We start from the raw sequence: 72,089 nt of genomic DNA, 5'->3' as shown, positions 1-72,089 counted from the left end.
TTCAACCATTTAAATCACCGGGATTAGACATGATCTCTCCAGCTTTCTTACAGCAGGGGCAGGAACTACTCCTAACCCGCCTAAGAAGACTAATGGTGTGCAGCCTAGCCCTTGGGTACATCCCAAGTGCATGGTGCAGCGCTAGGGTGGTCTTCATCCCCAAGATCGGGAAGAAAGACATCACTAGCCCCAAAGTCCTTCAGACCTATCAGCTTAACTTCGTTTTGTCTTAAAACGCTGGAAAAACTGGTAGACTACAATATCAGAAGAACAGCTCTCAGAGACTGTCCGCTGCAAAACGCACAGCATGTATACAGAGCAGGCCGTTCAACAGACACTGCACTTTATCAACTATGTCGCACCCTAGAAGGGGCAATTGACAGCAAAGAAATAGCTATCTGTGCCTTTCTAGACATAGAAGGAGCCTTCGACAACACATCACATGATGCAGTTCGAGCTGCCCTGTCCAGAAGGAACATAGACATTACTACGAGCACGGACGCCTGGAAGGTCATCTCCAGGAAGAACGACGGAGCTGGTGCACTCCTGGTCGTAGGGATGGACCAGACCGGAAGGGTCGAGATAGTGAAGCGTGACCACAAGCTCAACTTCCGGTTTGGCCACGTCACCGTGAGCGGTCTGAAAAAAAACTAAGAAAGCTCCGGAAGAGACGCCCAATGACGGCATATGTAAGGCTGTCGAGGATACCTGCAGAGTGGGGAGCAGGATGGACAATCCATCACCAGCATGGACATTGGGGACGACCAAGGGGATGGTCACCCTATGTCACCCCAAGAGCTGGCCCAGGAGCTCCTCCTGGACGACAGCTGCGAAGAAGCCAAGGTTACCGTGATAGACGGTGGTGGAGAGACTTGCTCTCTCTCTTCACCAGACATCACGGAGCACCAAACCTCGGAGTGATGGCTGCAACAAGCAGCACTCGGCTAGCCCAGGTAAACATCCATCGGGCCAAAGCAGCATCTGCTGTCTTGGCGAGGATGTTCACCTCCCAACACCTCGGGCTAGCCCTTGTACAGGAGCCATGGTGGCACCATGGCATAAAAGGCCTGTACACGAAGGACACTAAGGTAATATGCGATCCAGGAGGATCACCTCCCAGATCATGCATCGTTATAAGGAAAGATATCAACTATAGTATCTTTTCAGAGTTCATGAGCAGAGACTGCGTCGCCGTTACCATCAACGGCACAGAAGCTGCACCGAAGCTAGCAGTGGCCTCCGCAAGCTCTTCAACAAACCAAAAACTGATAGGAACTGGGAACTATACAGGCAAAGCCTGACGCTCTACAACAAAGAGATCAGGAAGGCCAAACGGAAAAACTATAGGAACTTCTGTCAGGCAATAAGTAACGTCAACGAGGGCGCGAGACTGCACAAAGCAATGCCTAAAAGTGCAACGGATAGTAATTTAGTCCTGAGGAAAGGGAATAACACCTTCACCTCCACGGATCGGGAGAAATTAGAATTGCTATTTGACACGCATTTCCCGGGGAGTACTCCCACTACGGGAAACATAAGGCGTGATCAACATAGAACCCCTAGGACAGTAGCCAGTGACTGGGCAGCAGCCAAGTCTATAGTTACGCCCGAGAAACTCAAATGGGCTATTGGAACCTTCCAACCATTTAAATCACCGGGATTAGACATGATCTCTCCAGCTTTCTTACAGCAGGGGCAGGAACTACTCCTAACCCGCCTAAGAAGACTAATGGTGTGCAGCCTAGCCCTTGGGTACATCCCAAGTGCATGGTGCAGCGCTAGGGTGGTCTTCATTCCCAAGATCGGGAAGAAAGACATCACCAGCCCCAAAGTCCTTCAGACCTATCAGCTTAACTTCGTTTTGTCTTAAAACGCTGGAAAAACTGGTAGACTACAATATCAGAAGAACAGCTCTCAGAGACTGTCCGCTGCAAAACGCACAGAATGCATACAGAGCAGGCCGTTCAACAGACACTGCACTTTATCAACTATGTCGCACCCTAGAAGGGGCAATTGACAGCAAAGAAATAGCTATCTGTGCCTTTCTAGACATAGAGGGAGCCTTCGACAACACATCACATGATGCAGTTCGAGCTGCCCTGTCCAGAAGGAACATAGACATTACTACGAGCAAATGGATTGGCAACCTACTTGAATAAAGGCAAGCAACATGTACACTGGGTTCGGATAGAGTGACAATTGCAACCAGCAAAGGCTGCCCGCAAGGAGGAGAACTGTCCCCTTTGCTATGGAGTCTGCTAGTAGATGACCTTCTCAGCAAACTTGCTGGAAAAGGAATTCAATGTCAGGGATACGCCGATGACATCGTGATAATCGCCAGAGGCAAATTTGAAGCGACACTCTGCGACATCGTCCAACTCTGACTGGTGCAGGGAGGTTGGACTCAACTTAAATCCTGCTAAGACAGTCATCGTTCCTTTCACAAGGAAGTATAAACTACAGAGAATGAGACAAATCTCACTGCTAAATATCTAGGAATCACCTTGGATAGAAAGGTGAACTTCGCTTCCCATGTCCAAAAGACATTGGAAAAGTGTTACAGAGCACTCTATACCTGTCGGAAAATTGCTGGGAAATCCTAGGGAACCAGGCCTCAGATAATACGATGGCTATACTTAATGATCGTGAGACCAATCCTCACTTACGGAGCACTTGCATGGGGCAAGCGAGCTAAGCGCACCAGCATGCAAAACCAGCTAGGAAAGCTACAAAGACTTGCCTGCGTATGCATGACAGGGGCAATGAGGACCTGTCCTACAACTGCCTTAGAAATTCTGATAGAGCTAACACCACTCCACTGTGTGATTGAAATCCAACGCAAAGCTACAGTCCTGATAATAAGCACTGAGGGCACATGTAGTGGTTGCGTTCTAAAAAACAGGGATGCGAATTATCTGTTAGGTGAGGTGCCCCTAATACTCCACCCTCCAACTAATCTTCGAGCAGAACTTCACAGCACACCTAGGCAATAAGAAAGATTGGACCACATTGTCTGAAGTGCACCCGATGGCTAAACACTCCATTGCATGGTACACAGATGGATCCCTGACACAACAAGGCACGGGCCTTGGAGTGGTAGGGCCTCGCATAAAATACCACGAATCCCTTGGCCAATATACCAGCATATTCCAGGCTGAGGTATGTGCCATTGGACGTTGTGCAGAGCTCAACATACAGCGTGGATACAAGAAAAAGGACATATCGATCCTTTCGGACAGCCGAGCAGCAATTACTGCTTTACATAGTAACAAAATCACCTCGAAGCTAGTCCTAGAGGTGAAGTGTAAGCTAAATATACTGGGCAGCCGAAGCAGGCTGGCCCTAAGATGGATTCCGGGACATAAGGATATATCCGGAAAAGAACTTGCCGATAAAATGGCAAAACTAGGAGCCGAACAGCCCCTGATAGGCCCAGAGCCCTACTGTGGCATAGGGAGGCACACCATAAAAGAATACCTTAGAAAAGAGGAAGGTGCCATGAAACAAGAACACTGGAGAAATACCCTAGGTCTAAGGCAAGCCAAATAAAACACTTCAACAAGAAGAGGTTCAAGGAACTTATTCAAATAGGGAAAAGTTCACTTAGGATCGTTACCGGATTACTAACCGGGCACTGTAGACTGAAAAGTCACCTAGGTAAGATGGGAATAACCAGCAGTAGAACTTGCAGATACTGCGACATAGAGGACGAAACCTTTAAACACATCATCGCAGACTGTCCGGCGTTAGCAAGTATAAGATGTAAAATCTTAGGAACCAGAACTCTTACACCTGAGCTCCTAGGAAGAATCAACCCATTAAAACTCCTCGACTTTATTCGAGGAAGTGGGTTAATATCTGAGCTGTAGACTCTGAATGGGGGTACAATGGATCTTACAGGTCGCGGTACACTGAACACCCCGATATTAATAATAATAATAATATCACATCCGTGCATTTTTCCATTTCGTTGTATAATTATATACTGACGTTTTCTAAATGCTTTTAAAACAACAGACAAGTCTTTTTCGTTCGATTTTTTAGCTGAAACTGTGGCAGCATGTAGGAGTAAGAGAGATAAGTTGTTATTCTCCTCTGAAAGTTTCGCGGCCAATTCTCTTTTCAGACGAGGACCAGCGCTTTCGTAATCACATTTTGGGCGACCCACTTTATTTGCCAATGCATAATGACCAGTGGTTTCTATGAACAAGCTTTTCCCAAGCCATTTTGCGTGATTTCTCCTAAATCTTTCTAGAGTTGAATTACATTTAGGCAAGTGTTTATTTAAATTACTGACAAAGCCTTTTACTTTTTCCTTTATCGACTTTATGGTTTCGTTATCTAATATGTTCTGTTGTACGGCGTCTCCTGAGCGATTGTTGTTGCTCCAAATGTCAACCAGTTCAGCACAACTGGACACATATTGTTTTAGAAAATTTTAATTTTTTCGAAAACCTGTGGATTCGGACTAAAACGGTTAGTTTCTTATTAACCTGCAAACTTTGTTTACTAGTTTCTCGTTTATAACTTTTTGCAACACTTTGCCATGCAAAAGAACTGATCCACGAAACACAACTACACTTTTTAAGCTCGTTCTAAAAATACACATAAAAAAACACGGTACAATTGGACAAAAACACATAACAACGACACAAACATTGAAAAACTTTAGTTTTACATACATGGACAATCGTTTTCCATATTTATTCATCTAACTTTTTCGTAAACTTTTGCCACAACAAACGATCCAAGTCACACCATTTTTCGCGCCAATTTCATACAAAACAGATGGAACATAATCAGCTGACTTTAACAGCTCACCAGCAGAACAGTGTTGCTCCATATGATAAAGTTAGATCTTTTTTTATCTGTCTAGGGTGTTTAAAAATTAAAAATAAAAAAGAATTTAAAATCCAAAAAAAAAAAAAATTGACTGTATGCCAAAAAAACGCAAAAGAAAGCCATAGAGCGACGATTGCTTTTTAATGATCTTTGGTTGATTTATTTTTTAATGATTCGCAGTGTAAAAATTGTCTTTAAACAAGTAATAAACAAGAAAGCAAGCAAACTTCGGCAAGCCGAAGTTCATATACCCTTGCAGCCATTTCAAAAACTAAATACTCTTGAAAACGTTAAATTTATGATTTACTTGCGTGTATGTTTCAAAACATTGAAGCTATGATGATTTGCAGCTTAATTATTCGATAGTTCCTATGGCAGCTATACGATTGTTCCTATGGGAGCTATATGCTATAGTCGTCCGATTTTGATGAAATTTAAACCGTAATTTTGAAATATTTAACCATTACTATATCTCGAAGAACTAAAAAAAAAATTAAAAATCACCAAAGTTATAAATTTTTTTCATTTATTTTTATGATTGTTCCTATGGGAGCTATATGCTATAGTCGTCCGATTTTAATGAAATTTAAAACGTAACTTTGAAATATTTAACCATTACTATATCTCGAAGCACTAACAAAAAAATTTAAAAAGTTATATTTTTTTTTCATTTATATTTCCGATTGTGACCAGTTTTTCAAAGGTTAGCAGGGCCAAGAAAGAGAGGGGAAGTGTGGAGAGTAAGAGGCGCTCTGGTTGGCGGTCAGAAAAGAGAACCTTAATCCGCTCTTAGATTCCACCACCTCCCCTGGCCCAGAAGCATCTCCACCCACACCAAACCATGAGGAACTGCACCCACACCGATAGCTGAATGAGAGCCGAGCGGCTACGTGATGCAAATGGAAGAGGTCTCTGCCGTTGGCGAAAAACCGAGAAAGGGATCAGGGAAAAAAATCGGGTGATGCTGGTGCTGGGCAGAGGGTATAAATAGGGCTGAAAGGGATCAGGCCACCACGAGTTCCGAAAAATTTTTACAGCAGCAAGTGGTTCGGGAAATTTGAAGTGAAAATTAATATATATAATATTAAAAGTGAGTTAGATGATGGGGTAGTGGCCATCATTCTAAAGTGTAGTATCATGATAATATAACGTACATCTTCAGAAAAGGAAACGGGACGAGTTTGGCCGAGGAAATAGGACAGGCAACCGGGACCGGGAAAAGAAGGCACCGTCAACGAAGAAGTAAGTCCGTTCCAAAGAAACAATTTAATATAAAAAGAAAAAAAAAGGGAAAGTAAATTTAAAATTTTCCGAATAAGGTCACCGTTGGCGAAGTAAACAAATAAATAAATAAAAGAAATAAAATAAATTATACGATATCTGGACCACGTGCAACCGGCTCCGGGCCAGACCACGACAGGAAGAATTATTCCTTTAACCATATACATACCCAAAACCTTTTGAATTAGCCGCACCACACTGGCACGGGATTTGTTTTCGTTGAAATTTTTCTTGTCGACTATAAAACAATATTGCTCTACAAAAGTTAAAATATGAACTCAGCATTGATGAAAGACTTAAAATAGTTTTTAAGTAAATTAAATAAAACATTCCCTCTTAATATTATTTAAAATTACGTCCCAATAATTTAAATGAAAGTCGTTCGTCCACCTTAATCTAAGTTTATATGTTAATTTATTGAATTATTTATGCACCACTAAACTTATATATATATCCCACATACATACATCATATATTGTTTATTAACATATGTCCTAAATAATTTAAGTAGTATTTGTAAGTAAAAAGAATTTAATATAATCAGAATTTCGTGAAACAAGGAAAAGAATATACATTTGCATAAAATAACATATGTAAATTTGCGGAGGTCTCGCAGCAGTTGGGATGTAAATTAGCAAGTAAAGTAAATAACCTACACAACTATATGCGAATGTAGAAAGAGGAAAAGTCTCACATTAATAAGTTTAGAAACCCCGAGATAAAAATGATCTCAATATTAAAAATCCCGCAGGATATCCCTGCAACCGGTGTCGCAAGACACTTTGAGGAAAGATCCCTCGAAGGCGACAGACCCCAGGCGGCAGCGCACCCGCCTAGGAATAAACCAGCAGCCCAGACATTCCCAGCCAGGGAGCGTGGGGTGCCAGCAGGAGCTACCCTGCCAGCACGCCCACCTCTCGCATCTGATAGGCCAACCTCTATCAGGCAGCTGAAGAAGCAGGACGCTCTTCCAGCCCTGGGACAGCCTGGAGGACTGGACGACCCCAACAGGCGTGGCCTGCCAGGGTCAAAGAGGGCGCGAGACTGCAAAAAGCAATGGCTAAAAGTGCAGCGGATAGTAATTTAGCCCTGAGGAAAGGGAATAACACCTTCACCTCCACGGATCGGGAGAAATTAGAATTGCTATTTGACACGCATTTCCCGGGGAATACTCCCACTATGGGAAACGCAAGGCGTGATCAACATAGAACCCCTAGGACAGTAGCCAGTGACTGGGCAACAGCCAAATCTATAGTTACGCCCGAGAAACTCAAATGGGCTATTGGAACCTTCCAACCATTTAAATCACCGGGATTAGACATGATCTCTCCAGCTTTCTTACAGCAGGGGCAGGAACTACTCCTAACCCGCCTAAGAAGACTATTGGTGAGCAGCCTAGCCCTTGGGTATATCCCAAGTGCATGGTGCAGCGCTAGGGTGGTCTTCATCCCCAAGATCGGGAAGAAAGACATCACCAGCCCAAAGTCCTTCAGACCTATCAGCTTAACTTCGTTTTGTCTCAAAACGCTGGAAAAACTGGTAGACTACAACATCAGAAGAACAGCTCTCAGAGACTGTCCGCTGCAAAACACACAGCATGCATATAGAGCAGGCCGTTCAACAGACACTGCACTTTATCAACTATGTCGCACCCTAGAAGGGGCAATTGACAGCAAAGAAATAGCTATCTGTGCCTTCCTAGACATAGAGGGAGCCTTCGACAACACATCACATGATGCAGTTCGAGTTTAGAAACCCCGAGATAAAAATGATCTCAATATTAAACCCCTGGTTGGAGCTCCAAATAGGTAGGGTAATTTAAATGAATAATCATGAATTGATCAATATTTATATATTCGTATATGGGTCAACAAAGGTGTAATTAAAAATTTAAATCAATTTCAAAGGAAGTGTTGCCGTATGAATTCGACATCGCAGCTGTAGCAAGGGGATGCAAATATATGCGTTAGGTTAACAGGAGATATAAAGCAGATAAGTGGTGGTGTCGGAGTACATCACCTAAACTCCAAATTGTTCGGTGCAAGTAAAGTTTCCAGTAAGGTCCAATGTTTATCATTATTTATCCTATTTTGTTTGCATTTCGTTTTGTTTACATTTGATTTTATTGATGTCGTCGGACTGAGATGGCCGATCAGCTGGGCTACTGTGCGGACTGAGGGCTGGGAAGAACCCCACCACGAGATGGACTGGCTAGCCGGCCTTGCCCCATCGAAGAACCAGGTCCGTAACAATAGATGGCGCCCAATTTAAAAGCAGGAGTGGATTCGCTGATCCTGTCATCCGAAAGGTTGGAAAGGATGCGAATTGCACATCGGTGGGAATTATAAATAACCAGCCGAGAGGTAGGATCTCGGAAGGGACTTGGTGATTCGGGTACCTCGGTGACCGATGGCCTATGAAGGACCTGATGGTCGGTTCAGAGTAGAGCGGTGCCGGAGGATCTGGAAGCAAAGATACCCCAAAGTAAATGTAATTTTTTTTTGTTGAAAGAGATTGGTACGTATCTGACGAACGGAAGAGGGTGCTCGGTAAGGGTGGTTCGGCACTAGCAGGAAATAATTCTTCGGCTAGTTAGCGACTATCCCGATGCCTGGTGTGCTACTCGAGCGCCTGGAAAATAAGGCAGAATAATAACCGGAATCAGAAATAGTCCAAATAGGGAAAACTTCCCTTACTTACCCGTGATGAGGTCAGGATGTGGAATATCGACTGTGAGTGGCCCGTGGGGACCAGAGAAGTCGGCCACGCGTTGCATTCATGGCGGCTCTTCACTCCTAGAACAATCATTTAGTGATGTAAGGAAGGAGAAGTTTAGATAATAGAATGGCGAGCGCCCTTGACACCTAGTCTTCTGGGGAAGATGGGATGGTCAACAGCGCTCACCGAGAAACTTGTGCTGGAAATCCGGGGTGAAGTTGGCTCCGGTGAATGTTGAGTTTTTCCCTCCTTGTGGTAGTTGTGAAATTTTGTTTAAGTTGTCATTGTGTGTTGTGGATGCGCAGCCGGTTCAAAACTATAAAAAAAAAGTAAAAGATAAATATTAGTAAAACATCTAAGTAAAGATAGATTAGGAAAAGTTGATGAGCAAGTATTTTTTAAGGTCAAAGGGGAAAATGGTAGACAGGACTCCTCCGCCAGGGAATCCTCGGAAGGGGCATCAAGAAGGAGACGATGACAGCTGGAATTTGCCAATAGCATCGAAGGTCCTGCCATCGGAAATCACATCGGCTGTCAATGTGGCCTTAGCCCAGGCTCAGGAGACGCAACGAGGAGGAATGATGGAGTCCATAAGCCGATCTTTGCAAGAGGAGATCCGGCGCGGGTTTATGGAAATGATGATTGCCGTTACCGAGGCAATGGGACCATTGAAGCAGCAAGTAGAGTTGCTACAGATGCAAGAAGTAGCGAATGACGGAAGTGATAGCAGGCATAGCAGCAGGCAGGACGGGAAGGACAGAAGAGCACTGGAACTAAGCCAAAATATTCCACAGGTGTACCTCCAGCTTCGCCGCATATACAACGTCCGCAATCCCTAGATGCAAAACAGTATTCCGCGCAGAACGAACCCATCCAGAGATCTCCTAGGTTCGAGGATGGACGAGCCTTGCGTCAGCAAGCGGAAAGGGAGGTCGAGGGTAGATTTACAAGGTGGGGACGAGTTGAAAAGTGGGAGATATACTTCGATGGAGACCCAAACAAAATGATGGTGGAAGATTTTGTTTTCCGGGTCGAGTTTCTTCGAAGGCAAAGTCGGTGTTCCTGGGATGAGGTCCTCGACAGTTTTCATCACCTGGTCAGGGGCAAAGCGGCCGAGTGGTATTGGCAATTTGTCCGTGAGCGACCGCCCGAGGTTTGGGAAGATCTAAAGGACGAAATTGTGGCCAGGTTTCGAGGCGTCGGTGGTGAGTTTGAGCGGCTACGCGCTCTCCATGAACGGCGACAAAGACCTGGGGAATCAGTCGAGGATTATTTCGGAGCCATGCGACGATTATCGACCAGACTTACCCAACCCATGTCGGAGTCCGAAATGATCCGGGTGATTAAGAAAGGACTCGCTGAGGATATCGATCGGTATGTTTACGCAGTCAGGGTACGAAGCGTGAAGCAGCTTCGCGAGGAATGCTTGGAAGTGGAAGACACTTTTGTCAGACGAGAGCCCAGGCCAGCATACCGCCCGTCGCAGAAGTTTTCGTCCTCTGGAAAGAGAGTCGATGAAATCATACCGGAACCGGAATCACAGGACAAGGAAGAAGAGGTGATTATAGAGGAGGCTCACCTGCTGACCAAGCAGAGGATATGTTGTTGGAACTGCGGACAGTTTGATCACGGGTTCCGCGATTGTGTGGCCAAGGAACGCAGAATCTTTTGCTACCGCTGCGGGAAACCGGAACACTTTACTCCGACATGTCCGAATTGTTCGGGAAACGGCCGACCAAGCGTGACGAAAGCAGGCAAGCAACGCTTGGGCCAGAAACCTGCGTGGAAGTAGATGATAAGGAAGAAGAAAATTATCAGTATATTATTAATAAACAAAATAGATTAGGGATTAATAAATTAAGATTTCTACCAGCAGAAGAAAGAATAAAAAGATATATTGAAGTACGAAACAGGATTTTTGACGCCAGACAGCTTGAAGGTATGCGGGGAGTCAGCCGCAGGCTTCTAAAGACCCGTTCCCGCTTTAAGAAGAGGCGACAAACGCGCCAGGAGGTGGCTGAAGCAATCCAAAGTGGAACGAGAACGGATCCAAGGGTTTTCGCTGAGGTGACCACACACGGCCGGAAGATTGCGGGACTGCTGGATACAGGAGCCTCCGTAAGTCTACTGGGCAAAGACAGTAGAGAGCTGATGGCCAAACTCGGGGTAGAGATGGACAGATATGTGTCCGTCGTTAAAACAGCTGCCGGTGAAGACAGATCCATAATCGGAAAAATAAAGCTTCCTGTTGGATATAAGGGGATTGTAAAGGACATTCTCTTCTACATATGCCCGTACCTGGAACAATCGATGTACTTGGGGATCGATTTCTGGAGATCTTTTGAGTTGGCTCCAGCAGTTCTAGGTGACGAAAACAGCGAATCCAGTCAAGCTCAAGTAGCTGAAGTCAAGATGTCCCAGATCAGCCACTATGCGGAAGATAGAAGACAAGAAACGGGGGTAGAAGCTTGGGACCTGGGAATGAATGAAGCTGAGGAGTTGGAGAACGTGAAGAAGGAATTTTTGACTTACGAAGAAGCCGGGCTAGGAACGACTGCAGCAGAACAGCACCAGATCCAGCTGGTGGAGGGCGCAGTACCGTTTAAGGATCGTTGTTACCCGCTATCACCAGCGATGCAGGAAGTGGTCTGGAAAGAAGTAGACAAAATGCTAGAGCTAGGGGTTATAGAGGTTAGTGATAGTCCGTGGAGCAATAGAACAACACTTTACCAATTCGTGATGATGCCTTTCGGCCTCTGCAATGCGGCCCAAAGATTATGTCGATTGATGGACCAAGTCATTCCGACACAACTACGATCAAACGTATTTGTCTATCTGGACGATCTTCTGGTGATAGCTCCTGACTTCCAGACGCATCTGCGATATCTTCGTTTGGTAGCACAATGCCTGAAACGGGCAAATTTGACGATAGGGTTAAAGAAGTCTAAATTTTGTTTCAAATCTTTAAAATACCTTGGGTTTATCATTGGGGGTGGAAAGCTGCAAATGGATCCAGAAAGAGTCTTGGCCATACAGAAGATTCCTGATCCGAAGAACGTAAAGGAGTTACGAAGCTTCCTAGGTACAGCAGGGTGGTACAGACGATTCATAAAAAACTTTGCATCCATTGCAGCACCGCTAACTGACGCCCTCAAGAAACATCCAAGGGGCAAGTTTTCCTTGACTCCGGAGGCTGTCGAGGCCATAAAGCACTTAAAGATGGCGCTAACTACAGCCCCAGTATTAGTCCATGCTGATTTTAAACGTCCATTCTTTATCCAATGCGACGCCTCTAACTATGGAGTGGGAGCAGTATTGTTCCGTAGCTTTCTTCTCTTCCAAACTGAATAAACATCAGATTTTGTATTCCGTCACTGAAAAAGAATGTCTGGGAGCGGTATTAGCAGTTGAAAAGTTTAGGCCTTACTTGGAGCTGATGCCGTTTACTGTGATCACGGACCACGCAAGCCTAAAGTGGCTAATGTCTCTCAAGGATCTAAACGGGCGTTTGGCAAGGTGGTCTTTAAGGTTTCAGAGTTTCAACTTTAAAATTGAGCATCGCAAGGGAACTGAAAACGTGGTTGCTGACACCCTGTCACGCTGCATAGCAGAGCTGAGTTTCGATTTATCTGATGCCATTGGGTTTCAGACGACAGAATTCGAGTCCGCGGAATACCAAGAATTAAGAGAAGAAATTAGTTGAAATATAGCAACATTGCCTGATTTACGCGTAGATGGAGGATTAGTCTTCAAAAGAACGACATTCGAACAACTTGACGACCAAGTAGAAGGCTCAATTTGGAAGCTGTGGATCCCGGCAGGAATAACATCTACACTAATAGCGAACGCGCACGAGGATCACAAAGCTGCACACGGGGGGATGAAAAAGACACTTCATCGTCTGAAACGTTATTTCTACTGGCCGGCTATGACGACACAAGTGCGGGAGTATGTCCGGAATTGCACCAAATGCAAGGAATCAAAACCACCAAATTATCGTTGTCAAGTCGGAATTGGTCAAGAAGTAGTCACGGAACGGCCGTTTCAGAAGATCTATATAGATTTTCTTGGAAAGTATCCCAGGTCCAAAAAGGGACAAGCATATACATTTGTTGTTGTAGATCATTTTTCGAAATTTACCTTTTTAAAAGCGATGAAGGAGGCGAGTGTTGGGAAAGTGGTCGAATTCCTGGTGCACGAGGTGTTTTACAAATTTGGCGTACCTGAGGTAATCCACTCCGACAATGGGAAACAGTTCGTGTCGAAAATATTCCAAGACATGATCACGGCATTCGGCATTCAACACATGCGTACCGCTGTATATTCACCACAGAGCAACGCAGCCGAGAGGGTAAATCGGACCATTCTAGCTGCAATTAGAACGTATTTAGAAAATGATCATCGAGACTGGGACCTATACTTACCGGAAAGTGTCGATTCGTGATTCCGTGCATGAGGCCACGGGTGTAACACCGTTCTTTGCAGTATTTGGACAACAGATGTTCCTAAATGGAAACTGCTACAAACTGGCAAGAAAACTGCAGTCTTTGACAGAACATCAAATAACGACGCTGGATCCAGTAGATAAGCGCCAACTTATCCGCGATCACATTCGGGAGAATCTCCATCAGGCATATGAACGCAGCAGTCAGCGCTATAACAAACGGGCGCGAGTTTTCCATGCCAAGCCTGGCCAAGAAATCTACAGACGCAATTTCACTCAGAGCAATTTTGGAAAGATGTACAATGCCAAGTTTGCTCGAAAATATGTGAAATGCCGAGTCATACGCCCTATAGGGAACAATGCCTACGAATTGGAGGATCTGGGGGGGAAGCCTGTTGGGATTTTCCACGCAAAAGACCTAAAAATGTAAATATAAATAGTGGATGTAGCTGTACCCGTACACACGCATACTTACATATATACCTGGGTAGCAAAACAAGAGTCTAGTGGGTGTAGGCCTACGTTGGGCACAAAAGGCGAATCGGGGGGAAAGGCAGGATAGCAAAGTTGTTGTTTTGATTATTAAAAACACTATAAACACAATTTCACGGCAAGTCAATCTTTCAATGTTTACAAATAATTCGCTTCGGCCAGCATTCTCGCAAATTTTTGTGTGGTGTTGCAATTGAAAGCTATCGACAGGGGAATATCGCCCTAAGAGATGGTAGTGTGACCAGTTTTTCAAAGGTTAGCAGGGCCAAGAAAGAGAGGGGAAGTGAGGAGAGTAAGAGGCGCTCTGGTTGGCGGTCAGAAAAGAGAACCTTAATCCGCTCTTAGATTCCACCACCTCCCCTGGCCCAGAAGCATCTCCACCCACACCAAACCATGAGGAACTGCACCCACACCGATAGCTGAATGAGAGCCGAGCGGCTACGTGATGCAAATGGAAGAGGTCTCTGCCGTTGGCGAAAAACCGAGAAAGGGATCAGGGAAAAAAATCGGGTGATGCTGGTGCTGGGCAGAGGGTATAAATAGGGCTGAAAGGGATCAGGCCACCACGAGTTCCGAAAAATGTTTACAGCAGCAAGTGGTTCGGGAAATTTGAAGTGAAAATTAATATATATAATATTAAAAGTGAGTTAGATGATGGGGTAGTGGCTATCATTCTAAAGTGTAGTATCATGTGTAAGGATGCTCTCTGGCCGGGGTACAGATCTCAGTCAGATCCAGGAGTCCTTTACAAGAAATTTGTAAATCACCGAAACACCGGACTAGAGAGTATCATTCAACGAGTGAATGAGTCGTTTAGGGAGTCACACCGAAGATTCTCATAGACGCCGGGGGAGAGAGAGTTGGTGTCGGAGTTGGTCGCGCCGTACCTTGTTCCTGGGTTAAAAATTCCACGGGCTGGACCTTGGGGCGAGGCCAAGCCAGGCAAACAGTTTTCGCGAGTATGGGGACGCCGGATAGTCCCGCAGATCACTTCCGCGATTGGGACACGTAAGTCGCTTTCCGCGTGTCGCAGGCCAAAAATTCACCGGGCTAGACCTTCAGACGAGGCCAAGCTAGGATACTATTTCGCGAGAGTAGGGCCGGGGAGGTTGCGTCGCGCGCAAGTCGTTCTCGACGTATCGGATGCCAAAAATCCACCGGGCTGGACCTTCGGGCGGGGCCAAGCCGGATAGGATTTGTCGGACACGAGGGGGGATTGGAGGAGAAAGGATGGCGGTACGATTGACCAGTCGGGAATGATGTCCGCGCGCAGGTCACATGCACTACGAAGAGAAAAGCTATTGTACTAGACCAGACGGGCCGGGTGTCCACGTACGGGTCACATGCACTACGAGGAGGGGAATCTAAGGTACTAGACCGAACGGGATGGGTGTCCACGTCGGGTCTCAAATGCTAGCTAGGGTACTAGACCAGACGGGCCGGGTGTCCACGTACAGGTCACATGCACTACGAGGAGGGGAATCTAAGGTACTAGACCGAACGGGATGGGTGTCCACGTCGGGTCTCAAATGCTACGATGTGGGGAACCAAGATACTGGACCAGACGGGCCGGGTGTCCACGTACAGGTCCCAAATACTACGGGGAGTGAGGTTAGGATACTAGACCGGACGGGACGGATGTCCACGTACAGGCCCCATGCACTACGAGGGGGGAGGTTAGGGTACTAGACCAGACGGGACGGATGTCCACGTAGAGGCCACATGCACTACGAGGAAGGGAGCTAGGCTACTATAAATAAAAAGAATCACGATCATGGAATTTACTTTGTTTTATAATTCTATTTTATTATTATTATTATTATCTTTTTATTTATCTACTGTCTTCCTACGAGTCCGCTACACCGTCTTTGTTTGACGGATAGGAATTTTGCATACACTAACCTCAAAACAATCACTAGTCCACTTCTTCACTAACCGCGTGCCTTCGCGCGGTCGAGGCGTAACTCGAATTATCCGGCAAGCGAGTTAAGGGAGGCGCGTCCGCTCCGTTCTACTTTTCCGGCACGAGAGACCTTTATTCATTTGTCGTCGCGCGGTCGAGGCGTTACTCGAATTACACGGAAAATTACTGCGGGAGACACGTCCGCCCCGTCTTACCATTCCGACACAAGAGACCGCCTGCTCGATCGGTGTGTGACCACCTTCCCCACGCTCCCTTTTTCCCGCTTTCGGGATTTCTAGTATATTTCTTAATTTCTAGTATTTTCTGTACTCACTAAATACCTGCTGGCGTTGCCACTCGGGTTCGGAACTTAGCTTAACTACGGCTTAATATTCAGTTTCAACTTAATATCTATTATTCATTATGTGTCACTTACACCTATAACTTACATACTACTAACTTAATATTTAATATTCACGATCAGTCGCTTATACCTATAACCTTACATATTACTATTCAAAAATTGTATCGTACACCTAAGTGTGTACGTTACACCCCCCCTTTCTTCCCGTGGCGCGATAAAAAGGCGCCCGTCGCCGGTAAACTAACCTTCGAATTCCCTACGTGACGGCGTAGCTAACAAAGGACTCGGTCTTAATCTATTACAATGGTTATACGAGGCTTATACAGTGGTTATACAATGGTTATACGGTGGTTATACAATGAATATTAAATTTATCTGCGGCTGCATGCTGCTTACTGTATCGGGTCGTTCGATCCGACAATACTATCGTCGATCCTATCCGGATGGGCTTCTGCGTAGTACGGTTTGAGCTGGGATATGTTGGCGATGCGTCGCCGTCGATCTCCGGGACGTTGCAGGCGTACCAAGTTCGGAGATGTGAACTTCGTAACGGTGTAAGGGCCGTCATACTTGGGAGCAAGTTTGGCGGCGAATCCCTCGGCTGCTTTCGATAAGGGATGCTGTCGCAGCCAAACTTGACCGCCGAGCGTGGGTCTCCATTCTCGCCTTCGTAGGTTATAATGTCTCGCCTGGTCTTGAGACGCTCGCTGAAGATTCGCTCGTACGATGTCGAAGATGCCTTTGAGGTGAGACGCCTTGTCTTCAGGACCTGTATGCACGACCGCCGATCCGGGGGTGAGTTCATCATACAGCATCGCAGGCAAGCGTGGTTCTCGTCCTTGAGTTAGAAACGCGGGACTATACCCCGTCGAATCCGATACACTGCTATTGATCGCGAGGGATATCTCTGGCAGCATATTATCCCACGAACTCTGGTCGCCTTCCGACAGCTGGGATATCAGCGTCTTAACAGTGCGGTTGGTCCTTTCTGTGGGATTCTCTTGTGGACAATATGGAGCCGTGTACTGGACTTCTACGCCGAGCTTGGTGAAATAGTCTTTCAGGACCCGGCTTGTGAATTGGGTTCCATTGTCGCACACGAACTTCCGGGGAATGCCCACTCGTGCAAGTATACGTTCCCGAAACGCTTTCTGCACTTGAGCTGCGGTGGCTTTTCGGAGTGGTATCAGTTCTATCCATTTCGAAAATACGTCGTGAAACACCAGAAGCATGGTATTTCCTTGTTTTGACCGGGGTAGCGGGCCTACAAAATCCGCGCAGAGAATGTCGAAAGGTTCGTTGACAACCCGGGTTAGCATCTTACCTGCCGCTTTGGTTTGTTCCGTCTTAAACTTTTGACAAGATTCACAATGGCGAACATGGCGTTTCGCGTCGCGATACATACCGGGCCAGAAATACCTCTGGGTCAGACGCGTAATTGTTTTTCGGACTCCCAAGTGTCCTGCGGTCGGGGAATCGTGACATTCACGTAAGACGCGGCTTCTACGAGAAGTTGGCACACAGAGCTTCCACGGGAAGTAGTCCTCATCGTCAGCTCGGTAACCCATGTTCCTGTAGAGCTGGTCGTTTTCGATCATGTAGTCAGCGAATTTCTCGGGTTCCTCCTGTATTTGCTCCTTCATCCTTTTGATCCAGTCGCAGTGGTCCTCGAGTTCGACAGCACCCTGCAGTATCTCACAAGGCTGTCGAGAAAGTGCGTCGGCCACGACGTTCAATTTACCTCGTCGATAGCGTACGTCGAATTGGAATTGCTGCAATTCTAGCGCCCAACGCGCTATTCGGCCAGAAGGGCTCTCAATAGAATTAAGCCACTTGAGAGCTAGATGGTCAGTAACGACCTCGAATCGGTACCCTTCCAGGTAGCACCGCACCTTCCTGATTGCCCAGATTATGGCCAGACACTCTTTCTCCGTGGTAGTGTAATTTTGTTCCGCGGGGGTTAATCGGCGGCTAGCGTATGCGATGACCTTCTCTTGACTTTCGGAGCCCTGTGATAAAACTACGCCCAAGCCGACGTCACTCGCGTCTATTTGCAAAATGAACTTCTGGTCGAAATCCGGACAGCCTAATACGGGAGCAGTAGTCAGGCATCTTTTAATTTCTTCCAAGGCGGCTTGCTGTTCTGGTCCCCAAGTCCATTTCCGTCCTTTCTTTAGTAGCGCGGTCATCGGTTGCACGATAGTCGCGAAGCTAGGGACAAATCGCCGTATATTGGCGCTGTATATTGGCGACTATTCCTAGCCATGGGAATTTGCCAATAGCCATGCTTCAAGTCCAACGTGGAGATATATCGGGCGTGGCGTAATTTCTCCAGAATGTGATTGATTCTCGGGACTGGGTAGGCGTCGGGCACTGAGTGTGCGTTTAACTGACGGTAATCTATACACATGCGCCAATCGCCAGTTTTCTTCTTGACCAATACGATGGGAGCGCTGTGTGGGCTTTTGGAGGGTTCGATGGTCCCGTCACGGAGCAGTTCGTCTACTTGGGCATCGATGACATGTTGCATCGCGGGGTTCCGGGGATAATATCTTTGTTTTACGGGCTTGTCGTCGCGCATGACGATGGTGTGCTCGGCGACGTGAGACACCCCGTGCAGTTTCTCGAATAAGGCCAGTTCCCGATCGATGAAGCTTTGTTGCGCCGGACTCAATAATGTGCTCTGTCGCTGTTCTTCATTTTCTACCGTCCCCATCCTAATGGGCGCGCCGGCATTGATGCTCGGGGTCATAGCTCGCGTAGGAATAGGACTGGGTGTCTCTGCTTCTTCTGGCCTGGCAGTTCCCAAATGGGCACCAACCGCAACAGGGTGCACCGTTTTCTCCTGGTTGCCCCGCGCCTTTATAAGTACTGGCTGTAAGAAAGGGTCTCCAGCCGCTTGGGCTTCGTTTTGCAAGTCGAGTGCAGCTCGACCACATCGCACCTGAGTTCCCGCTACTTTGAGGAAGTCCATTCCAAGTATTACACGATCTAACATGGTGGGCATTACTAACATGGGTAAGAGCACCGTAGTGCCGGCCAACGTAACCGAGGTTCGCCAGAGCTTTGTCACATCCAGACATGACCGATCGGCCAACGCTATTCTAGTGACAACATCCTGTAACTCGTCTGCACTCGCGGCCAGTCGAGTAAAACTTTCACTGACGAAACTCCTCGATGCCCCTGTATCAATGGTGGCGTCCACACGTTGTCCTCCGACTTCTATCGCTGCTGTGATGAGCCCGCCGTGTAATCTCACGACCCCTTACTGGGGTCGGGTTGCTGCTCCGTTCGTCTCCGCCGCACCCGGGTTCCGGCGGAGGCGTTCTCCGTTTCCCGACGCATTTCGACGGCAACATTCTATAGTCAAAACTCCTGGTCGCCCACAGTCCCAACAGAAATCCCGACGTGGGTTGGGGCAGTTCCTTTGGAGATGTCCGTTCTCTCCACAGCGATTACAAGCCCGCCTTATGTCTACTCGAGAGGTTCCTTGACCGATCATCTGATGGGTCACGTGTCCTGTCTGCGTTGAATTCACCGGATTCCGGAATGGGTTCGGCGATCGGCGAAGTTGAGGTTCTTCTTGGTTCCGGTCCGTGGTTACTTTTGGCTCGCGTCGAGTCGTCTCGAGTTGTTTGACACTCTCATATTCTGTGGCCATATGGGTCAATTGTGTCAAAGTCGCGAATTCACTGCGTTTAATATACAGTCGGTATTCTGGAGCCATGTTTTCATATGCCCGGTACAATTCTTCCTCTTCTCGATAACCGGCTTGCTGCATCTTGGTTCTGAGCTCGATCAAGTAGGTCTTGAAAGGCTCTCCTCTCCGCTGCACGTGGGTCCGTATCTCATCTTCCAACCGCTCGAAATATCGAGGTGGTAGGAAGAAGTCGAGGAATTCCCTCCTGAAAGTTCCCCATGAGGCCGACTGTAGGTGGCTCGTGCGAAACCACCGTGCCGCCGGGCCCTCCAAGATCTCGGACATAACGCGGGGTACCTCCTCCGGGTTTATCCTGTAAGTCATCATCTTTTCCTCGAGCGCGGCGATGAGAGTCAACGGATCCGAACTCCCATCGAACCGTAAATTCCATTTGTGCATCTTCTCGGGGAGCAGATGTTGAGTTGGAGCCGTGCTGCTCCGTGTGTCTTGTCCTTGTAGATCGGCGGGTAAGCGGGCGTCTACCGGTGGCATCTAGCTACCGTGCGTCGATCCTGGGTGGATCCCTCGATGGCGGGCTGGTGTCCCGATCGATGTGGCTCCGGTCGTCATGGGAATGGTGAGGGATTCTGCGAACTGTCCCGTCTCACCGTTCCTGCCTGGAGGGTTCGGACTTGGGGCCCGGCTACTATATTGCTCCTGCAACTGAGCCAGTCGGTCCCACACGCTCTGTGGGAACGACCCTGTGTTGACGAGGTTGGCGAATACCTTCCTGTTCTCCTCGACGGTTCCGTCGGCTTTAAAACCAAACTCCAGGGCGAGAGCGCTGAGTTCGTCTTTTCGGCGAGCGTATATCCAGCGGACTCCTATACCTGGATTCTTAACAAAATCGGCTTCTTCGTACTCACCGTCAGATTCCTTAGGGTTACTCATCATTGGTTATCCTCTTCGATTTAGTTTGGTGTGAACTTCCTTCTCAAGTCTTCTAGATCCTTCCGGAGATCGGTTCGGGTGACTCTACCCTTCCTTTTCTTCAGTGGGTCTTTAAGCCACTTGGGTGATTCTCTAGCTAGTCTCGGTGTCCCTGTTCGGGCGCCACTTGTAAGGATGCTCTCTGGCCGGGGTACAGATCTCAGTCAGATCCAGGAGTCCTTTACAAGAAATTTGTAAATCACCGAAACACCGGATTAGAGAGTATCATTCAACGAGTGAATGAGTCGTTTGGGGAGTCACACCGAAGGTTCTCACAGACGCCGGGATAGAGAGAGTTGGTGTCGGAGTTGGTCGCGCCGTACCTTGCGCCTGGGTTAAAAATTTCGCGTGCTGGACCTTGGGGCGAGGCCAAGCCAGGCAAACAGTTTTCGCGAGTATGGGGACGCCGGATAGTCCCGCTGATCACTTCCGCGATTGGGACACGTAAGTCACTTTCCACGTGTCGTAGGCGAAAATTTCACCGGGCTGGACCTTGGGGCGAGGCCAAGCCAGACGAACGGTTTCGCGAGTATGAGGATGCCGGGTAGTTCCGCTGATCACTTCCGCGATTGGGACACGTAAGTCGCTTTCCGCGTGTCGCAGGCCAAAACTTCACCGGGCTAGACCTTCAGACGAGGCCAAGCTAGGATACTATTTCGCGAGAGTAGGGCCGGGGAGGTTGCGTCGCGCGCAAGTCGTTCTTGACGTATCGGATGCCAAAAATCCACCGGGCTGGACCTTCGGGCGAGGCCAAGCCGGATAGGATTTGTCGGACACGAGGGGGGGATTGGAGGAGAAAGGATGGCGGTACGATTGACCAGTCGGGAATGATGTCCGCGCGCAGGTCACATGCACTACGAAAAGAAAAGCTATTGTACTAGACCAGACGGGCCGGGTGTCCACGTGCCGGTCGCATGCGCTACGAGGAGGAAAGCTAGGGTACTAGACCAGACGGGCCGGGTGTCCGCGTGTCGGTCGCATGCGCTACGAGGAGGAAAGCTAGAGTACTAGACCAGACGGGCCGGGTGTCCACGTACGGGTCACATGCACTACGAGGAGGGGAATCTAAGGTACTAGACCGAACGGGATGGGTGTCCACGTCGGGTCTCAAATGCTAGCTAGGGTACTAGACCAGACGGGCCGGGTGTTCACGTACAGGTCACATGCACTACGAGGAGGGGAATCTAAGGTACTAGACCGAACGGGATGGGTGTCCACGTCGGGTCTCAAATGCTACGATGTGGGGAACCAAGATACTGGACCAGACGGGCCGGGTTTCCACGTACAGGTCCCAAATACTACGGGGAGTGAGGTTAGGATACTAGACCGGACGGGACGGATGTCCACGTACAGGCCCCATGCACTACGAGGGGGAGGTTAGGGTACTAGACCAGACGGGACGGATGTCCACGTACAGGCCCCATGCACTACGAGGGGGGAGGTTAGGGTACTAGACCAGACGGGACGGATGTCCACGTACAGGCCACATGCACTACGAGGAAGGGAGCTAGGCTACTATAAATAAAAAGAATCACGATCATGGAATTTACTTTGTTTTATTATTCTATTTTATTATTATTATTATTATCTTTTTATTTATCTACTGTCTTCCTACGAGTCCGCTACACCGTCTTTGTTTGACGGATAGGAATTTTGCATACACTAACCTCAAAACAATCACTAGTCCACTTCTTCACTAACCGCGTGCCTTCGCGCGGTCGAGGCGTAACTCGAATTATCCGGCAAGCGAGTTAAGGGAGGCGCGTCCGCTCCGTTCTACTTTTCCGGCACGAGAGACCCTTATTCATTTGCCGTCGCGCGGTCGAGGCGTTACTCGAATTACACGGAAAATTACTGCGGGAGACACGTCCGCCCCGTCTTACCATTCCGACACAAGAGACCGCCTGCTCGATCGGTGTGTGACCACCTTCCCCACGCTCCCTTTTTCCCGCTTTCGGGATTTCTAGTATATTTCTTAATTTCTAGTATTTTCTGTACTCACTAAATACCTGCTGGCGTTGCCACTCGGGTTCGGAACTTAGCTTAACTACGGCTTAATATTCAGTTTCAACTTAATATCTATTATTCATTATGTGTCACTTACACCTATAACTTACATACTACTAACTTAATATTTAATATTCACGATCAGTCGCTTATACCTATAACCTTACATATTACTATTCAAAAATTGTATCGTACACCTAAGTGTGTACGTTACACATGATAATATAACGTACATCTTCAGAAAAGGAAACGGGACGAGTTTGGCCGAGAAAATAGGACAGGCAACCGGGACCGGGAAAAGAAGGCACCGTCAACGAAGAAGTAAGTCCGTTCCAAAGAAACAATTTAATATAAAAAGAAAAAAAAGGGAAAGTAAATTTAAAATTTTCCGGTTAAGGTCACCGTTGGCGAAGTAAACAAATAAATAAATAAAAGAAATAAAATAAATTATACGATATCTGGACCACGTGCAACCGGCTCCGGGCCGGACCACGACAGGAAGAATTATTCCTTTAACCATATACATACCCAAAACCTTTTGAATTAGCCGCACCACACTGGCACGGGATTTGTTTTCGTTGAAATTTTTCTTGTCGACTATAAAACAATATTGCTCTACAAAAGTTAAAATATGAACTCAGCATTGATGAAAGATTTAAAATAGTTTTTTAATAAATTAAATAAAACATTCCCTCTTAATATTATTTAAAATTACGTCCCAATAATTTAAATGAAAGTCGTTCGTCCACCTTAATCTAAGTTTATATGTTAATTTATTGAATTATTTATGCACCACTAAACTTATATATATATCCCACATACATACATCATATATTGTTTATTAACATATGTCCTAAATAATTTAAGTAGTATTTGTAAGTAAAAAGAATTTAATATAATCAGAATTTCGTGAAACAAGGAAAAGAATATACATTTGCATAAAATTACATATGTAAATTTGCGGAGGTCTCGCAGCAGTTGGGATGTAAATTAGCAAGTAAAGTAAATAACCTACACAACTATATGCGAATGTAGAAAGAGGTAAAGTCTCACATTAATAAGTTTAGAAACCCCGAGATAAAAATGATCTCAATATTAAACCCCTGGTTGGAGCTCCAAATAGGTAGGGTAATTTAAATGAATAATCATGAATTGATCAATATTTATATATTCGTATATGGGTCAACAAAGGTGTAATTAAAAATTTAAATCAATTTCAAAGGAAGTGTTGCCGTATGAATTTGACATCGCAGCTGTAGCAAGGGGATGCAAATATATGCGTTAGGTTAACAGGAGATATAAAGCAAAAATTTAAGATGAATGTTTATGGTTAATAATAAAATTGTAACGTGAGGATGTTGTGTCGAGTAAAACTTTCACTGACGAAACTCCTCGATGCCCCTGTATCAATGGTGGCGTCCACACGTTGTCCTCCGACTTCTATCGCTGCTGTGATGAGCCCGCCGTGTAATCTCACGACCCCTTACTGGGGTCGGGTTGCTGCTCCGTTCGTCTCCGCCGCACCCGGGTTCCGGCGGAGGCGTTCTCCGTTTCCCGACGCATTTCGACGGCAACATTCTATAGTCAAAACTCCTGGTCGCCCACAGTCCCAACAGAAATCCCGACGTGGGTTGGGGCAGTTCCTTTGGAGATGTCCGTTTTCTCCACAGCGATTACAAGCCCGCCTTATGTCTACTCGAGAGGTTCCTTGACCGATCATCTGATGGGTCACGTGTCCTGTCTGCGTTGAATTCACCGGATTCCGGAATGGGTTCGGCGATCGGCGAAGTTGAGGTTCTTCTTGGTTCCGGTCCGTGGTTACTTTTGGCTCGCGTCGAGTCGTCTCGAGTTGTTTGACACTCTCATATTCTGTGGCCATATGGGTCAATTGTGTCAAAGTCGCGAATTCACTGCGTTTAATATACAGTCGGTAATCTGGAGCCATGTTTTCATATGCCCGGTACAATTCTTCCTCTTCTCGATAACCGGCTTGCTGCATCTTGGTTCTGAGCTCGATCAAGTAGGTCTTGAAAGGCTCTCCTCTCCGCTGCACGTGGGTCCGTATCTCATCTTCCAACCGCTCGAAATATCGAGGTGGTAGGAAGAAGTCGAGGAATTCCCTCCTGAAAGTTCCCCATGAGGCCGACTGTAGGTGGCTCGTGCGAAACCACCGTGCCGCCGGGCCCTCCAAGATCTCGGACATAACGCGGGGTACCTCCTCCGGGTTTATCCTGTAAGTCATCATCTTTTCCTCGAGCGCGGCGATGAGAGTCAACGGATCCGAACTCCCATCGAACCGTAAATTCCATTTGTGCATCTTCTCGGGGAGCAGATGTTGAGTTGGAGCCGTGCTGCTCCGTGTGTCTTGTCCTTGTAGATCGGCGGGTAAGCGGGCGTCTACCGGTGGCATCTAGCTACCGTGCGTCGATCCTGGGTGGATCCCTCGATGGCGGGCTGGTGTCCCGATCGATGTGGCTCCGGTCGTCATGGGAATGGTGAGGGATTCTGCGAACTGTCCCGTCTCACCGTTCCTGCCTGGAGGGTTCGGACTTGGGGCCCGGCTACTATATTGCTCCTGCAACTGAGCCAGTCGGTCCCACACGCTCTGTGGGAACGACCCTGTGTTGACGAGGTTGGCGAATACCTTCCTGGTCTCCTCGACGGTTCCGTCGGCTTTAAAACCAAACTCCAGGGCGAGAGCGCTGAGTTCGTCTTTTCGGCGAGCGTATATCCAGCGGACTCCTATACCTGGATTCTTAACAAAATCGGCTTCTTCGTACTCACCGTCAGATTCCTTAGGGTTACTCATCATTGGTTATCCTCTTCGATTTAGTTTGGTGTGAACTTCCTTCTCAAGTCTTCTAGATCCTTCCGGAGATCGGTTCGGGTGACTCTACCCTTCCTTTTCTTCAGTGGGTCTTTAAGCCACTTGGGTGATTCTCTAGCTAGTCTCGGTGTCCCTGTTCGGGCGCCACTTGTAAGGATGCTCTCTGGCCGGGGTACAGATCTCAGTCAGATCCAGGAGTCCTTTACAAGAAATTTGTAAATCACCGAAACACCGGACTAGAGAGTATCATTCAACGAGTGAATGAGTCGTTTGGGGAGTCACACCGAAGGTTCTCACAGACGCCGGGAGAGAGAGAGTTGGTGTCGGAGTTGGTCGCGCCGTACCTTGCGCCTGGGTTAAAAATTTCGCGGGCTGGACCTTGGGGCGAGGCCAAGCCAGGCAAACAGTTTTCGCGAGTATGGGGACGCCGGATAGTCCCGCTGATCACTTCCGCGATTGGGACACGTAAGTCACTTTCCACGTGTCGTAGGCGAAAATTTCACCGGGCTGGACCTTGGGGCGAGGCCAAGCCAGACGAACGGTTTCGCGAGTATGAGGATGCCGGGTAGTTCCGCTGATCACTTCCGCGATTGGGACACGTAAGTCGCTTTCCGCGTGTCGCAGGCCAAAACTTCACCGGGCTAGACCTTCAGACGAGGCCAAGCTAGGATACTATTTTGCGAGAGTAGGGCCGGGGAGGTTGCGTCGCGCGCAAGTCGTTCTGCCAAAAATCCACCGGGCTGGACCTTCGGGCGAGGCCAAGCCGGATAGGATTTGTCGGACACGAGGGGGGATTGGAGGAGAAAGGATGGCGGTACGATTGACCAGTCGGGAATGATGTCCGCGCGCAGGTCACATGCACTACGAAAAGAAAAGCTATTGTACTAGACCAGACGGGCCGGGTGTCCACGTGCCGGTCGCATGCGCTACGAGGAGGAAAGCTAGGGTACTAGACCAGACGGGCCGGGTGTCCGCGTGTCGGTCGCATGCGCTACGAGGAGGAAAGCTAGAGTACTAGACCAGACGGGCCGGGTGTCCACGTACAGGTCACATGCACTACGAGGAGGGGGAATCTAAGGTACTAGACCGAACGGGATGGGTGTCCACGTCGGGTCTCAAATGCTAGCTAGGGTACTAGACCAGACGGGCCGGGTGTTCACGTACAGGTCACATGCACTACGAGGAGGGGAATCTAAGGTACTAGACCGAACGGGATGGGTGTCCACGTCGGGTCTCAAATGCTACGATGTGGGGAACCAAGATACTGGACCAGACGGGCCGGGTGTCCACGTACAGGTCCCAAATACTACGGGGAGTGAGGTTAGGATACTAGACCGGACGGGACGGATGTCCACGTACAGGCCCCATGCACTACGAGGGGGAGGTTAGGGTACTAGACCAGACGGGACGGATGTCCACGTACAGGCCCCATGCACTACGAGGGGGAGGTTAGGGTACTAGACCAGACGGGACGGATGTCCACGTACAGGCCACATGCACTACGAGGAAGGGAGCTAGGCTACTATAAATAAAAAGAATCACGATCATGGAATTTACTTTGTTTTATTATTCTATTTTATTATTATTATTATTATCTTTTTATTTATCTACTGTCTTCCTACGAGTCCGCTACACCGTCTTTGTTTGACGGATAGGAATTTTGCATACACTAACCTCAAAACAATCACTAGTCCACTTCTTCACTAACCGCGTGCCTTCGCGCGGTCGAGGCGTAACTCGAATTATCCGGCAAGCGAGTTAAGGGAGGCGCGTCCGCTCCGTTCTACTTTTCCGGCACGAGAGACCCTTATTCATTTGTCGTCGCGCGGTCGAGGCGTTACTCGAATTACACGGAAAATTACTGCGGGAGACACGTCCGCCCCGTCTTACCATTCCGACACAAGAGACCGCCTGCTCGATCGGTGTGTGACCACCTTCCCCACGCTCCCTTTTTCCCGCTTTCGGGATTTCTAGTATATTTCTTAATTTCTAGTATTTTCTGTACTCACTAAATACCTGCTGGCGTTGCCACTCGGGTTCGGAACTTAGCTTAACTACGGCTTAATATTCAGTTTCAACTTAATATCTATTATTCATTATGTGTCACTTACACCTATAACTTACATACTACTAACTTAATATTTAATATTCACGATCAGTCGCTTATACCTATAACCTTACATATTACTATTCAAAAATTGTATCGTACACCTAAGTGTGTACGTTACACATGATAATATAACGTACATCTTCAGAAAAGGAAACGGGACGAGTTTGGCCGAGAAAATAGGACAGGCAACCGGGACCGGGAAAAGAAGGCACCGTCAACGAAGAAGTAAGTCCGTTCCAAAGAAACAATTTAATATAAAAAGAAAAAAAGGGAAAGTAAATTTAAAATTTTCCGGTTAAGGTCACCGTTGGCGAAGTAAACAAATAAATAAATAAAAGAAATAAAATAAATTATACGATATCTGGACCACGTGCAACCGGCTCCGGGCCGGACCACGACAGGAAGAATTATTCCTTTAACCATATACATACCCAAAACCTTTTGAATTAGCCGCACCACACTGGCACGGGATTTGTTTTCGTTGAAATTTTTCTTGTCGACTATAAAACAATATTGCTCTACAAAAGTTAAAATATGAACTCAGCATTGATGAAAGATTTAAAATAGTTTTTAAGTAAATTAAATAAAACATTCCCTCTTAATATCATTTAAAATTACGTCCCAATAATTTAAATGAAAGTCGTTCGTCCACCTTAATCTAAGTTTATATGTTAATTTATTGAATTATTTATGCACCACTAAACTTATATATATATCCCACATACATACATCATATATTGTTTATTAACATATGTCCTAAATAATTTAAGTAGTATTTGTAAGTAAAAAGAATTTAATATAATCAGAATTTCGTGAAACAAGGAAAAGAATATACATTTGCATAAAATTACATATGTAAATTTGCGGAGGTCTCGCAGCAGTTGGGATGTAAATTAGCAAGTAAAGTAAATAACCTACACAACTATATGCGAATGTAGAAAGAGGAAAAGTCTCACATTAATAAGTTTAGAAACCCCGAGATAAAAATGATCTCAATATTAAACCCCTGGTTGGAGCTCCAAATAGGTAGGGTAATTTAAATGAATAATCATGAATTGATCAATATTTATATATTCGTATATGGGTCAACAAAGGTGTAATTAAAAATTTAAATCAATTTCAAAGGAAGTGTTGCCGTATGAATTTGACATCGCAGCTGTAGCAAGGGGATGCAAATATATGCGTTAGGTTAACAGGAGATATAAAGCAAAAATTTAAGATGAATGTTTATGGTTAATAATAAAATTGTAACGTGAGGATGTTGTGCTAAGTGTTCGTCTATGGGAAGGGGGAAATGAGACTGACCCTGGAGTAGGCTGATGATAGCCATCGGAAGGGAGATTTGGCGAAGGATGCATGCCGGATCTCAGGCAGGGTGGGGGTGTCGGAGTACATCACCTAAACTCCAAATTGTTCGGTGCAAGTAAAGTTTCCAGTAACGTCCAATGTTTATCATTATTTATCCTATTTTGTTTGCATTTCGTTTTGTTTACATTTGATTTTATTGATGTCGTCGGACTGAGATGGCCGATCAGCTGGGCTATTGTGCGGACTGAGGGCTGGGAAGAACCCCACCACGAGATGGACTGGCTAGCCGGCCTTGCCCCATCGAAGAACCAGGTCCGTAACATGTTCCTATGGGAGCAATATGCTATAGTCGTCCGATCCGGCTCGTTCCGACTTATATACTACCTGCAATAGAAAGACAACTTTTGGGAAAGTTTCATGCAGATAACTTTAAAACTGAGAGACTAATTTGCGTAGAAACGGACGGACAGACGGACGGACAGACGGACATGGCTAGATCGACTCTCCTAGTGATGCTGATCAAGATGCTGATCTAAAAATTAGATCATAGAAGAGAATGTCATTGTATGTGTTTGCCGACCGCTGCTTTATTGTGAACTGTCCCAAGTACATACTATTCTATGTACGAATGTACATATGTATGTATTACTCACTAAGCAAGAACATCATTTTTATGTTTTATTTCCGAATTGGTATTATCTTGGCATTTTTGTTTAATTTCTGATACCGCTATTTCGCGACTCTGGGACGGATGATTATGCACCATATTATTAGCATTAGAAAAAGCGTGTGTTTTATCTGAACTAAAATATAGTCTGGCTTTGCAGCCTTCCACGCTGCAAACGTAAACAAAAAGTTGTGAGCCCTTGCGGCTTCCTTCCCGAATTTTCAAATTTAATGTTTTCCAAGTCCATTATTAGGTCAACTACTCGCTGTGAACTTACGAATTGAAATGACTTCTGTATACGTACACAGCACATAATAAAGGAACAGAACGGTTAAATGCAATTTTAGAGCGTGCCACATCACTTCTCTCTTTTTATAGTTCAGTGGTACAAAACATTTAGATTCCTAAAAATGGAAATATATTTATATTTATTTTGTATAAAATAGTAACTTTTAAAATTATTATAATATATTTTTGTTTTTTCATAATGATCAAAATATTTGTATTTGAACTTGACTTAAAGTCTGATTTCATTGCCGCATTAGTGGACTTTTTAAATGTGCCTGATTCCATTGGCGCATTAGCATTTAGCTAATGCTACTCCGACATGTGAGTGTCACGAACAGCTGATCTGGGTTTGTTTACTTTTGAATTTTGGCAACTTATGTGCGTTTACTAAACTCTTTAATGATTAGCAGGACATCCATAATGCAACCGAGGCATTTGCCAGCTTGGACGACAAGGAAGAAAGGCTGATTGCGTTGTTATGACGGGTTTGCAATGGAGGCCACCACAGTTTTTAAAAAGGGCAAGGATCCCCGTATATGTGGGAGTTATTTTATGCCAGAGATCTAGCAATAATGCATTGTGGTACTGCACTCTAGGTTTCAGTCATTTTTATACAAAATAGATTTTATATTTAAAAGACATCAAAAGTTGCGCCAGCCTTGCATATAGAAAGCAGCTGTTGTAGTGGTGGCACGAACAAAATATCGTTAAACATCGGTATTTTCCGGTATTTTTTCTAAAAACGTTCGGGGCGAATTGTTATTAATCGCATTTAAAAATCGCATTTATTTTAAATGCGGCATTTAGCCTTATGGGATTCCCTGTGTAGATAAATGCGCATTAGGCTAAATGCTTTTTAATGCGCCAATGGAATCAGGCTATTAATCTAATAATGATTTTTAATTTGCCTTTTTTTCACACATGGAACATCAAATTCAAAAGGGAATGAGACAAAATATTTATAGTGACATATCCACATCTACACATACACCCACACAATATATGCATATGCCAACACACCTCACACCCTTTCCACACATTAGATCTAATAGTCTGATTCCATTGCCGCATTAAAACGCATTTAGCCAAATGCGCATTTATTTACACATGGAATCCCATAAGGCTAAATGCCGCATTTAAAATAAATGCGATTTTTAAATGCGATTAATAACAATTCGCCCCGAACGTTTTTAGAAAAAATACCGGAAAATACCGATGTTTAACGATATTTTGTTCGTGCCACCACTACAACAGCTGCTTTCTATATGCAAGGCTGGCGCAACTTTTGATGTCTTTTAAATATAAAATCTATTTTGTATAAAAATGACTGAAACCTAGAGTGCAGTACCACAATGCATTATTGCTAGATCTCTGGCATAAAATAACTCCCACATATACGGGGATCCTTGCCCTTTTTAAAAACTGTGGTGGCCTCCATTGCAAACCCGTCATAACAACGCAATCAGCCTTTCTTCCTTGTCGTCCAAGCTGGCAAATGCCTGTCCTGTCCTGCTGAGCATTACAGAGTTTAGTAAACTCACTCATGTTCATTAATTTTAATTATTTTCTTTTGGATTTGCCAAAATTCAAAAGTAAACACGACCAGATCAGCTGATGGTGCCACTCACATGTCGGAGTAGCATTAACTAAATGCTAATGCGCCAATGGAATCAAGTCCACTAATGCGGCAATGGAATCGGGCTATTACTCTTGAGTCACCCCTATCAAAAGAAAACAAAACTTGAAACCCAGTTATTGTAAACATTTTCTAAACTCAGAGGGCTTTGGGAAATTTCCATTGTTAATGTTAAGTCCCAGACTAAACATTTATTGTCGCGCCGCTTATAAATTCCAACGGCACATTCCCACACTTTTGCCATAGTCAAACTGTAAACAAGTTAAGACAAAGGACTCTCTTCACTCAAATAAAATCAAAACTCACTCAATCGAAATAGACAGTTTACTTAATTAAAAATAACTAACTCAGAAGATAGAAAGCTTTCGGAAACCGAGGCTTGATCCACAAGATAATTAGATTTAGAAATCAGTTCAGTTCAAGACTTAAAACCAATTAGTCGGTGTTCTCAAAAATAAAAATCTTGTAACTAGTTAAAGCTTAAAAAAAAAATATAAAAAAATTATTTTTTTTTAAAGAACTAAACTTATAGTTCAAGTTTTTAATTGGCGCAGTCGGTAGGATTTCATAAAAAAGAGTGCTTAAAAAGTTTACGGGTATTGATCACTTACAAGGGTAAAAATTATACGACTAGTTTTATCCCGATCAACATAAAATCGCTAAACATACAAGATCCGCAAAAGTGAAATCCGCAAATGAGTCTACGTGAGAAAAATATCGCTACAGTTTCCACAGACCTATCATAAAAACCAAAAACTAAAAATCCAATTCGGTCAGATTGAAAAACAAAAAATTTAAAATGGCAGTTGCACAGTTGTCAGAGGCCCACCTCAACCAAATGTTGGGCCAAATTAAAGAATTGCCGTACTTCAATGGATCCCCAGGAGATCTAAGCCGCTTTGTAACAGTATCTACAACAATTATATCCGACTGAGGATGTCAGACAGATACATAATATTTTCGGAGCCATCGAGAGATTGGTGGTTGATGCAGCTCAAGATCCGGAGATAACAACTGGAAGGAGATGAAAGATGCCCTTATCATGGCATTTAAGGACCACAGGCCACATGAAGACTTAATAAAAAACCTGTACGAGACACAATACAATGGAAGCATCAGTAAGTACATCACAGAACTAGAAGATAAATCACGTACAATTTATGACAAATTAGCTTTAGAAACCAACCCGATAGATAAAATTAACTATTCAAATTTTCTGAAATAAACAATTGAGGATTCTATTGATAGAAAACTCCCTGATAGATTGTATACATCCTTGACTAAAAAGATATAACAACTATTGAAAAATTAAAGATTGCTTCTATGGAAATGGGATATTATGATGCAAATCCGTATGAAACATTTTCCCAAAATAATTATCGTAGGAATTCGGGAAATTTTTATACAAATAATTATAACAAGAGAACAAGTTCCAATTTTCAGTCAAGAAACTATACTGATTACAACAATTATTCGAACTCAAACAATTCGACAACTCCTCAGCATCATTCAAATCAAAATCAATCTAACACAAATAATCAGCTTAGCTATCAAGAAGTTAGAAATTCATCAGCTTAAGGTAGGGCCCAAAACCCATTGAATTTCAAACCATCAACTTCAAATAATGCCCCAAACGCGTCAGTTAAAAGACAAAGGGAATGCCAGAGTGGACAAAATAGGATGGACGTACATTTTCATCAAAATGCCTCGGACTCATATAAAAATGGTTATTAATAATAAATACTTTAAAGGAATGATAGATACGGGGTCATCTATCAACATAATGAAAAGAAACTTTACAGAGAACAAAGCAACAATTGAAACGTTGAAAGTTTATACAATTAACGGACCGGTTAAATTAAATACCAGTGTAACAGTTAAGCCAACAGTAATTGGCCCATCCAAACAGAAATATTATTTGCACAATTTTTCAGATAATTATGACATTTTGTTAGGGAAAGATTATATAGCAGCAAGTAAAGCTATAATAGATTACGATAAAGAAACAGTAACATTGGGAAGCAGAAAGTATAAAATGAGGTATATCAATGAAGAGATTGAAGAGGACACCTCTATCAGAGGACCAATCCGTTATTATGCTATCAAGAATAAACTAAGAGAATGTAATCAGTTTAGTTTAGAACACTTAAACGATGAAGAAAAGGAAAGTTTAGAAAGGGTTTTGTTTGATTTTAAAGATTTGCAGTACAATGAGAGTGGAAATTAGACTTTCACCAGTACTATTTTAAAAGGATTCCACCAAATTCAAATGGATCCCAAATCAATTGCAAAAACTGCATTTTCTACTAAGCATGGACCCTACGAATATACCCAAATGCCATTTGGCCCTAAAAATGCACCTGTAACTTTCCAAAGATGTATGAACAGTCTTTTAGAGGATTTAATCTATAAGGATTGTTTAGTGTATCTTGACGACATAATAATTTTTTCTCTTAGGAAAGTCTTTAAAAAACTCGGAAAATCCAATTTAAAACTACAATTAGATAAATGCGAATTTTTGAAGAAAGAAACAGAATTCTTAGGTCATACAGTGACAACTACAGGAATAAAACCAAATCCAAAGAAGTCAGTGCCATAACAAATTTCCCCATTCAAAAATCACCAAAAGAAACTAAATCATTTTTAGGATTGTGCGGATTATACCAAACTTTGCAAACATTGTAAAACCAATGACTAGTAAACTAAAGAAAGGAGCCAAAATTGACATTAAAGAGGAAAATTATATAGAGGTTTTCGAGAAAATGAAAATATTAATTACCTCCGACCGTATATTAGTTTATCCAGATTTTAACAAACCTTTTTCACTAACAACCGATGCCTGAAATATATCAATAGGAGCAGTTTTATTTTTTTTGGGGAGAAGAACATTAAACGAAAATGAAAAAAATTATTCGACAATAGATAAAAAAACCTTTTCGGCAGGCAATTCGAAATACTGAGCGGTCACAAACTATTAGTTTGGTTAAACAATGTTAATGAACCAAATATGAAATTACAAAGATGGAAAATAGAATTGAATTATCCAGAACTATGATAGAGGAAAATATGGTAGGAGAAATTGCTAACAGTGTAGACGCAACCATACACAGCGCACAAGAAGATAATCAAAATCATATTACAATTTCTGAAAGACCTTTCAACTTTTACTCACGACAAATCGAATTTGCAAAAGGCAACGAAGATAAAATAGAAGTAGTACATTATTTTCATAAACTTAAAATTCATGTTACATATTCCAACGATTTTCTAATATTCCAACAGGCTTACCTCGAAATAATTAGCCCAAACCAATTAACGAAATTAACAAAGTGTAGTATAAAATTATCAGATTAACAGAGATAACTTACGCAGAAATTAAAAAAACAATATTGAAGAAACATAAACAACTTCTCCACCACGGAATCGATAAAACCATTAACTGGTTTAAAGCAATATTATATTTCCCTGACTATCAGATGTTAATTCAAAACATTATTAATGAATGCGAAAATTGCTATACTGCAAAATCAGAACATAGGAACACAAAAATGTCATTTAAAACCATTTCAGAAATCCAAACCATTAGAGAAAAATACACAAAATTTTCTACACTTATAGAAGTAGATTGGCTAGATACTAAAAGAGCAATAATAAAAGTATTCAACAAAATGGAAAAACCGCAAAACGTCAAAGCAGATAAATTTTCAGCGTATATGTGTGCAGCATTACAGGCTTGGTTAAGTTCAGAACGAGTACAAATTCAAGTTACTTCAAGCAAAAATTGACGTAAAAAGACGTAAAAAGATTTCATAAAACAGTCAATGAGAAATTAAGAAATAGAGGCAGTGAATCAGATATAGAAAACAAATACACAAAATTTGATTTAATCCTTTATATTTATAATCTTAAAACTAAACATAATACCACAGGTAGAACACCAGCCGATATATTTTTGTAAGCAGGTTCACCATATTGTAATGTACAAGAAAACAAAATTAGGAAGATAGACAAACTAAATAAAAAACGTTGTCGGAGGAGATCTATTGTTATAATTATAAGTTTTGAATTTAAATTTAACGTAACTGAAATTATATAGCAACCACACACGGTTGCATTTAACATTTTACAAACACTGCGCCACGCATAACATTCTGTAAACTTAAGCCATATTTAATGTAAGCGCGGAAGCGCAGCTCACTTTGCTTTTGTCGATTACGATAACAAGACAACTTTTACAACTTGAAGATTAATAAAACACATGTATTGAGAAAATTCACATCAGAACACAACACGAGACTCAGAGCATTATCAATCGCTCATGGATGACGGAAAAGCCAGTTAGCTGCTACATTAATGGCGACCGTGACAGGACTAGGAATAAGGAGAAGTATTGGTTCATTTTCGTCATTCGAGCGTCATTTGTTAGCATGAGTCTCTGATTATTAATCACGTGCAGGATATGGTGGCAGTTGTATGTGCATAAGCCAAAGAAGCTTTCAGCTCGAGTGGAGTACTCGCACCAACACAACGGTGGTACATTCATCGACATAAACACGGACACAAACACTGAGCTCACCCTAACCTGAAACCCAGCGTGGGAACTTTGGTCAAACCAGTTGGCCACAAGCGGAGAAGCTAAACAATCTTCTAGCTCGAGTGGAGTACTCGCACCATATCAAAGGTGGTACATTCATCGACATCATCACGGAAACATATAGAGGGCTCATCCTTACCTCAAATCCAACGTGACCGAGAACATTCGGGAAACAGAAGAGCATCAACGGCTGCGCCAGCTGAGGAACACAATCATCGCAAATCATCTATAAATTTATAATTGAATATCAGCATTTCACCCCAATGACAAAGTCTACACGTGGAATTCAACATTACACACATCATCTCACGCATACGCATTTGTCAACATCAAATCGCAAGTAACTAAAACATCTTAGATCGCAAAGAAACACCATCGAACGCCATATAGAAAACATACATGGCAAAGTCATAGCTGATGGAGCTAATGAAGAAATTCCTGTTCTCGAGTCATCTCACCATACCAGGTTGCCAAAGCAGAAGCTTCCCAGCTTTGATGGCAAATACTCTCAGTTTAAGCGGCTCATCACTTCATTCAATAATTTAGTTCACAATGACTCTTCTCTCGCGCAAATGGATAAGTTTAATTATTTACTAGGCTGCTTGTCTGGTCCAGCGCTGGAAGTAGTTCAGGCATTTCAGATTTCGGAAGATACGTATCCAAAGGCTTTAGAGCGGTTGACGTCAAGGTACGACAACGACGTGCTCATATTTCTGGACTGCATCTCTAGTTTATTAGCGCTTCCAACTCTAGCGAAGCCCGATTCTTCACAATTACAGCATCTCGTTGACAAAACTTCAGCCATTCGCGCCTCTCTACTATCATTGGGGAGTTCAGAGGACATTATGAATAACGTAATGATTTATGTGATTTTATCAAAGGTTGACAGCCAAACAAAGGCTAAATACAACAAACAGCAAACATTCGAGCAGTTACCGTCTTGGGATGAATGCTGCAAGGCTTTAAATCGTAGATTCCAGGTTCTCGAAAGTCAAAATGGTGACGTTAGGAAGTCCGATCAAAGGGATCAAAAACTCAAGTCTGAAACACATATATCTCAAAATTCATTCGTGATCACAAACGTTGATTGTTTTTATTGTAAGTTAATTTCATTACCGAGGAAACATCAAAACGTCTTCAACTAGACAGGTTTCATGTACAACAAGAAGTTAGTGGAATTGCTGAAGTCAGACAAAGGATTCATTATACCGTGGTCGCAACTATAAAATCGCGAACCTGTCCGTTTGAATGGTCTTCAACGTTCTCAACAATTAAAACTATTTGTGCAAAACAGCCTGAAGAATCAGTTTATGTTCCAAACTGGAAATTACCAGAAGGCTTAATCCTAGCAGACCCTCAATTTCATGTTTCGTCAAAAATCGTTCTTCTTATCAATACGGAAGGTTTCTTTGAAGCGATTCGAGAAGGAAAGATTAATCTAGGAGAAAACTTACCAAGTTTAATAAACACAGCGTTTGGTCCACCCAAACATGGGCATGGCAACATAGCGGTATATAATGTCATTCAAGAAAAGGTCTCACTCTACAAACTCTTAAACCAATTTTGGGAAATCGAAGAGTGTAAAATGGGCAAAGGCATTCTCACTGAACAAGAGAAACAATGCGAGAAATACTTTATACAAACAGTCTCAATTCACGAGGAGGGTCGAATTCAAGTCAGACTTCCATTCAATTACACCCCTGATAAACTAGGAAATTCATTCAATCAGGCTCTTAAAAGATTCATGTTCTTAGAAAGGAGACTCAACAAAAATCCGCAACTAAAACAGTCATATGTAAATTTTATGGAAGAATGTCTCGCACTAGGATATATGTCACAAACTGAAAGCGTGGATCGTGCTAAGCCACACTTTTACATTCCGCATCACTGCGACTTACGGCCGGAGAGCCTGTCAACAAAACTGCGCGTGTTTTTTGACGCATCTGCCAAAACTAACGAAATAAAAACTTACAAGTTAAATACAGTAACGTACGGTATGTCAGCTGCTCCATACGAGCTTTACGTTATAGCGCAGAAATCAATGGAAAGGACTGCCCACTCGGTGCGTCGGTGCTGCATAGCGATTTGTATGTGGACGATGTATTAACTTTCGCAAATACCTTAGTCGAAATTATGGAAATATAGGAACAGCTCACCAAAAAATTAGGTAGGGCTAGATTACAACTCGCAAAGTTTAGCAGCAATGCAAAGGACATAGTCGAAAGATCTCAAGATGAAATATTCATAGAACTCAATGATCAGGAATTCACAAAGACCCTTGGAGTAGCATGGAAGCCAAACGCTGATGTGTTTGTGTTCCATCCTAAGGTTGTACTCGATGCTCCAGTAACTAGGAAGTCGGTGCTATAAGCGATTGCTCGAATTTTCGACATATTAGGGCTTATAAGTCCTTTTATAATACGTGCTAAAATATTTCTTCAAGATCTCACACTGAAAAGGCTACCATGGGATACATGCATCTACGAAAAACAACTCGCCATGTGGACCGAAATCACCGATGATCTTCGTGTGTTAGAAAATTTTACTGCACCGCGTTATGTTCTCACTGCAAAATCCGAAACATGTGAAATTCACGGCTTTGCGGACGCGTCCGAGCGGACGTACGGTTGCTGTTTATACATTCGTGTCCAGAACGAAACGAAAATTGGGATCAATCTTCTGATGGCCAAGTCTAAGGTTGCACCAATCCGCGCACAGTTGTTGCCCAAGCTGGAGCTATGCGCTGCGTTACTATTGAGCAGAACGTGGCGAAAAATTGCAGGATTGCTAAAACCTTATCTCTCAAGTGTATACTTCTGGACGGACACAAATATTGTCCTTCGTTGGATGAGAATGCATTCTTCACAATTACAATGTTTCGTAGCTAACCGAATTTCCGAGCTACAAGAGAACAATGAGGTCATTATCTGGAAACACGTCCCTTCCGCCAAAATCCCGGCAGATATCATATCACGAGGATGTCGAGCCGAGGATAAACCAATATGTGGTATACTGGACCAGCGTTCTTGAGAGAACCAAAGAAAAATTGCCTGGCTCTTCCAGAACCGATAGAAGTGCGAAATCGGGTTGTACTGCAATGCGCCAGTGCCGAAGAGTCTATTTTAGAGTCCATTATCGACTACAGTAGTAGTCGGATTCTCGCTTATGTCTACCGAGCTACCAACAGCTAAACACTTTAAAGGAAAGACGTCACACACATTCCTGCGCGCGAAATGCAACACACATTTTGGAAAATTATATCTCATATTCAAAGGAACGTGTATTCGTCTGAAATTCTTGCGTTAAGAAAAGGAATGCCGCTGCAGCCAAGTTTGCAAACGCTTACACCTTTTTTACAGGAGACTACATCAGGAATCGTTATAATGAGGGTAGGAGGAAGACTTATCAATTCCGAACTACCATTTGACTCCAAATTTCCAGCCATTTTACCAAAGCATCATAGGTTTGTGTATCTTTACATTGAATATCATCATCGCTCAAATCATCATGCTGGTCCTAAGGCACTCCTAGCAATCTTGCGTCATAGGTTGTGGATAATTAACGCCGCAGTAAGCAGTAATTCGAAAACTTGTTAGAAACTGTATCCATTGCTTTCATAATAAGCCCCAGTTGATGAAGCAAATCATGATAGGTTAAGGCAAAATCGACCATTTTTGATTTCGGGCGTAGACTTCTGCGGCCCATTTTTCACAAGTTATAGGATTAGGGGTAAGCCGCCCTACAAAACCTATGCAGCAATCTTTGTTTGCTTTACATCAAAGGCCATTCACGTAGAACTCGTGACTGAGTTGTCTTTGGTGGCATTCTTGCTGAGTGTCCGCCGTTTTATCGCTCGGAGAGGCATCCCTCTAAAATTGTATTGCGACAACGGCACCAACTTTGTCGGAGCCTCATCCAGGTTAGAGGAATTCAAGGATCAAATGCTTAACGACGTATCATTAAACTTTCTTCATTCGTACAGTAGTTGTAAAGGCTTCGAATTCTGTTTTATACCCCCCAGGTCACCCCATTTCGGTGGACTTTGGAAAGCCGCAGTTAAATCAACGAAGACTTTGGTATTAAAAACGGTTTCAAATGCTAACTTAACTCTAGAAGAGCTTTAGACCGTGTTAATAGAAGTGGAGGCTATTCTCAACTCAAGGCCAATAGCTCCCGCATCTGATGACCCGAATGACGACGAGGCAGTCATTCCAGCTCATCTGATAATTGGTTCAAGCTTTCTAGCCGCACCTGACGAAAGACTTTTCAACGCCATGGATCCAAAAGGAATGCGCTATCTCGATCGTTGGCAAGGGTTTGCCTACATCATGCAACAATTCTGGCACCTTTGGCATAGGGACTACATACGCAGCCTTCAGCAACGAACCAAGTGGCTTATCAGACAGCCAAACTTGGAGGTTGGCCAGCTTGTCATTGTTCAAGAGGATAACATGCCTCCACAAAAATGACTCCTTGCAAGAGTGACCAATGTTATCACTGGATGAGACGGAGCAGTGCGCGTCGCCGATTTAAAACTTCAAAGGGTACTATGAGGCGTCCGATTCATAAACTCGCTCTCCTAACCGCAGCTTAATCTTAAAGAATGGTTCTTTAACGTGGGGAGAATGTAGCAACCACACATGGTTGCATTTAACATTTTACAAACACTGCGCCACGCATAACATTCTGTAAACTTAAGCCATATTTAATGTAAGCGCGGAAGCGCAGCTCACTTTGCTTTTGTCGATTACGCTAACAAGACGATTTTTACCACTTGAAGATTAATAAAACACATGATTGAGAAAATACGCATCAGAACACAACACGAAACTCAGAGCATTATCAATCGCTCATGGATAACGGAAAGTAGCCAGTTAGCTGCTACAAACGTCATGAATATGAAATCGACACAGATTATAAACAATCACCATTGGTAAGGCCATAACGACGCACCCTTTTAAAAAGACAGGAGCACTCAGCCAAGTCGATGAAAAACATTTTGAAGAAACAAACTGAGGGTTGAAGATTGTGCATTATAAAACCAAGGTTAAAAAGTAAAAGAAAATTAATAAGAGTAAATATTATAATAATTCCAGACCAACCTTAGGAAACCAAAAACCACAACGACAACAAAAATATTATCATAATTTTATTTTTAACAATATCAACTTTAATTCAAATTACAATGGGACAAACTATTAAGATCAACCCAATTAAAGCTTAAAATGGATACCTTATATTTAAAACTGGATCCATGTACATGCCAACTAAATACGAGTTCCATTATTTGTCCATAAACCCAACTAAAACTGATTACCGTTATTTGTCCATAAACCTAACTAAAACTGAACAATTATTTGATAGTCTTTTACAAGAAGCAAACAAATTAAAAGATATTTAATAGAAAAAAAAATTATCAAACGGAGCAAGAGAGGTCTAATTAATTTTATCGGAACAGCTTATAAATATTTATTCGGAACATTAGATCAAGATGATAAAAATGAATAAGAGCAGAAGATTAATAATTTAGCTGAAAATAGCGTCCAAAACAACGATTTAAATTTGGTAATAGATGTTATAACTAAAGGAATTAAAACAATAAATGAATTAAAATAAGACGAAGAAAGAGAACAATAAGCAGCAGTACTAATATTTAACTTACAACACATTACAGAGTATATTGAAGACATTGAGTTGGGAATGCAATTATCAAGACTTGGTATTTTTAACCCAAAACTATTAAAACACAATTATTTGAATCACGTTAGCTCTGAGAAATTATTGAAACCAATAACTTCTACTTGGCTTAATACTGATACGAACGAAATTCTTATAATTTCCCATATTCCTAACGACTTAGTTTAAGTACCGGTCTTTGAAATTATTCCTTATCCAGATAAAAATAATAAAATTTTAACAGAAAATTTATTCAGCAAATATTGTGTTTTTGAAAATAAAGTATTTGACAAAGAAACAGAAAAGGTTAAATTTGATGAATGCATAAATGGAATTATAAGACAAGAAACTACAGAATGCAAGTATACCAAAACCCATAAAAGTTTTCAACTAAATTACATTAAACCAAACAATGTGAGATTTCGGAATCAAGTGACTTTATTAGAGTTTCTCGTTCCTGATCTGTTACCCTCACGCATACATTAGCAATATATGTTTGTGTTGTCAGAACCGACGTCCACTCCGTGTGTTTCTATCTTCTTGTTCTTCTGGTTTATTTCTGTTTCCTACATTCGGCCCTCCTGACGTGGTGTTCGTCCCGAACTCCTTTATAAACTCAGATACTGTGAATGTTTTCAAAGGTCCCTCGCCATTTCCCACTTTCTCCACATCATACCTGCCATGCTTGTGAACTTTGACGACCTTAAAGGGACAAAGATACTTTCCTTTCAACCTTAAACCCACCCCATACTGAGTACTCTTAATCGCAACTAAGTAATTGACTTTGTATAGCTCTTCCTTTTTCCTTTTTGAATCGAAAGCTTTTGTGCTCTCCTCCTGTAAAACTTGAATGTTTTCCCTGGCTTGTTTGCGTATTTGTTCACGCTCTTCATCCAACTCTTCTATCAAAGACTGCTGCACCTGTTCTTTGAGTTCTGCAATGTCAACTACACGCATGTCCACACCTGTAAGCAACTTGAACGGCGCTACGGTTGTGCTCCTAGGCTCGGTATTATTTATGTGTTTGTACCATTTCCTGGATTTTCAAAGCTTATCTTTGACAACATTGGCACCACGATCTTATGCATTCTCTCAACCTGCCCGTTAGCTCGAGGTAAACCTGTAGCGATCAATAAATGCTGGATCTTTTCTTTGTCGCAGTATATCTTGAATAAGTGCGATGTGAAAGCTGCACCCTGATCTGACATGATCCTGAAGGGATTTCCAAATATTATAGCCTGCCTGGCTAAACAGTTTAGCACCTCCTCGTCTCCAGTACTACGCGTCGGATACAACCAAACGTATTTCGAAAATGCATCGACAACTACTAAAATATGATTATATCTTTTCTTGGTGATCTCCATCGGCCCTACGTGATCTATGTGATAAGTGACTAAAGGTTTGTCGCCATTATCGATACGATTTAGATATCCTTCCTGTTTTCCGGATTTTTCGTTAACCAAGATGCCCTCCAGACAGCTTCCTACAACTTTAGCTACTTTATCCCTCAACTTTGGTATGAAATAGGATTTCTCCACCATCTGCTGTGTTTTCTTTGCCGAAAAATGACCTTGCTTATGACCAACCTACAATCAACTCTTTGTCTGGGTTTTTAAACAATATTTGATTGGCGATGTAATAATCTTCATACCCCTTTGTTTCAACTAGATTCCTAATTACATTTGTCCACTCGTCTGCCACCTGAGCAGTCAGTCAACACAAAACAAGCTACTCGACTTACTGCGTCTACATGCCTCGTTGTTGTACCTGATAGATGTTCTATATCGTAATCGTAGTCTTGTAGATACATTGCTCACCTAGGCACTCGCAACGGAACTTCTTTCTTTTTCATCGTCATGGCGAATGCGTTACAATCCGTGATGATTTTGAACTTCGTTCTCAAAACATAAATTCGCCATTTTGTTAACGCTCCTATGACTGCTAGAACCTCCAACTCGTATGAGTGATATTTTTCTTCACAAAGTGTTAAGGATAGTAAATAAATACAACCTTTTTGTTTGAGTTCTGTATTGAAACTGTTTCATTTTATTTAAAACTTCTTGACAAGAAACTTATGTGAAAATCTTATTCTAATCTTAGCTATGGTCTACGCAGAGACCTACTCTTTTTAGTCTGAGCGGGGTAGCTATTTATTTTGCCCCGCACAAGAACTCTCGGTATTAGATAGCTCAAGTGGCCTGCTGTTACAGATTACAAGTGTATTTGAAAAACTGAACCCTTGTCGGGTCCCAGATCGTAAATTATGGCTCTTGATCGAATTACACAGTTCTACATGACATGTGCAGAGCTCATTAAATCTTAGACATAATATTTATCAGTGTTCGTCTGAACATTCTGGCAAGGGCCGGCAAACTGTGGTGTATGTGTTGTAGTTACATAATTGATTCAATTGCAATATAACATTAGTGGACTGTATTTATTCGATATATTTTATTTTGCATTATAAATTTAACACCTTTCACGGCTTGAAATGACTTATGTTTTAGGATTACAAAATTTGAATCTTTAATTTATTTATTTTTAATCAAAACATTCTTAAACATAATTTATTTATAACATAAATTAATTAAATATTAATTATACCGTTTGGTATGGCGGCTTGTAATTGCCTTCGTACATTTATTTTTCTTATAAAATATACAGTTAATACAAGTATTATAATAATTGCCAAAATTAAACAAGCATGTCCAGTTACATGATGGAAGTCTAATTCTTTTAATTGTAACTTGTGAGTCTTTAAATATTGTATTTCTTGTTTTAATCGATTGATTTCATCAGTATGATTTATTAAGGGCAAATCGAGCTGGTTCCAAACTATCTTCGGTACATCATTAACCTCTCCAAAATAAGACACAGAAAATGTTCCCTGATCTTCTAGCTGAATACTGTGTTGGGCAACTAATATTTTGTCATCAGTTCGAGCAGTACAATCTGACCTTAGCGTTAATACTCCTTGCTCAGGTAAATCCACTATTTCTATTTTCGAGTTGCTACACTGAATTCTAGCCTTAGAATGGTTCTGAACCTTAAAAAGCCAACTGCTCTTCCTTTCTAACTCGACCCAATATGATTTACTCTCAATCACTGATTTATATTTGCAATCTGATTGCTTATTTGGTTTGAGAGGCTTAAGCTCACAACTATTATCGTTAGCACTACTCCAAAGCCAACTTCCTTCACAAACCCTTTTATTAGATTGCCATCTTTGACACTTATTAATGTGGTTCTGTCATGAGGTGATAAGCATCTATTTCAAAATTGTAAACTAAGTACTGAGAATCGACATGTACTGTAATCATACGTTCATCTAGCCTAACTGGTACTGGGATAATTTTATAAAGCACCGAAGAATGTCTTCCAAACATAGGTATTTTTGCATTGATAATTAACTTTTATCTACAAAAAACCCCCTAGCCGTGAGTAAAGTATAAACCTCTTTTAATTCTGTACCTGTTCTCTTTCCAGGCAGAACTAAATTCTCTGACAAACTGTCATTTATTTGGGAAATCTCACTTTTCAACTGACTAGGTTTTAATATATTGGTATTAAGTCGACCATGATTGATGTCAATTAACAGGCTTATGGCTCCGGATTGAATCTTTTCGCATTCATCTATAATGTTACTTAATTGTTTTGTTATCATGAAGAAGTTGATGGACTCCTTGTACACATAATAAGATTCCTGCAATACCGCCGTCATGTTCTCATTTCTTTTATTCATTCCTTTAAAGTTTAAATTAACTTCTTCAGTCGTTCTTTTCAAAATATTAGTCTAACTAAGGAAGTTTGTTTCCTAATTAACTCATTAAGATTATGTTGATTGCTTAATAAGTTTTTCATATTGTCCTCCATTTGTATCCTGTCGTCTTCATCCATTATCCCAAATAAAATGTGATAAAGCGATCCCATAAATCCAAACGGAGCTCGTTTATTTCTTGATTTCCCCTGAGCCATAAAAAGTTTATTATTTTCTTCTAAGTCTGAGATCTGTCTTTCTGTGTTATTGAGAACTAAAAGACACTGATCCTCAAAACTAAGAAGCCTTTCGCAAATTACTCTCATTTTTGGGATTAAATCTTTACCTTTTTTAATCATCTCGAAATAAGCGTCCATATTATAAAATATATTTAAATTCCAAGAGGAGGCTACAATCTCTACGTCACCCATTGGATCTAGATATATAGCCGAAGTTTTGTTTATTTTCTCAATTGCATATTTTGGCTGATCAACTTTAGCTGAAGCGTAAGAGAATTGACACAATATACATAATAACAAAGCCATTAAAAAAGAAAGTTTCGATATTTTCGATGTACCTCTTGTTCGTCTTTCAGTTTTTGTTTCTTCAGGGTCAGATTCAACTTTGTCCACAGACTTAATTCCTTCTGAAGGACAAATTTTAGTGATTGGTCTAGTTACAAATCCATCTTTTATTTTTATTTCTACCACTCTGACCTTTTCATCTTTGCCCTTGTGGATCCTTTCTACTTTACCTATTGGCCATCTGGCTGGATGAGTATTCTCATCTTTTAATAACACAATTTGTCCCTCTTCTATATTAGGACTGTCTCTCTTCCACTTGTGCAGAGTACGTAAATACTTCTCTTTCCACTTAACCCAGAAATCTCTTTTAATTTTCTGGATTAGTTTCCACCTGTTTAAATTCCCAATTCTCTCATTTTCAATTGGTTCAACTATTTCTAGCGGTGGTCTACCAATCAAGAAATGTCCTGGTGTTAGGACTCCATCTTGATCAATTTTATTTTCATAGGTATACAATGGTCTTGAATTTAAGCATGCTTCTATCTGACATAAAAGTGTTGACATTTCTTCGTATGTCAGACTATTTTCCCCAAATACCCGTTTCAGATGGTATTTCATGGATTTAACTCCAGCTTCCCAAATACCTCCGAAGTGAGGTCCTGCCGGGGGGATAAAATGCTAATCAATTCCATCTTTTTCGAGCTGCGCGGCAATCATTGTATTTTCCTTGATTGCTTTAACTAAATCTTGATCTAATTTTCTTGAGGCTCCTACGAAATTAGTTCCGTTATCCGAATAAATATTTTTACATTTATCAGCAATATCTACCAGAACTCTGGTAGCTAAATATGGTTCGGATGCAGTACCATATGTGACTGTTGTCAATTTATAATTTTTTATTTTTTCATCTGGAGAGTTTCTTCATAAAATGTACTGGTATTGCTGATCCTCATCATCAATCTTTATTTGACGATTCATTTTTTCAACATCCGCGGATACCACATATTCCCATTTTCTCCATTTAACGATAATGTCAAAAATATACTTTTGAACTCGTGGACCAACCCACATTATATCGTTCAAACTTTTGTTATTAGTAATTAATTTGGTCGTCAAGCTCAAATCTCTGATCACGGCTTGGTGCGGTAAGAAATACTTACCTTCATTCTGCACTTCGACCATATGTCCTAAATTCATATATTCATTAATGAAATTAGTGTAGTCTGCCCTTAGTTTCTCGTTTCTTTTTAATTTTTTCTCCAGATTCATGAAACGAGCTATCGCTTGTTTCTTTAAATCCCCTAAGGTGACATCATCTTTAAATGGAATTGACACAATGTATCGCCTATCTGAATCTATCTTTGTAGTTTTTGTGAAATTATTTTCACATATCTCAAATTCGATATCATTTTTATCTTCATCCTCTACTTCCCAATACCGATCCATATCTTTTAATTCTATGGTGGTTGCTACAATTGTCTTCTGTCCCTTTGATTTTTTACATCCAGAGATAATCCACCCGAAATCGATTTTTTGACCGAGGAGGCCATTTATTTTGACCACTCCACTCTGTAGAATGTCAGTATATAGATCTGCTCCAATAATTAGATCTACACGCCCCGGCTTTCTAAAGTCGGGGTCGGCCAAATTATATTTTTCCCATTTCGTTTTGTCAACATTAACTTTGTGGGCTGGGAGAGCCCTCATAAGTTTTGGGAGTACTAATGCTTCAACTTTTAAAATTTTTTTGGAAGCATTACATTTAATTGAAAGATGCATTTTGTGCTTCGAGATGCACTTTCCTGTGGAGGATACTCCACTGATCTCTGTTTGAGATCGAATTTTTTGTAATTTTAGAATCTGCACAGATTCTTCAGAAATAATGGTGCTTTGAATCTGCACAGATTCTTCAGAAATAATGGTGCTTTGAGAACTGTCAATCAAAACTCTGAAATTTTCAAACCCTCCATTCGAGGATTTTATTTGAAGGCGTGCTGTAGCAAGCAACGCCTGCTTGGATGTCCTGCAAGTGTTAACCTTTTCTAATTTTTTGTTAACGTTATAATTTATATGTAGCATGCTGTGGTGATTTTTCTTGCAAATAGAACATGAAATGTCGCTTTGACATTTTTTATTAAATGAGTGTTTCAAACATTTGAAACACAAATGGGCATTTTTTACTTTTTCCATCCTTTCTTATGGATTTAAAGCCTTAAATTTCTGACACTGGAATATAAAATGTCCCGAAATTTTACATATGGGACAATTATTAGTAGCTAATTCTCTTATATTGCTACTATATATTTTCTTTACAGGCTTTTCATCCTGAACTGAGCTTACCGAACTTAGCCGTTGCTCTAAAAATTCAATGACGTCCGATAACGCTTGAATCTCTTTAGTTTTTTTAACATGGCTCTCATATAGTTGAAGAGCTTCTTTGTTAAACTTCCTAATTATTATGTGTGCAAACATAATATCCACTTCATCAGAAAATTGTGCCTTCAATTTTATCATATGTATTGACTCGTTAATCGTGTCAATAAATATTTTTAGTTGCCTAACTGAATCAACATTTACGATTTGAAGATCCAGAAGGCGGTTTAATTGATCGGAACAAATTTTCCTTTTATTTTCGTACCGCTTGGTTAATAACTCCCAAGCGGCCTCATAATTCTCCCCAGATCCCAACAATAAGTGAGAAACCACATTTCTGGCTTCTCCCTTAAGTGAGATCTTAAGGTAACTGAACTTAAAAGAAGGACTTAGATCCTCTCTTAAATGAATGAGTTCATTAAACAACTCATAAAACAGGTCCCAGTCTTTGGAATCTCCATAGAACGTGGGTACCTGAATTTTAGGTAACGTTGGCAAATCATCAATTTTGTGATTTCCAACGTTAACCTTTCCGGGCACAATTTGTTCGATTTTTTATTTCATTGTGTTGGTTATTGACGAGATGTCGAACTCTAACTCGTTCAACTCCTCGACATAACCCCTATCAGTGACATCTACTTGGTCGACTTGTTTAAGACCTACTATTTTTGTCCAATAAAATTCTAATTTCTGGACTCTAATCTCAAAAGTTGAAACATTATCTAGCTTAATGTCTTCAAAAGTTTCTTTTAAGTATTCTCGTACCTGTACTATTGCCCTATCTAATTTATTGACAACTTTAGAACTACTGGCCTCTAAGTGAACTTCGTCAGCTTTGTTTAAAACCCTATTTATCTTATCTTTTATATTTGAGAGATCTATCATCATTTTCTCATAATGGTTCTTCTTGAAGTAGTCATGATCGACTACTCCAATTTGAACCAAAACCGAATGATTTTGAACACATTCGGACCTTAATTCCTCATACTGTTTCAAATATTCGAATGATACTCTAGGTAGCTCTCTAAGGGTATGAATTAGTTTTGTAATTTCTACTTGCCTTTTTATTAAGGCAATAGTTTCAGCGGACAACATGGTTTTGGCTTTAGTTTTGTATATGTATATATATAAAAATAAATTGCTGTTCGTTAGTTTTGCTAAAACTCGAGAGCGTCTGAACGGATTTATCTTTTCTTAATATTAAAATGCTCGTAACTTATAAAAATAAATTTTAAGATTAACTTAGCTGGTGTCTTTGTTGTCGTCACTGCCGTTGTCGCCGTTGTAGTTGTTTTAGCTGATGCTGTTGTTGCTGATGCGCTTGTTGTTGCGGCTGTTGTTGCTGATGGTTGTTGTTGCTGCTGCTGCCGTTGTCCTTGTCTCTGTTGCCGCTCCTGTTGTTGATCCTGCTGGCCTTCCTTCAGTTTTCGTCTCTTTGAGGGTCTTCGTTGTTGATTTTAAAGATGATTTAAGTTTTTTTTTTTTAAATCTTTTTATTTATTTGATTTTGAACAGTTAATATTGGGTTTTTTTTTTAGCTTTAATATTTGTTTTTTTGTCACTGATAGTTTAAATATATATGAATATATATATTTTTTTTTGCACTTTTACGATGTGTGGCCTCGAATACGCCTGATTTTAATTAATCACTTTTTTTTTTTCTTTCGTTGTTGTAAGGCCACGAATACGCCTCAAAATCAAATTGCTCAATGACAATTTATTTTATTTTTTTTAATTTAACTTGTCGATTTCTCGACCACAATTTCACAAAAAAAATTGTATTATTTTTTTATAATTTTTGAAAATTGCTTTAAACAATAAGGACTCTTATTTGTCCTTTTGCTTTAAAATTTATACTCTGTTTCTTACCATAAAGGGGAAAACAAGAGTCAATTAAGGTGCTGGCTTTCCTCTAAGTCGCTTACCACTGGTGGGGGAAAACTGTAGAGTTGCTCGTAGGACCAAAATGTTAAGGATAGTAAATAAATACAACCTTTTTGTTTGTTTTTTGTATTGAAACTGTTTCATTTTATTTAAAACTTCTTGACAAGAAACTTATGTGAAAATCTTATTCTAATCTTAGCTATGGTCTACGCAGAGACCTAATCTTTTTAGTCTGCCCCCCGCACAAGAACTTTCGGTATTAGATGGCTCAAGTGGCCTGCTGTTACAGATTACAAGTGTATTTGAAAAACTGAACCCTTGTCGGGTCCCAGATCGTAAATTATGGCTCTTGATCGAATTACACAGTTCTACATGACATGTGCAGAGCTCATTAAATCTTAGACATAATATTTATCAGTGTTCGTCTGAACACAAGGCTTGGTTTTTCTACTCATGTACATGACAGGGTGTAACTGTCCATCCTCTGGATCCTTTTGTAGAAGAACTTCCCCAACACCAAACTTCGATGCATCCGTGTGTATTTCCGTAGTCAATCTGGGATTGTACTGTTTCAAAACTCCTACCTGCTGTAACTCCTTGAAATCAAACTTTACATCCTTTCTCAGCAAATCTGACAATGGCTTAGCTATTACTGTGTATCCATCCCCAAACTTCCTTTAATATGATGTCAAACCAAGAAATCGCTGTATGGATTTTTGATTAGACGGCACTGGAAAGTTTGCTACGGCCTGTGTTTTCTCATATCTGGGTGTGATCGAACCATTTTCGATAATATATCCTAGAAAATCTACCCTACTCTGCAAAATTTGACACTTGGTCCAATTGATTTTCAACCCGTTCTGTTCTGCAACCTCAAGAACTCTTTGAAGCTTTTGTATTCCCTCTACGACATCACTGCTTGGGATGATAATGTCATCCATGTAAACCACTGCGTCACCGATTTTGGTGAGTTCCCTGAGAACTGCCATTATAAAACCCGTAAAAACTGCCGGCGAGTTCTAATTGCCAAACGGCACATACAAGAACTCGTACTGTCCGTTTGGGAGTATACTTCTACCGGAACATGATAATAACCGTTGGTCAAATCCAGTGTTCAGTGTAAAAATTGTCGCTCCCTTTAACTTCTCAATCACGTTGTCCATCTGTATCATAGGAAAATTGTCCCTCACTATTTTCTCATTCAATTTGCGATAGTAGCAACACAATCGCTTCTGGCCGTTCTTTTTTTCCACGAGTACGATTGGAGAAGCGTACTCTGAAGTACTGGACGATTGGAGAAGCGTACTCTGAAGTACTGGGCTTGATAATCCTTTGTTCAAGCCACTCCTGAACCTGCTTTGTCAACTACCTTTTGTTCACTAAAAGCGATACGTCGAGGACGTAACTGGCAAATCATCGGTTAACAAAATCTTCATCGCGACCGGACAGTGAACATTCCTAATTGGTTTGTATTCTTCTATCATACGTTTCACAAAACCTCTCTGCGAATGTGGCACATGTGAAACGTCTACCTCTAGCTTGCTTCCTGCCTGCTCCATGGTCATCATACACAAACTCTGGAATTCATTCAGTAGCTCTAAGCATGAACTTCCGTTTTTCTTTTTCTCACGAACTACAAACTTTTGTCCTTTACCGACCCGACTGTCTGATCTTCGAACCAACTCGGTTCCGTCCTTTGTCACTTTCATATCGACACCATCTAGAAGAGTTCTCCCAAAAAATGCATCAAATGCCATGTCTTCGTCCGATATAATGATGATGATGCCATCAATCTGCACTGGTATTGTCAGGCTTCACAATTTGGCTTTCCCCAATTCCTGTCAAACATTTTTCACCTCCTGTTAGGTTTTCTACTCCGAGTCTTATAAAAACGTTGCGTCGCAATAAACACATGTCCGCTCCCGTATCTACCAATCCTTTATAGGTTACTTTCGCAAACGAAACATGATTCAACTCCAATCCCGAAGACGTAAATGTGCTTGTTGGCTTCACCCTGCCTTCCACCTGCACTAGTTGCCTTTTCCTGTTTAGTTACTAGCTCGACCTTGCACTGGGCTGCTCTATGTCCTGGCTGGTTGCACCTAAAGCACTTGTTTGGACAATCCTTCTTGATGTGATACTCATCACCACAGTTAAAACATTTCCTAACTTTCTCAACTGCTTTCACTGTCTCTTTTTCACCTTTATAAAAGTGAAAGTCATACTTGAAGTGCTTCACCGATCCTCGCATTTTCTGATACACCTCGATTGGAACTTTCAGCTCTTTTAGCTTCTTGGCTTGTTAAAGTAAAGCCTTTTTTCCTTTCGAGACTTTAATACCGTCGACAAAGTATTTGATCAACCTTTCATCGTCTAAATCAATTGGCTTCGCCAATACCATTAACGCGTACAGGTACTCATGTAACGTTTCAGTTTTCTTTTGTTGTCGCTTGTTAAGTCTACGATGAACCTCTGCCGATGAAACTTTAACCCCAAATTCTTCTAGCAATGCAGCTTTCAGTAAGCTCCAATTGCCAATATCACGCTGACTACGAACGCAAAGATTAACCTCTCTGCTGAGCAATCGTTTTGCATATATAAACACCTGCAACTGACTCCATTAAACCGGTCACACTCTTCAAGTTCCTCGATCCACTGATGAATGTCAGGTGAACCAGTTCCCGAAAACTGTGGCACACTCCCCTCTACATCCTTTAATGTAAACCACGATCTTCCTGTGCTTGCATTTCCAATTTGACTGTTCTGTTTGCTTACAATTCGCTTTTCCCTGGGCGCACCATTTCCTGTACCTGAACCTGCCTGGTAATTGTCTGAATTCACTGATGCAAAAGATCCATCCTCATCATCATCCTCTTCAATTGCATCTTCATCGTTTTCAACAGATTGCAAACCATAGTGAGCAAGTAGTTTGTTTTGCATTTCGCATTTTCTTCCAATTTTACTAAGACCTAGCTCTGACAACTTCACTAGCAGTGCCAAAATCTCTTGCCTGTTCATTTTTACTGAAATATAATTATAAAGTATAAGGATATAAAATATATTGCTTATACAATACAAAAATATTTATCAAATCCGCCTAAATGGCAAAACCCAGTTTTTTATATATACCCGACTTTCAAACTGTAAACTTTACTTTACTCTAAGTTAATGTGAAATAAATGTCAAGCCTTAACACTATGTTCTTTAGCTGTTGACACAACAGTCCGACTGTTAAATTTCAAATTATTTTTCATGCACAATGTCGCTTCTTTCTTTCGCTTTGACCAGCCTCCTGAAGCCCGTTTCTTCGCCTACTCCAGAACCAACTTCTGCGATCTGCTTGCTACCGTATCTGCTCCACGCCTTCCACTTTGCCCAGATGACCACCGCCAACGATCCTGCCTGTTGCTTGTTGACCACAAAGTCTTTACGCTGCCTCCAGAATGGTACTCGCTGTTCAATCGCCTTCTATGACGGTTTCTTGCCTCATTCCTTCGTTGCGCCAAAAACGAATTTCACAACTGCTCGAATGTTGCGAAAACTTGCTGTCTCGTTTTCACTCACACTGCCCTGCTTTGCAAATTTGTTGTCTTTCTTTTTTTGCGCATCACACTTGTTTTAGTTCATAACTGTCTGCAACGACAATTCACAGAGTTTTTTCCACTTTTTTAACACACGACTAAGTTTGGTGACTTAGATTTTTTAACACTCAACTAAGATTAGTGACTTAGGTTTGTAATAGTTCCAAATATTCCGGCAGAGCCCCCAAATTTGTGGCCCCGGGAGTTCCGTTCCTATCAAAAGGAAACAAAACTTGAAACCCAGTTATTGTAAACATTTTCTAAACGTAGAAGACTCTGGGAAATTTGCAATCTTAATGTTAAATCCCAGACTAAACATTTATTGTCTTGGTCCTCAAGAACTAGTGGGATGGTTCGAAGGGAGGCTTAGCTGAGGCCACCAGGCGGGTCGCAGGTTGCGGAAGGCGAAGGTTGCGAATAAGCGCAAGCAAATAAGCAACCCCGGACAAACAGCGGGTATACCGATGGAGGTATACCGACAAGACGCTTGTTTGGCCGTCTTAACACCGTAGCCTTACACACCCCCTCCCTCACAACTACCTACCTCCATCCTATCCCCCACATCTCACCTCGGTGCCGGACTAAGGTGTCATTCGACCCGTGCCGATAGTCAGCCTGGCTGGGGGCCCGAGTTAACAAATAGCCCAGTCGCAAACGGAGGGTTCAGGCAAGTGGCGACCGCCTGTCCTAACTACGCCTTACCCGGGTACGGCGGATCTCTGCCCGGGCGGACCATATACTTCTCCGCAACTCGTGGGACCCCATGAAGAAGTATAAAAATCCCGCAGGATATCCCTGCAACCGGTGTCGCAAGACACTTCGAGGAAAGATCCCTCGAAGGCGACAGACCCCAGGCGGCAGCGCACCCGCCTAGGACTTCACCAGCAGCCCAGGCGAGAAGACCTGCACCGCAGTCATTCCCAGCCAGGGAGCGTGGTGTGCCAGCAGGAGCTACCCTGCCAGCACGCCCACCTCTCGCGTCTGATAGGCCAACCTCTATCAGACATCCAAAGCAGCAGGACGCTCTTCCAGCCCTGGGACAGCCCGGAGGACTAGACGACCCCAACAGGCGTGGCCTGCCAGGGTCAAAGGTAAAGTGGTACCTGAGGTATCTCATGCAGGGCATGACACCGGAGGAGGCCTTGAAGAAGGCAAAGGAGCCGAGGGAGCAGCCGGCATTGGGGGCAGCACCGGCTGGCAAACGGCTGAACACCAGCCGCACACCACCAACGGACACCCCCAAGAGGTCTAGGCACGGCGCAGGGGCTAGTGAGACGTCCTCACGGGTCCCTGAGCAAGAGGGGCATAGCACAGCAGCAGCAGCGGCAGAAAAGGCAAAGGTGCAGGCCAGGGAGATACCTTCCCAGCCCCACCAAAACCAGAAGCCGACAACCGCTGGAGGACGACCCTCTAGCTCGGTACCACCGGACATCGGACCCCGTCCGACTTACGCGGAGGCTGCCAAGAAACCCACGCTCATCAGGGTGGCCATGGTCGGTCATGGACGAGATGCTCACGTCAGTGTGGAGCGGTCCCGTCGTGTTCAGGGGAATCCACTTCAGGGTGGGTTACCTGATTATCGACTGCCTAGATGAAGGCTCAGCTGATTGGCTCAAGATTGCCGTACCTCAGCTGCGGACGTGGAAGGGAGTACCCCTAGAAACCCGCACGGGAGCAGACATCCCGGCAGCGTACAGCGCCACGTCGTGCTGCCCGAGGAGCTCCGACCGGACCAATGAGGAGATATTGGCCTTCATTGGTTTCCAAAACCGGGTCGAGACGGACGCCTGGAAGGTCATCTCCAGGAAGAACGACGGAGCTGATGCACTCCTGGTCGTAGGGATGGACCAGACCGGAAGGGACGAGATAGTGGAGCGTGACCACAAGCTCAACTTCCGGTTTGGCCACGTCACCGTGAGCGGTCTGAAAAAGACCAAGAGAGCTCCGGAAGAGACGCCCAATGACGGCATATGCAAGGCTGTCGATGATACCCTCGAACCACTGAATGTGGGGCCGAAGTTGCAGAGTGGGGAGCAGGATGGACAATCCATCACCAGCATGGACATTGGGGACGACCAAGGGGATGGTCACCCTATGTCATCCCAAGAGCTGGCCCAGGAGCTCCTCCTGGACGACAGCTGCGAAGAAGCCGAGGTTACCGTGATAGACGGTGGTGGAGAGACTTGCTCTCTCTCTTCACCAGACATCACGGAGCACCAAACCTCGGAGTGACGGCTGCAACAAGCAGCACTCGGCTAGCCCAGGTAAACATCCATCGGGCCAAAGCAGCATCTGCTGTCTTGGCGAGGATGTTCACCTCCCAACCATGGCATAAAAGGCCTGTACACGAAGGACACTAAGGTAATATGCGATCCAGGAGGATCACCTCCCAGATCATGCATCGTTGTAAGGAAAGATATCAATTATAGTATCTTTTCAGAGTTCATGAGCAGAGACTGCGTCGCCGTAACCATCAACGGCACAGAAGCTGCACCGAAGCTAGCAGTGGCCTCCGCCTACTTTGCCGGGGGGAGGCCTGTCCACCGCCAGGAATACCCGGGCTAGTGGACCACTGCCGGACGAAGAAGATCCCCCTCATCATAGGATGTGATGCCAACGCACATCACTTGATCTGGGGTAGCACGGATGTCAACAACAGAGGTGAGCAATTACTAGAATTTATTTTAAACAATAACCTAGAGATCTGTAATGTCGGCGCCAGGCCGACATTTGTTACTAGGGTACGGGAAGAGGTGCTAGACATAACTCTAGTAACCAATTTATTTAAACCCCACATTAAGAACTGGCATGTGTCACCAGAAGAATCAATGTCCGACCATAGGACAATTTTGTTTGAAGTAGCCTTCAAAACAAAAAGATGTAACCCTAAAAGAAACCCCAGAAAAACAAACTGGGACAAATTCAGGTCATATCTAGAGCTCAATCTTTCCAACGAACCGTCAGGATACCCTAGAAATCCCTTGGAATTAGATAGAGCGGTAGACAACCTGGGCCACAAGATAGTAAATGCCTTTGAAGACAGTTTTCCTCTAGGCAGACAGAAGCGGAAAACAGACGCACCATGGTGGAATGCTAGTCTTGAACGACTACGAGTAACCACTCGGAAGCTCTTCAACAAACCAAAAACTGATCGGAACTGGGAACTATACAGACAAAGCCTGACGCTCTACAACAAAGAGATCAGGAAGGCCAAACGGAAAAACTATAGGAACTTCTGTCAGGCAATAAGTAACGTCAACGAGGGCGCGAGACTGCACAAAGCAATGGCTAAAAGTGCAGCGGATAGTAATTTAGCCCTGAGGAAAGGGAATAACACCTTCACCTCCACGGATCGGGAGAAATTAGAATTGCTATTTGACACGCATTTCCCGGGGAGTACTCCCACTATGGGAAACGTAAGGCGTGATCAACATAGAACCCCTAGGACAGTAGCCGGTGACTGGGCAGCAGCCAAATCTATAGTTACGCCCGAGAAACTTAAATGGGCTATTGGAACCTTCCAACCATTTAAATCACCGGGATTTGACATGATCTCTCCAGCTTTCTTACAGCAGGGGCAGGAACTACTCCTAACCCGCCTAAGAAGACTAATGGTGTGCAGCCTAGCCCTTGGGTACATCCCAAGTGCATGGTGCAGCGCTAGGCTGGTCTTCATCCCCAAGATCGGGAAGAAAGACATCACCAGCCCCAAAGTCCTTCAGACCTATCAGCTTAACTTCGTTTTGTCTTAAAACGCTGGAAAAACTGGTAGACTACAATATCAGAAGAACAGCTCTCAGAGACTATCCGCTGCAAAACGCACAGAATGCATACAGAGCAGGCCGTTCAACAGACACTGCACTTTATCAACTATGTCGCACCCTAGAAGGGGCAATTGACAGCAAAGAAATAGCTATCTGTGCCTTTCTAGACATAGAGGGAGTCTCGACAACACATCACATGATGCAGTTCGAGCTGCCCTGTCCAGAAGGAACATAGACAATACTACGAGCAAATGGATTGGCAACCTACTTGAATCCAGGCAAGCAACATGTACACTGGGTTCGGGAAGAGTGACAATTGCATCCAGCAAAGGCTGCCCGCAAGGAGGAGTACTGTCCCCTTTGCTATGGAGTCTGCTAGTAGATGACCTTCTCAGCAAACTTGCTGGAAAAGGAATTCAATGTCAGGGATACGCCGATGACATCGTGATAATCGCCAGAGGCAAATTTGAAGCGACACTCTGCGACATCGTCCAACTCGGACTAAGGACAACGCTGGACTGGTGCAGGGAGGTTGGACTCAACTTAAATCCTGCTAAGACAGTCATCGTTCCTTTCACAAGGAAGTTCAAACTACAGAGAATGAGACAAATCTCACTGCTAGGAACTCCTATAGAAACTAGCCGAGAGGTTAAATATCTAGGAATCACCTTGGATAGTAAGCTGACCTTCGCTTCCCATGTCCAAAAGACATTGGAAAAGTGTTACAGAGCACTTTATAACTGTCGGAAAATTGCTGGGAAATTCTGGGGAACCAGGCCTCAGATAATACGATGGCTATACTTAATGATCGTGAGACCAATCCTCACTTACGCAGCACTTGCATGGGGCAAACGAGCTAAGCTCATCAGCATGCAAAACCAGCTAGGAAAGCTACAAAGACTTGCCTGCGTATGCATGACAGGGGCAATGAGGACCTGTCCTACAACTGCCTTAGAAGTTTTGATGGAGCTAACACCACTCCACTATGTGATTGAAATCCAACGCAAAGCTACACTCCTGAGAATAAGCACTGAGGGCACAGGTAGTGGTTGCATTCTAAATAACAGGGATGCGACTAATCTGTTAGGTGAGGTGCCCCTAATACTCCACCCTAAGGATTAAATGACTGCCGAACTAATCTTCGAGCAGAACTTCACAGCACACCTAGGGAATAAGAAAGATTGGACCACATTGTCTGAAGTGCACCCGATGGCTAAACACACCATTGCATGATACACAGATGGATCCCTGACACAACAAGGCACGGGCCTTGGAGTAGTAGGGCCTCGCATAAAATACCACGAATCCCTTGGCCAATACACCAGCATATTCCAGGCTGAGGTATGTGCCATTGGACATTGTGCAGAGCTCAACATACAGCGTGGATACAAGGAAAAGGGCATATCGATCCTTTCGGACAGCCGAGCAGCAATTACTGCTTTACATTGTAACAAAATCACCTCGTAGCTAGTCCTAGAGGTGAAGAGTAAGCTAAATATACTGGGCAGCCGAAACAGGCTGGCCCTCAGATGGATTCCGGGACATAAGGATATATCCGGTAATGAACTTGAAGATAAAATGGCAAAATTAGGAGCCGAACAGCCCCTGATAGGCCCAGAGCCCTACTGTGGCATAGGGAGGCACACTATAAAAGAATTCCTTAGGAAAGTGGAAGGCGCCATGAGACAAGAACACTGGAGAAATACCCCAGGCCTAAGGCAATCCAAAACTCAAATTAATAACTATAACAAGAAGAGGTTCAAGGAACTTATTCAACTAGGGAAAAATTCACTTAGGATCGTTACCGGATTACTAACCGGGCACTGTAGACTGAAAAGTCACCTAGGTAAGATGGGAATAACCAGCAGTAGAACTTGCAGATTCTGCGACATAGAGGACGAAACCTCTAGACACATCATTGAAGACTGTCCGGCGTTAGCAAGTATAAGATGTAAAATCTTAGGAACCAGAACTCTTACACCTGAGCTCCTAGGAAGAATCAACTCCTCGACTTTATTCGAGGAAGTGGGTTGATATCTGAGCTTTAGGCTCTGAATGGGGGTACAATAGATCTTACAGGTCGCGGTACACTGAACACCCCGATATTAATAATAATAATAAACATTTATTGTCGCGCCGCTGATAAATTCCAACGGCACGTTCTCACACTTTTGCCATATTCAAACTGCTTTAAACTTGTTAACAAGACAAGCAAAGTACTCTCTTTCACTCAATTAAAATTAAAGATCACTCAATCGAGAAAGAAAGTTTAGTCAATTAAAAATAACTCACTCAGAAGATAGAAAGATTTCGGAAACCGAGATTTGATCCACAAGATAATTAGATTTAAGAATCAGTTCAGTTCAGTAAATAAATTAGTCGGTGTTCTCAAAAATAAAAATGTTGTAACTTGTTAAAGTTAAAAAAAAAATTAAAAATAAATTTTTTAAAAAAACTAACCTTATAGTTCAAGCTTTTAATTAAATGTGTGTATACACACACTGTGTATGTATGTATGCTTGTGTATGTGAAAAAAATTTGGGCTCTATTTGTGCTTGCCCTGATTTTACATGCACAAATATGAATATGGATTAAAAATGAGTATGTACATATATATCAACTTTGTAGGTATTAAAACTTGCAGCGGAGATGTCGTTTTAAAACGACATACCTCCGCCCTTCTACAAGCGACATCTCTCCGCGTGGAGAAGAGACGTTTCAAAACGACATAACTCCGCGCGTCATATCTCTGTCGCTTTTAAACGACAGAACTCTCCCAAATAAATCACGACATATCTCCGCCAATCTTGATGCGTATGCAACTGGAAGTTGAATTCCATTCTTGTTTTGAGTTTGCGGAGAGTCCCTTTTTTTGTTGCACTTTTCTTACTTTCACCTTTTGTAAACGATCTGTAAGTTAGAGTCCATTCTTGTTTAAACTGCTCCACACGCCTGCTAACTAACATCTATTATTATGAAAAATTCTTTGCTGATGTCTGGGTATTGTACCAAAGTTGGTTTTATTAAAGCCGATTTAAGGTGTTTGAATGCATGCTGGCATTAAGCTGTCCATTCAAATTTTAATTTTTTTTATATAAAATAGCTCTGTGGCGAGAATAGTCGGAACAATTTTTAATAAAACGTCTAATAATGGCAGAAAACATCAAATCTTCTAAAGCTATCCGCGTCACGTGGGACTAGATAATTTTTAATGACGTCGTGTTTTCATAGGAAATTGACAGGTACAAAAAGTACTAAGGCTTACAAAGTAAGTGGAGAGAGAAATTGCAGTTATAGATATTATTCGTATTTTACTATAGATAAGTTGCATTGATAGCACAAGATTTTGATTTTTAATACTCAGTTCACTTTCATGAGTTCATTAATAATTTAAATATGTAGGCCACTGTGTCTTAACATTCTCCCGGCCGTTGAACAGGTGAACGGGTTCCGGATGGGATGAGAAGGTGTCTTCTTTTGTGTAATGCAGCGTTTTGATTGTACTGCACAGTTGTAACATAGTAAAAAAACGTTTGATGATCATTTGTTTTAAAATCGTGCCTATCGTTTTAATGCCGATGTTGACATTTCGAGCAGTGCATCCAGGTGAAAGAGATAGTAACCCAGTTCGTTGACTGCTGACCGTTGCAGACAGATTGAAGATCCAGTGGGTAACGGGTGGTAAATATCCAGTTGTTTCTTTGTGAAGTTTTGACTCTAACCATGTCGGAAGTTGTTTCAGTTATATCGCAATGCATTGACGATTTCTTGTTGAATAATTTAAAGCAATTGTTGGTTTCTTAGTTGCTTCGGAGAGACCAGGGTTGGACTAATTGTCCGATGATGATATTAGTTAATAGGTGAGGTGTTGAAAGTATGGCGGATTTTTACCCATAGAATTTACTTAAAGAAAATGGCTGGTTCAACTTTAATTCCACTTTTATTTGTACAACTATAACAATGATCAAATTCACTTATAGCCTTCATAATTGTACCTAAATAATTATACTTAAACCTAATGCTAGGAGAACGGGGGTGGAAACTGTTAACAGTCCGAGACCGAGATGAGAGATCATCTGGACATAACTGCTCTCGACTGTTAACAAATAACATTGACAGTGGCCCCTCCTTACCTTTCAAAACTTTGTGCAACAGGCAGCCCTCATCCAGATTTCGGAACCCGGGTTGAATGACATCACGATACACGTCAGAGCCCAACACCAGGCATATAGTCGCCGGGCGAACAAACTGTTCATCAGCGAGACGGATATCGTTGAATCTAGCGCGAACATCGTCGGCTAGGGCACGGATGGGAGTGCGAGTGGAGAAGTTGGGGCTGTCCTTAAGCACCACGTCGAAGGTGCCCGTCTGTGATATCATGGTCGCCGAAAAGACTGTCTCGTCTCCGCGATCGGAAACGCCGCGTCTAGCGATCTATCGATGGTGCTCACTGGTCAATCAGGGCACCCATCTCGGACTTGCTGCTTCCAGTGTCGAGAAGCACAATGGCCGTCGGGATGATTTGCACACATTGATGCTGCAGCAGAGACGCCACAGTTAGCGCTTCGGACTGGTCGGGAATGGTTTCGCGAGCTGGGCGTTGGACCCCGAGAGAGTGATACGGAAGCTTAGGGTCGTGGTGAAGTCGCCGAGGGTCGCAACGGAGAAATTGTTCGGCGACGCGAACTGGAAGACTCGCGCATTTGGAGCAAAGTGTGGTGGTCCTGCCCACAGGACCATTCCTTCGGAATGCTGGTGTGCCAGGCAATTAACGCAATACTTTTTGATGATAACGGCGCGGAGCCGCTTCTCAGTGCTGAGCCTCAGAAAACGGTTGCACTTCCGTAGAAGATGGATTCCCCGACAGGCTCGGCAGCGGTAAATACTGTAAAGAATCGTTATAGACATATTAGGTTTTATTAATCCGTCTGTTCAGATCGGGATTTATTTCTTGTCGCTTGACTTAAGAATAAAATTGGCTTGGCTTACAATTCACATAGTTGCACGAGCAGCGCAGCGGCCAACGCTTATGTATCTAAATATATATATTAATGTATGCATAACTGCATATAGGCGGCGCAAGCAGCGGCCGCGCTTGAGAGACAGAGAGTGTTATGCTCACATGATAACCGAATGATCGGCCGCGCATGCAGACCTGCCGGCTCAGTATTTAGGTTGTTCAAAACATTGTTGTTCATTGTTCATTGTTCAAGTGCAGAGTAATTCGACCACTCTGCACTTGAAGTGCTGGGAATATTAGGACATAGGCAAATGCTACAATGTTGCAGTGATATAAGTGGTACAGTGTGTACCCGATATGTGAGCATACTACATCTCCCTCCTTTTGAAAAATAACGTAATCTACGAAGTTATTTTGTTAATCATTGTGATATATGTGTAATATATATATATATATATAAATTACTTTTTGTTCATTTTGTATTTTTGTTTATTTTTATTTATTACTCCCTAGTCTGTTTAGGCAAAGGGTTAGATAAATGTATAAAGGGTTATCTTAACACAGTTATGGCTGCGGATTACCAAACCTAGACTAACTTAAGGTTCTGATTCGGCCACAGCTTGAGACCTTTGCCTGCTATCAGCGCTGTCACCAAAATGCAAGGTCAGCACTTGGTATCCAGCGATCATTCGCTGAGCGCATGTTCCCTGCGCTGCCGCTAAAGCGCCGGGTCAGCACTTGGTATCAGGCGATGGGGCGATGGCAACCGAATCGTGGATTCGGCAGTTTCCTTGCTGCGCGTGTTGCCACCGGATATGCCCTGCAACTCGACAAATTCTGCTCATGGGAACTGGGCGTGTTAACTCCTCCCTCTTTGTTCTTGGGTTGCCTTGTTCTCTGATCCTTACAGCGTGGTATCCTAGCCAAACGGTAGACCACAATAGGAAGGAGGCAAGTAGAGCGAAGAAGTAGCAGGGTCATGGCTGAGACTGCAGGCTTTTTCCTTAAAGTTCCAAGTTGGTTTATGAGGAGCCGTTTAGTGATACCTTGCTAGAGTAGGTTACAAGGTATGAGCCAGATATCTCTTGTTTTAGACCGAGGTCGTCGATGATGGTCACTTGGGCGTCGTTGATGATGAGGGTACCGTGGTCCACTACAGTAACTGGACTCAAGTGACCTGGTAGGGTGGAGCATTGTGCAGCCACCCCGGCCACCATCTGTTGTGCGCATATATCGCCTTGAAGTTCCTTGCAGAAGGTAGCGCCTACTATAGCTTTGCAGCCCCCGATGCTGACAATTCGTGCTGCGCAATCGGCGACTAGGTCTCCATTCTCGAAGTCTAGGATCTTGTTGTGGTGCTGAACCGGGTAAACTGTTATCTTTTTACAAACTAGCTTAGAGTAGGGGAATTTAATGAGAAAGTGGATTATTTCTGAATTTTTAAAAACGCTTATGCTATAAACTTCTAATATTTCTACTAAGCTTATGTTAGTAGGCTGTTTGTCTTTGAATTCGCTTATGTCGCTGCTATCCAGGATAGCCGGGCTTACGATGTTAAGTTTCGCTAGGGTTAGACCCATCAAAATATTTTTTAAGTCTGTGATAACAATTCCGTTTTCTGCTAAAATGATTTCTAAAAGGTGGGTTTCTTCATCTCTGTCTACTTTCTGAATTTGATTTATATAATTAGTAAGTGCATTTAAACGTTCTTGAAATTTAATATTTAACTCAGATTGTCCTTCTTCAGAGTTAAATAATTGTTCCTGATTAAACTTTATTTGCTCCCAATCATTAAAGTCGGGAGTTCCTGCAATGACTTTAAGTGCTGTTCCGATTAAGTTAATGCTCATAGTATCCCTGTGGTGGACTTTAAGGGTAGCAACTAATTTACGAATGTGACCTAAGTCAGTGGTTATTACTTGCGTCCCTTGATCGTTCGTAAAGGTCTTTGTCATTGCTTCTGTCTCGACCGCATAGTCCTCGTACGATGTCAAGTTCGTTGAATGTCGTAGGTATCCGTTACTATCCCAAATTACAATGTTACCGTCCACTATGGGGATGTAGTCCGCGTTCGTATAGTTGTTAAGTTTGACTGTCGCGTGCGTCATGCAACTGTTAGTGTAAGTATTAAAAAGTATTTCTTTAACCTAAAAAAATAAAAATGAAAGGGTAATTTTAGAATTTAATGGTTATCATTTTCGTAAATTGTCCTTATGGACCACCCTCCCTTTAATGAGAACCGTGGGCTCTAGGTCTGCTTTAATGGTTTCTTCTGAGCGCAAAGGTGAGAGATTATTTCCCAAGCGTTTATTTACCTTTAGGAACACCTTGTCTCCCACCTGATAACTCTTATGGGTTCCGTCCTTGTTAACATAGTCAAGAAACTTATCCTGTGCCTGTTGAATTTTTTCTTGGATTTCTTTCTCAACTTCTGTGGGTGTCGAATGTATTAATTCTATTGGTTTCCTGTTTGTTACTGTGTGAATAGTTTTATTGTATCTGTTGGTTGCCAGTAAAATGATTTCAGAAGTGTCGTTTAATTTATTTTCCAGTTTCAGGCACCTAGCTATTTCTGCGAGAGTGCTATGGAATCTTTCTACCTGACCATTTGAAGTGCTGTGCAGGCGGGGTGCAATTGAGATGCAAATATTAAAATTATTAAGTAGAATTGATTTTATCGTTTCGGAGTTAAGTGACCTCTCGTTGTCACAGTAAATAGTTTTTGTGTTCGGAAAAAAATTTACTACGTTTAATATTGGAGCTTTTACATTTTATTTATTTTTTGTACTATAGCGAATTTGGAAAATTTGTCCATGCATGTGAGAAAAAGGTTTCCGTCCGTTGAAAATATGTCGATATGAAGAATTTCCCATGCGCAAGAGGGTATTGGTGTTTGACCGTCTGTTTGGCGGCTGTACTTGGCCATAGAGCCGATTATACAATTTAATGTAACCTCCGATGATAGCCTTAGCATTTTTGGAAAAAAATAGTCCCGTAAAATTTGTTTTACATTTTCCTGAGCAGCACGGTTGACTCTATTATGCTCAGTAATTATGATTTCCTTTTGTTTGTTTTTATCTGTTTTGTCTTGAATTGTATTAATCAGACTATTGCGGTCCGAGAACTTTATTATGTGTCTCATTTTGTTTTTGAATAAAATAAAGTTGTCTACAGACGAACTGTCTCCTTCCTCAATTATAATTTGATTTCGGAAGCAGGTGACCGGGTTGTCGGACGTGGCAATAGTGTAAGAAAGCGATTGCTCGCTATGTATCGTAGCCGCGTTCGATTCTGGTGTGTCTTGCAAGTAGTTTATATTTTGGCGAGACAATGCGTCTGCTACAAGGTTTTCCTTGCCTGGTTTGTAAACTACCTTAGCTCCGTGATCGTCGATAATTCCTTTCTAGCGTTTAAGTTTCGTATTGGGGTTTTTATCCGACACAGCGAATTTTAACGGCTGGTGATCAGTATAAATGCGTAAGTCTTTTACTCCGTATACGTAGTTTCGGAGGTTTTTTAGGGATCAGACTATGGCAAGTTGCTCGCGTTCGTTTGTTGCGAAGTTTTTTTCGTTATCACGTAACGTGCGAGATATCATGGTAATAGGGCGTCCCCCTATACCGCCCCTAGACCGAGACCTGAAACGGCTTCGTCAAGTCAGGGTATGACAGTAGGACATATTCTGATGCTAAGATTTCTCTTAACTTATGAAATGCTTTCCTCTGCTGTTTAGTCATTTCGATATCAATTTTCCTTCATTGATACTTGCTTACTTTTCCATTTTCTCCTTTTAGTATTCCTGTAAGGGGTCCTGCTATTGATGCAAAACCTTTAATAAAGCATCTATAATAACTCGATAACCCCAAAAAAGAGCGGAGATTGAAGAGGGTTTTTGATAGAAGAAATTCTTTGATAGCCTAGACCTTTTCAGGTGTGGTACGCAAGTCCCCTTTTGATACTATGAATCCCAAATATTCAACGTTTTTTTTTTAAAACTTTGATTTTTCTTGGGACACCCTCATACCTGCCTCTAAGAGTTTCTCGAGAACCCAGTGAATATCATTAACATGGTCCTCCTTTGTCTGAGAAAAAATTATTACAACATCAACATACACATAGCATGTTTTTTAAATTTTTTTCCGTAATACTTCATCAATAGCCCTTTGAAAAATGCTCGGAGCATTTTTTAGGCCAAACGGCAATCTACAAAATTCATATTTACCGTTATTTATCGAAAAAGCCGTTTTTTCCTATCCCTTTCCTCCAGTTCTATCTGGTGGAAGCCTGATTTAAGATCAAGTGTTGTAAAAAATTTAGATTTGCCCATACTTGACAATATGGTAGAAATCGCAGGAATAGAATACCTATCATCAACTGTTTTTTGGTTTAATTTTCTGAAATCAATAACTAATCGCTTCTTTTTAACCCATTTTGCTCGGTGCCCTTTTTGTCCACAAGGCTTTAGCATTCAGCGAAGGCTTCAGCATTTTTTTTATCATATTCTCAAAAACGGGTTTTATTGCATGTGGAACACTTTCATCATCAATGTTAATGAAATTAACGTTTTCTGATTCGGTGAATTGAAGCTTTTCTGTTGCATTGCCAGCTTGCAATATATTTTTTGTGAAATCGAGTTTCTCATTTACCTGTTTAAGTAAATCGAGCTCGATTATCCCATCGAATTCTTTAAGAGCATTTAAGAGAAAGAACTGAGACTTAACTTGAAAAATTGAAATTAAGCACTTTTTTGTAATTTGTGTGTGGCGTGAATTGACTTAACACTAAACGGGGTTTCTACATTCACGACGCCTTTCAACAGCGGGAGGGGGGCAATATAATTTTTTTAAGTTTAGGTATCAATTAACAGTTTACCTTCCCGCCCTGCTAGCCTTCGTGTATTGTACGGGAGCAGGGATTTTATTGTAAAAAATTGCAAGTGTAATTTGTATCTAAATCATCTTCGATCTCCGATCTACCCTTGGGCCACGGAATCGTATTCTTCCTCTAGAAGGTAGTTAATTTTCTGATGGCTCCTTGTTGACTGCCCTTTTCGCCAATTTGTGGATTGTTTGAATTGCGAGAGAGTATCAACCTCCATCGGCTCCGGTAGGGGCCTGACCTGACTATTTCCTAAAAAGGGGCTTGGCTTTTGCTTAAAAGAGGGAGTTTTATTATTACTTCAGTTTAGATTTTTTTTGAAGTGATGGTTTTTTTTTATTGCCCCAGTACTTTGATTTTGTTCATGATTAGAGGAATTAGACTGATGTGAGGAATTTTTCCACGAAGGTGGTCGATAATTATTTGTTTTTTCTTCAACATGTCGGGCGAAACTGGCCACAAATATGCTTCTATCGTTACTTGATTCTGCCTCTTGGGCTAGAGGTAATGATGTTGGTAAATCCCGCGGTTGCGCTGGGAAAACAGCTACTTTTAATGATTTTTTCAAGCCGGAAATGAACGCATAAAGTGCATCTTTCCTAAATTTATCATTTAATACCGACGCTGAGGCTGCAGCATGTGTCATTACTATTTTATTTGTAAGAAAAGCTAGTTTTTTTTCCACCTCATCATAGTATTTAAGAAGTGGTAGATCCCCTTGCCTCGACAGGCTCAGTTCTTGCTGAATCACATGCGTTTGAGTTTTGTCCGCGTATGTGAAATCGAGACGTGCCAAGATGGCGTGAAAGTTCAGCACTGTATTAAACGGAGCTAATACAGCTGCGGCCGGACCTCTAACTTTATTTTGTATAATGGACACTGCCTGATAATGCCGACTGCTGCCATTAAAAGGCTCAAATACCTTACCCTGGTCGGATAACGATTTCCTTAAATGTCTCGACTTTAGGGGCTCTTACTTTCAACCATCCAATTATCCTATGATGGTACCTAATTTTTCATCCAACAGCCCTTGCTGTCTTTCTAAGGCCGCGATTATTGCCGCGTCCATTTTCGCGATTTGTTCAGCCTGCATTTCCTACGAATGGGTCTCTATCCGTTCAAGACTTTCAAGAACACTTATTTTTAATATAATTTGACTTCCACTGGTCGATGGAGTGCAGGACCCTTCTTGGTTTTTTTCTCCTTATTTACTTTGCTTCTGTACATGAGTTGGAGCTTCCTTTTTAATTTTTGGGAAAAACCCGTTTAATAATTGCGGGTAAAAAATCGGAAAAACATTAAATTGTTTTTTTTTGTTTGTATTGTTATGTTGGTTTAAACACGTAAAAAAAATAAAAAAAAATGTTTTTTTTTGTTAAAAAAAATTATAATAAACAAATTGTTATACCCTTTGAGGTAAAAAATGTATTTGGATCGTTTAATTATTTAAAGGAATCTTGAAAAATATTTATTTTAAGAAATTTTAGGAGGAAAAATATTCCCAGTGTAGCTTTTACAAATGATTTATTTATTTTCCTGCATTTTTAAATAAATACTTTTAATTAGGGAGAAAATATTTTCTTTCAGTGTAGACAGACAGCAGAAAATTTTAAAGATTTGTTCTTTAAACTTTAATTTTTGTTTCTACCTGCAGAATTATACTCACAGACATTTATTCAAATTTTATATTTATTTAAGCTTTCTACTGAAAATTTTGCGAATGACAGAAACATCCTTCTTACATTTTTTGTTAGTGCTGCTTTTTGTATTCCGATCCCTCGAGCAGGGCGAGGGGGCTGGTTGCTAGCGGCGGCTACTGCTCACGATCGCTATCCCTCGTGCGGGCCGAGGGGTGAAAAGGTGCGCTGGCAACGACTGCTGACGGCAACTGGGACTGCGAATGCTGACGGCGACTGCGGCTGCGACTGCTGGCGGCAACTGCGGCTGCGACTGCTGATGGCGACGACTGCTGATTCCTTGTGCGGCCGAGGTTTAATTTTTTGAAAATTTGTTGGCTCAATTTTTTGGCTAGAATTTTTTCACATTTTATCATAATTTTTTTTCTTATTATCTGCCTACTTTTGGTAGGGGTCCGATTTCCCGGGTATTGGTATAATAAAACTTCGCGCGATTTTTTCGATTAAACTTCCGTTTTCTCTTCTCTTTTTTATTTTATTAACTTCTTTATTATTTTCTTTTTTAGTGAGATTCTTTATTTTCACGTTAGGGCGCCAAGTACTTTTTGTTCGTTTTGTATTTTTGTCTATTTTTATTTACTACTCCCTAGCCTGTTTAAGCAAAGGGTTAGATAAATATACAAAGGGTTATCTTAACACAGCTATGGCTGCGGATTACCAAACCTAGACTAACTTAAGGTTCTGATCCGGCCACAGCTTGAGACCTTTGCCTGCTATCAGCGCTGTCACCAAAATGCAAGGTCAGCACTTGGTATCCAGCGATCATTCGCTGAGCGCATGTTCCCTGCGCTGCAGCTAAAGCGCCGGGTCAGCACTTGGTATCAGGCGATGGGGCGATGGCAACCGAATCGTGGATTCGGCAGTTTCCTTGCTGCGCGTGTTGGCCACCGGATATGCCCTGCAACTCGACAAATTCTGCTCATGGGAACTGGGCGTGTTAACTTATATATAAAATTAGAAAACTATTTTTTTTTATTATTATTATTATTATTTTTTTTTTATAATATAGTAAATATTGGGACAGTTAGAGAAATCAAAACTTGGAATATTTATGCGACTATTTGTTAATATTTATTAGTATAAATTTGTTTTCGTTTTTGCTTATTAGATTCTATCATTATTCTGGCTCTTTTATACGCCTGTTCTAATCTAAATTTAGATTCCTTAGCATAATCTTTTATATTATATAATGGTTCTATTCTATCTATGCTATTGAAATGAGTTTTCCAAAAAACTAGTTCGTATGGACAATAATCATGTGCCATGGAGGGGGTTGTGTTAAAGCAGTATACGAAGTATTGTAGCCATACATCCCAATCTGTTTTATCAGCTGAGATGTATGAGTGTATGAACTCGTTAAATGTTCTGTGGCTTCGCTCTACTGTTCCAATAGTCTGATGATGGTATGCAGGAGAATTTATGTTTTTGATACTTAAATTTTTACATAAATCTTCAATTATTGAATTTTTATATTCTGTTCCCATGTCCGTAATGAACGTCTTGATTGAACCGTACTTCAGAATAAAATCTTCAAATATAGCTTTTGCTATTGTTTTTTCACTTTTATTTGGAATTGGTAATGCTACAAGGTATTTTGTTAAGCCGCAGATTAAAGTAACTGCGTATTCATTCCCATGTTCAGACTTAGGCAGTGGACCGATCGTGTCCACAATTACCCAGTCGAAAGCTGTTTGTGGTGTTTCAGTAATGGTTAATGGGGTCTTTGTATGCGTGGTTATCTTCACTTTTGGGCGTTTTAGACATTGTCGTTTGTACTCTGTAATATATCGAGTCATACCTTTCCAAATGTAATGTCTTTTGACCTTGGCCAAGGTTTTAGAAATACCAGTATAACCTCCTTGAATTGGTTCATCATGGTATGTAGACATAATTGCTTGTTTTTCTTTTTCAGAATTTATTAGGGTCACCGGGTTGAGTAGCGCTATTCTCAATGGCTTTAATGTTTTATTGCCCATTTTCTGGAAATTATCTATTGAAACGTGTTCAACCGGCTTGCGTCTCAAGCCTTTGGAAAAACTGACCTAAGTCAAGGACTCCATTGGTATATAAATCGCTAACATCATATCAGTAATTTTTTTTCCATGTCACTTACAAGGTCACTACGTTTCATACTTCGTCATTGTTTATGACTCCGTATACGTTGGGCTTTGAAGCTTTTTTTATAGATTACCTAGGCAAGTCTATTTCTTTTTCTCCAGCGAAGGATTTCTGCCTACTTTGGTGTCTTGTAGTGATTTTTTTTATATTTCCGGTTATATTTTGTACTTCTTTTATGGATATTCTTGATAACGCATCAGCTACGTAATTGTCTTTTCCCTTTAAATATTCAACTGTGAAGTTGTATTCTTCTAATTCTAGCCTCATACGTGTCAGTTTGGAACTTGGGTTAGTCATTGAGAACAAGTATGTTAAAAGTCTGTGATCTGTTTTAATAGTGAAAATGTAATATTGCCCAGTGTATTGCAGTTAGTTCCTGCTCGGTAGTACACTTATTACTTTCTCCCTTGGTAAAGGCTCTTGGAAGTTGGAGTCCGTTATGGTTTTGAGTTAAAACCGCTCCAAATTCTTGCATACTTGCATCAATAATTATACAAAATTCTTTACTAAAATCGGCATATTGTAGCAATATAGGTTCCATAAGTTTTGTTTTTAAATATTCGAATTCGTTTTAGCATTCAGCTGTCCATTCAAAAGGAACATTATTTTTACATAATCGTGTTATGTGCCGTGAATAATCGGCAAAATTTTTATGAATCGTCTGTAGTAATTGCAGAATGCTACAAAACGTCTTGCGCTGTCTGCATCGTGTGGAGCTGGATAATTCAGTTCTTGTCGTCTGGAAGAATTCCTTTAACTGTGCACT

At 42.3% G+C, this 72,089-nt stretch overlaps 1 protein-coding gene across 1 annotated transcript; it reads left to right on the top strand.

The window, feature by feature from the left end:
- The first annotated feature begins 12,994 nt into the window (after positions 1-12,994).
- LOC121466766 lies at positions 12,995-61,972 on the top strand. The gene is made up of 3 exons (XM_041707163.1): positions 12,995-13,192; positions 13,233-13,679; positions 61,790-61,972. The coding sequence occupies exons 1-3, from the start codon at positions 12,995-12,997 to the stop codon at positions 61,970-61,972; spliced, it is 828 nt and encodes a 275-aa protein (XP_041563097.1).
- The last annotated feature ends 10,117 nt before the right edge of the window (positions 61,973-72,089 follow it).

Source organism: Drosophila elegans, unplaced genomic scaffold (genome assembly GCF_018152505.1).
Source record: "Drosophila elegans isolate 14027-0461.03 unplaced genomic scaffold, ASM1815250v1 contig_1, whole genome shotgun sequence".
Taxonomy (NCBI): Eukaryota; Metazoa; Arthropoda; class Insecta; order Diptera; family Drosophilidae; genus Drosophila; species Drosophila elegans.
This window is presented reverse-complemented; position numbering and strand designations above follow the sequence as displayed.

Coding starts and splice junctions, on each gene's coding strand:
- LOC121466766 (XM_041707163.1), top strand. CDS start 12,995: ATGAAGGAGGCGAGTGTTGGGAAAGTGGTCGAATTCCTGGTGCACGAG. Junction 13,193..13,232: donor AGAGCAACGCAGCCGAGAGG/GTAAATCGGACC, acceptor GAACGTATTTAG/AAAATGATCATCGAGACTGG. Junction 13,680..61,789: donor AGGATCTGGGGGGGAAGCCT/GTTGGGATTTTC, acceptor TAACATTGACAG/TGGCCCCTCCTTACCTTTCA.